Source organism: Cupressus sempervirens, chromosome 3 (assembly GCF_028749045.1).
Source record: "Cupressus sempervirens isolate cs-2001-9-10 chromosome 3, ASM2874904v1, whole genome shotgun sequence".
NCBI classification, from domain to species: Eukaryota; Viridiplantae; Streptophyta; class Pinopsida; order Cupressales; family Cupressaceae; genus Cupressus; species Cupressus sempervirens.
The window spans coordinates 734,738,842-734,810,930 of record NC_143120.1 but is presented as its reverse complement, the minus strand read 5'-3'; the positions used below and the strand labels follow the sequence as shown (position 1 = coordinate 734,810,930).

Below are 72,089 nucleotides of genomic sequence, written 5' to 3'. Positions count from 1 at the left end.
TTAACCATAGTTTCCACAAACAGTACATAGGGTTCAGTTTTGTTTCTCCGTTAGATTTTCTCAGCTAAAATACCCTACACACTCATTACGCATATCAATAGCTCAAGAAAATTACATACATATATTCAAAATTTATCTGGATAGTTACATGAATCTCTCATATAATTAACTGTTTAATTCATTTCTATTCACATTTAATCATCAAAAATCACATAATCAATAATAACATAACTTATTCATTAATTCAGATTAAGTACTAGTATAATCCTCATTAGGCATGTATATACCTAAACATCATTACGTCACCAATAAAAGAATACTGAACTATCTGAAGCATAAAACTTAATCGTCCAGGTATCAAAATCAACACCCTTATGATTAGGTGAGAAAGCCTTGTATCATCGTTAGTGAAATTTTAATGTTTAAACAGTCGAGATAATGTAGTTTGTTCATGAATCACTGAATATTTAAAACACGAATGTATTAGGATGTCACTTCTTATTAGGACATCTAAACCATTAAACATTATTTCATATCCATTCTAATCTCCTACAACAGTTTTAACAGAGAGATGCATATTTAATAAGTACATGTGAGGAGGGACCTCACATCTTTCCCCATGAAAACAAGTTTTTTACAACAATCAAAAATGAAATCTATTGAAACCCATTGAAAAAATTATATTTTTTAAATGAATACCCAAACATAAAGTAGAATGTCTTGTTTTAATGAATACACAAACAATGAATTCAGCACAAGAAATCTACAAAATTTTCAATTATTGAAATCACAAACTACTATGAAGGCTGTGCAATGTACACAGATCTATACTCAAATGTCTATCACAAGTTATATTTATGTAAACCTAACAAGAAAATCATAGCAGTTTTTTTTTCCAACACAAACTCCGAAATGCCAGCACTAACCGTGCAAAATTACTAAAAAGAGCTTGACATTATTTGTCACCAGATGCTCCTATTTTCCATGGTGTATTCTCCTAGGGCCCATTTGGCAGTAGCAATTAGACTGGAATAGGTATTAGGCATATGTAAATTATGAAAATTTCTAATCCTTCCTTTGGTTGCACCAAATCAAAATTGAGAATAGGTTCATACGTATTCTCATTTTGGCCCAAAATTGAGCATTTGTAATTCCACCTAAATAGGTGGAATTGGAATATGTATTCCTTTCCTAAATTTATCTACTCATATTTCATGAAAATTTAAATTTCATGTCCATGAGGAGATTCACCGAGAGCACCCAAGTCAGAGAAATTGGTTTGCTAAAGAAATTTGTAAAATGACCAATTTTGAACAGAGGTTTCACTCTTGGGAAAACCACTATTGGATTCAAGGCATTGATTTTGAATACTGAGATCATATGCCAAAACATCAAGAATGTTTAGGGACATGAAGCATCTTATTACCTGACCGATGAAGAAAATCACAAGGAACTCGAACATCCTCTTCCTTTTTCCCTTCATAGATACTCTTGGACTCGTACACAATGAAATCGTGAAAAAATCTCACAATGTGATCCTACGACTTCAGAGCTTTATACGGTAACTTCAATTATGCCTCACACTTCTTATGCTCTTCTGGTGTTTCCCCTATTCTTGGCTGCAAATCATACCATGGCATATCATTCTGGGAAGCTAAGTTGTTGATGTCTCTTCTGTTAAGTTTTCCTCCATCTCCAATAGCTAAGTGAGGATGCTCATTGGAACCTAATTTTCAAGAATGACAAGGTCAATCAAGATATCAAATTGGCAAGACTAGACCGTGTTTTTGTTAAAGACAAGATCCAAGTTCCATCCTCAGTCCTCATTGTGATTCATCGCTTAGAAGCCTCAAGGTCTCTAGAATGAAACATCCATCAAGAGTGAAAAGGCACACGAGAATTGGCCTGTTGACTTTCTTTATCTATTATTCACACTCCAATTTCAATTTCATCTAACCAAATGAAGAATAGGAATACATACTTATTCTCATTTTCTATTCCAGAATAACTAAACCAGAATAATAATTCCTATTCCCATATTTTTATTCCTGTAGCCAAACGTGTCCATATTTTCCATGTATTGAATTTTTGTCTACCCTATATTGGCCACATCTGTTTCATCCTTCTATTTACATGCAAGCATACAGAGGCACATGAAGCTCATGCACAATGCCAAATGAAATCTACAAAAAAAGACACAGATCTCTGAAGCCATATTGTTTCTCTAATTTTATCCAGCATAAAACTAAAAGATACCCTAGAAAAAGAATGAGGCAACCTAAATTAAAATATAGTATTGTTGCTTAATGAATCATTTATATTTGACCATCGATTAAATGGGAAATCTTTAAATCAGCATGATTTCATAGAAATTAAATGACGTATTAAATAATATTTTATTGTATGTATAATTCATGATACGTCTGATTTGATTAATTACTATCTACCCCTAGGAAAGGATTCTTCTAACTTTCTAATAGCACTCTATCCAATGTAGTATAATTACTTGTGATATATTTATTGAAATATCAATGGATCACACATTATTTATATTTTGGTGGGAAGTAGCCTAAGCATTATAAATGGATGCACGGGATATTATGCTACATAGCATTTAGAGAATGAAAGGGGGGCCTAAAATTGTTCCTCAAATGAATCTGTCACTTGTCTACCATGTAAAAACCACATAAGCTCCATTGGAAGAATTGACCGTGTTGGTATCAGTGCTTGGCAGATTATTAATTTTAACAATCTAGTAAAATTATTCCTTAAAGCATCTAGTGAAACGGATGTCGCAAGTCCCAGCAGGGTCGAATCTCTTGAAGTAGTACTGGGAGATACATTTGGTGCTCATACAGGAGATGGTGCATCTAACGTAGGAATAACAAAAGCGGTCATATACAAAACTCAGCCTCAAACTTTTTGGAAAATAACAAATATAAGTTGTACTACAATTTTTAGGAAGATTAATTTGTTTTAAATCCCAAATATTTAACAAGAAGAAGTATTTTAACGCTTGGAAATGTCATTTATTATTTCTTATGTAAAAAAGAACATTCTTGGAATTTTAAGATGCGGCATGGGTTCTGCAACAGAAATGCTTCGAGCCGATGATACAGAATTTCGTTGAATGCAAATAGTTTTAAAAATTTGCGCAAATATTTTGTAATTATTACTCTCTATTCATCTATTATAATACATTTTATGTCCTTTTAATCACATGTTACATAAAATTATCTAAAATATTGAAAACGTTGAAATATTACATAATTATTAATTTATGCAGATATTAGCATGTAATATTTTATAATTATTGTCTTTTGTGAATATGAGTATATAGATTGCCTAACTTCAAATTAGACAATATGATTTGACGATCATTTTTTAAAATATTAGCATACATTTTCCCTTCCTAATGTCAAATCATACAAAATGTTTTAAAATGTGAAAATATTTATAATTATAATTCTATGCAGATTTTGGCATACACTTTCCTTCTTCATGATTATATATTACACTGTACAATCCAAACCATTGAAATATTATATAATTATTATTTTCTATAGACATCATCACACTTTTGCCCTCTTCCTTTAAATTTTTAAAAAAGTATCACATTTTGTAAATATGAATGATTACATCACATTTTATGCTTCTCGTACTACAAGAAAAAAAAATGTTATCAAGGTGAAAATATAATTAAATTAAGTCGAGAATATTAGTAACATTGCCTAACCATCAAATTATATCATAGAAAGCCTGAAGTATTCAACAAACATATAAAACGAGATAAAATAATAATATTTAGCCAAATATCATCCAATACATTATCTCTTTGTCAATTAATCTTAGAAATCAGCCAAATTAACGCACTAGCATATATTTTACTCAACTAATGGAATCTAAATTTCTATCAATTATATTATAATAGTGTTCCTAATGGCATATAGTGAGCAAGAGTACACACGTGAGTATAAATAAAATAGAGAATGTCTTGAATCATCAATTACACAAATAGGCATCAAGAATTCTAACAAAAATCAAGTAATAAAATTGTACTGAATAAAATAGAAGATCAAAGGGCTGCACACACTACCAACTTGTCCATTAAACTAGTTACAACAATAAGAAACTAAGAAATAGAAATAGGACCCTCGTGTGACCTAAATTAGAAAATTAGGCACAACGAGATGATCTCACAACATTTTATCGTTGGTCACCCAATATTGGGCTACATCCACCAACAAAAGAATCCAATATTATTAATCTACTAAATCTAAAAAGTTATAATCAATAATCCATTACAACTCAATACTATTAAAAGATGCTACAAATTTATCATATGAAATTCATAACCCTAATACATTTTAACAAGACTTGTGTCAATTACAAAATTATGGTTAGAAATATGTCAGCCAATAGAAAAACTAACTTTTGATGCCGTTGTAAAATAATTTGAAATTTGGACAAACTTTTGGGGGATGTTGCCCCTTGAACCCGACCTATACTATAAGAGGAAGCAACCCAAGGACACTGTCCGCAGACCCTATTTAAATGATTAAGGGGGGAAATACGCTAATAAAGATGGGGAAATTTTACATTTTCGGTTAGATTAGGCTCCAAATAATAACCTCATTACCATGTACCTACATGCACTTGGCCCTTGTCTATATAATTTTCTATTCTTTTTCACTCATCAACCACGTGAATCCTTTACGATTCTCTCGTGTTTGTCTCTACTTTATTTTTTATTAGTTGTATTAAATGACTTCAAGATGTATAATATTATCAATTTATGTAACAGAGATGTTGTAAAAACTCAAATTTATAGGCTCTACCAAGTCCTTCCCTTGCAAGGACCCTCCTATACCAATTATAACTTTTTAATACTCTTTATGATCTACATGTATCATAGTAAGAAACAATCCTTCTAGGTTCCATCATTTCCCTCTTTGGATCATAATTTCAATGTTCTCATTGAATTGTAGGTTTAACTATTTTATTCAAGTTAAGATATTTCGAGCTACTCTTACCAATTGAGAAATTATAATATGGATAATTTCCTAATATCTCGCCTAGTTTATGTTTCCCTTGCCACTGTCTTCTCAATTTCACCATACATCATTTTATAAGTAGTCCCCTTGAAGTTTACTTACATTTATTTTTTACTATTTCATGTCATAAAATTAAAAAATATTAACTTATACGGATTAGATCTATAATTTTAAAAAAACAATGAATCAAGTACTCCAATTCAACGACACAAATACGGATTAACTATAACTAAAAAATTGAGAGTTTAAGTATATATTGGTCAAAGAATCTATGGTCAACGTGTCAATAGAACTTAGGATCCCCTTTGTCTGTTTTATAGAGAAATTAAAAGTATGTTTTCACATAGATAAGGGACATCAATATATGAAAACGTGATATAATGGACCATTTTAATTTATTTTTAAATTGATTTAATGGGATATCTCATAAAAGTTATGAAATGTCTAAATCCTATTTATCTATAGATCCCTTTGAATGCCTTGCGGTAATTCCGTCATGAGTTTTAGTTATTCTACACTAAATCATTACTAACCAAAAAAAAATTCTTTTATTTATGTGGTTTGGGATTTGGATTTGCATACATCCACTCATGTGCTTTTTGTTTCTCCATTAATTTATAAGTTGAGATTTTCATTATGTATACAATTGTGTATCAAGTGACATAACTAATATAATTAAATCAAAAGTCTATAAAATGAATCTTTATCTAGATCTATATTGAGTGGAAAGCGACATATTATTTCTTGTATCATATAGATGAAGATGTAATCGTAGCATATAAATTAAAATAATTTTATTTAATGCTTTAAATATTAAAGGCATATGTTTGATGGTATAGTATGTGTCATTCGTATAAAATTTATGGTTTAGCAATTAAATCCTGAACCATATCATTTTGGTTCACAAAAAAAATGGTAAGAATGCATCATATATTTATAATAATATTCTTAACAGATACAAAAGAATGCACACAACCCTCCTAGGGCATACTTCCCATATAATTTCACTATTAGTTGGCACCCACGTGGTTGGAATAGGGATGATGTCCTAGACTAAAATGATAACTTCAAACCAATTTACCAACCCATAATAGAGTTTTATCCCATAGTAACAAAGTCATTTCAAGGTATTTGGTTTCATGGATTCACATAAATAATTATTTATTCTTTGCATGACCCAAGTTTGTGAAGGAAGATACCAATAAATAGAGGATTTGCCAAAAGGTAAAGAAACCTTTTTTTTTTAAAGAATATAATAACATAATAATATCAATGTCGACTCTCTACATCTAATGATACCAAGGACTATATTTATTTTAGGTACTAAATAAAAGCATTTACAGTAAGCAATGCATAGAGAGTTCCACATTATACACTCAATCAAAGTAAAACTTAAATTAAATAATGTAAGGAGTATTAGTAAAACTAGCCTAAGAGTCATATTGTATCATAGAAACCTTGAAAATATTCAAAAATGCGTATTCTATAGGATAAAATAATAAGGTTTATCCAAGTATTAACAAACGCATTATCTATTTCTAAATTAATTATTGGGAATTTGTCAAACTGAGACACTAGCATATTTTTTACTCAAACAAATCAATCCAAACTTGTATAATTATTATAAGGGTGCCCCTAAAAAAATAGAATGAGTAAGAGTACACATGTATGTATAAATAAAATAGAAAATACCTTGAATCGTCAATTATAATTCTAGGAATCCAAAATTCCAACAAAGATGAAATAATGAAACGCTGTTGAATAAAATTAAAGATTGAAGGGTCATTCATGCCACCATAATATCTATTAAACTAGTTGAAATAATAAAATTTCAAGAAATTATTTAACCCTCGTCTGACCTCAACTAGAAAACTAAGCCCAACAAGAAGACACAATAATGGATCGTGTTTCATCCAATCTAAGGCTGCCCCCACCAAATAGAGTCCAATATTATTATCTATTGAATGTAACAATTTTTAATCTACAATCCCTTAGAGCTCAATAGAGTGTTGAAATATTATACAAATTAATCATTTTTAAATCCTAAGTTTAATATTTTTTAAAAATATTTATGTGGGTTACAAAATTTGTATCATAAATATAACAACCAATAGAGAAAATATAATAATAAAATTCAGATGAAGTTTTAGCGGTGGTGCCCCTAAAAACCCCCCACAAGGTCGTTACCCCTTGACCTCGTTGTATACCTAGAAAAGGGGCATGAGAAGGATTTTTCTCATACACCAGGAAAGGGGCATTTCCCCCAAATGCTAGTAGAATAATTCAAGGGGAAACTATACTAACAAAAGTTGGAAAAAAATTACCCTTTGAGTCTAATTTAGCTCCATATAAAAATACGATTACCGTATACCTACACGCACATACCCTTGTCTATTTAATATTTCATTCTTTTTCACTCATCAACCACGTATATGTTTTATGATTCTTTCTAGTTTGTCTTTATTTTATTTTAAATCAATTATATCAAATGACTTCTAGACTTGGAAAATTATAAGTTTGCGTTACAATGAGGTTGTAGAAACTCATTCATCTGGTGCATGTCAAGCCCTTCCCTTTCTAGAACCCTCTTATACCAATTATAACTTATTGCATAATTTTTTTATGATCTAAATATACCTTGGTAAGAAATAGTCCTTCTATGTTCCATCATTTCCCCCTTCGCATCGTAGCTTCAATATTCTCCTCGATTTGTAAGGTTTATTGTTTCATTCACATTAATATATTTCAAGCTACTTTTACTCATTGAGAAATTGTAATATGGATATTTGCCTCATATATTTCCCAAGTCATGTTCTCCTTGTCACTATTTTATCGTTTTCACAATACTTCATTTTAGAACTAATTGCCTTGGAGATAGTGTACATTTTTGTTTTTACTGTGTCGATATGTAGGAGATCATGGTATGCCAAAAAGTGACGATATGAAATATAAGTCTTCATTGAAAAAAAAAAAAGAAGAAGCTATTTTTTAAAAATAATATCGCATTTTGTAAATATTTATTATTACGTCACATTTTACGCTTCTCCTACTATAACAAAAAAAAAATGTTATCAATTTGATGAATTCAATAATAACTTAAGGTGGTCAAATATGAGATTTAATATTCTACAAAAAAAAAATTAATGGAAAATTTGTAATTATCTAATTTCTTAGAAATAAATTATAAACAAATATGTGCTACATCCTAACATAATTGTATTACTTAGATCTAGAATCTTGTAAAAAAAAAAAAATTATCATTTGACTTTGTTTAAGATGGTTAGCCATTCACCTGTTTCTAATCTTCTTATAAAGAAAAATTGTACTAATGTATTCAAATTTAAAGGTTTCATCATATAGAAATCATTCTTTCAGAAAATGATTTTCATATTACAAACTAGATTTAATTTTGTACAATTTCTTGTTGGAAACTACAATTGAAACAATTGTTTTGTTGTCATTAATGTCAAACCTATTTGTGAGATAGTGTTATCTGATCTAACTGCCATATCTATTTGATTGATTAAGAGGATTTGAGAAGTTGTTCATAACAGAAGCATCTAGAGGATAGGTTGAGTTTTGATGAGGAAACTAAAAATTGACACTTGATTAGTTGGAATTTGACAAGATGTATTGATTGTTCAAATCATGTTACAAGAGGAGAAGCCAGTAACGATCAAGTCTTGAAAGTGTGATAAAAGATAGATCAAATGTATAGGCTTGACAGAGTAACATAGTAGAAGACTAAAGAATTTTGACGTACATGCCAAGTGATGCTAGTGCCAACTGGGCTACAGTAAGTGTCGAGTAAAATCAGTATTGACTGAGCATCAGTGTCGACCGAGTGACAGTGTATATGTCGAGTGAGAAATTTAATAGCAATCGAGTAACCCAATGATGACTGAGTGTCAGAACACAGTGTTCCCCAACGAACAACATCTTAACTGTTTGCGACGAATCATAATTTCTAACCGGCCAAGTTGATTTCTTGGGATATGGAAAGCGTGTTGAGATAAGAATCAATGAGTTTGATCATTTAATTCTAGGAGAGGATTAGGTAAACGGCCTAAGAGATGGATTCCAAGAGAAGTTTCTACAAAAGAAGAGATAAACAAAATGGTGATCATATATAATTTATTTGATGGATTGAATCCTAAATCCTAAGATCTGCAGTGTTGATTAAAAGGAAAAGGATCATGATTTCCTGTTTAAAGAAGTACATGGGTAAAATTTCTATATGAGCAGAGAGACTGTATGCTTGTAAACAAGTTCCATAGATTTGGAGTTATTGTTGACATTATTGACTGGCGAATCTAAGCAGAAGGTTGAATTGAGTTGAGAGGAAGTGAAGGCTGATTGCTTGAATGGTTGCCAAGCAAATCAAAGCTGGGATGACAATGGAGGCCACACAATGAATCGGTACATGAGAACTGAACTGAGATGTGTACATGCAAAGTGAGTTATACTTAAATGATCAAACCGGTTATTACTTTCTAACCATTGTAAACAGTATTTGAAATCCTTTAATCAAGGTTGACCGAACAGTCATAGTGACCTAACAGTCTATGTAATTCCTCTAATAAGTTGTCGTTCTAATGGGATGTTCTGAATTCCTTTAACAAGGCCACTTCTAATAGGGTGACTCAATCCTTCAAATAACAAGGTCACATTTAATAGTTTGTATTGAAAACTTTTACAGGGTTGGCTCCTAACAGGGCCCGCTTAAGAAGAGTGAAACTTAGTGAAACGTTGTTGGTGGTTTTTCCTAAATTGGGCTTGCATGTTCAAACCTAGTGACAAACTTATGTGAATCTTATTGTGGCATTTTATCGACTAATGTTTACATTCTGTAAGCCTGCTATTTTAGAACAGTGAACCGCTAGCTAATGTTAATAGAAATTTATAGTGGAGACCGAGCAATAAAATGATAAGATCTGGAGTTGTTTAAGTGTTTGATTTTTCAATTGGTACATCTCGACCTTGGGTAACTAATTCACCCCACACCCTCAGTTATTATAAATATTCTAACACTTTTCATACATATTTTTAGCATAACATGATAACTTATTCCAAAAAAACTTGTCAACTTTCCTGACACTAATTTTCTGAATTTTCATTGCCACTTAAGAACCTAGTTTGACATACCATGATCCTTCAAATACCCATGTTCTTTCGCGTCATTAAATTTCACAATATTCTTTCGTAAAAGTTTAACTTGTAATATTTGATAATGACGAATCGGATAGGCCAATTCAGTGACTTAAGTATGGATTAGTTGCAACTAAAAATCTTAGGATTCAAAGATGTCGTGCTCAAACAATCTATGTTCAGCACGTGAACAGAGCTCAAGCTCATCTTAGTTTATTTCACAGATAAATTACAACTATGTTGTCACATACATAGGGAAGACTAATCTATCTAAATATAATATAGTTATCTTATTTTACTTTATTTTTAAAAATATTTTGAGGTCATGTCTCATAAACATTATAAAATTTCTAAACACGTGCACCTATTCTTTCCTTTAAATTCTGTACAATTATTAGTTTTAATGATCCTTGAGAATGTAAAATGAATTATTTTTAATTTCTATCCTTTATGAATTTATTTATCTAATTCCTTTATCACACTACAATGAATGTGTCACTTATATCACTCAAGATAGATTGTGATAAAGATTTGTTTTATGTCATTTGATTTAATTACATGTTGTATATAACTAGATAAACAATTTCGTTCACGAGAAAAATTTTGCCTCTATAAACTAATGGTGAAATAACCTATTGTAGATTGCACCTATAGAGAGATACATATGGTGTCAAGCTATCCTTTTGGAACATGGAAACACTCTCAAGTTTTGGGTGAACCTGTGGTGAGATTGAATCTCTAAATTAAGGGGTGGCTTCCCCTAATGAATCGCCTAAAACTAAATATGGATAGAAAAATCCATAACAAGAAAGAAAATTTCATCATCCCAAACTTAATAAAACAATATTATAGAGCCGGGCCCTTCTGTTGGTTAATATTTCGAAAACTTCGGTGCGCGTGATCGTACGATGTAAAGCGGGCTGAGAAAAATGTGAACAAGGCTGCAGAGTTGGTGGGTTCCTACACAAATAAGGGAAGGGCTGGAACTTTTCTAACACTTAGGGCCCGTTTGGTGAGAGGAATAGGAATACGTATTCCAAAAAATTTGAATTCCTTGTTTGGATGCACCAAAACGGGATTGGAATACGAGGTAAAAATGGAATACGTATTCCATTTTTGGCCCAAAAATGGGATTTTGCAATTCCACCAAAATAGGTGTTATTGGAATACGTATTCCTATTCCATTTTTTTAAATTTTAGAAAACATAAATTTTCGGGTCCGCGAATTCCCATCAAGTATTGGCTGAACCAAACGGAGAACAGGAATACTTTTTATTCCAGAATACAATACGTATTCCTATTCCACTCACCGAACGGGCCCTTACGTACTCACTCGACCAAGTCTAAAGCATTTGAATCTGTTTTGTGGATACGCAGAAAACATTTCCGTGTTGATGAATATACTTTCCTGCACAAAGAGAGAGGAATGGGAAGAACAAATCTACCGAATCAGTTCGAGCAAACGAAAAGACCACCTACTAACCAAATATATTATAACTAACGACTACGTCAAAAATGAATTGGTCCCCTCAATTGTAATGAGCAATTACTCCATCAGCATGAATCAGTCCGTAAATAACAGGTCAACAATTGCATGATATTGGAAGTATATTACAATTAAACAATTACGTGGGAAAGGATTAGTCCTCGCATGTTTCCCCTATATAATAGGCATGTAATGGTCTTGTAATATACACAAATATTCAATCACACATCCATATCCTGAGCTCTTCTGTTGGAGACTCTCCAGCATAAAATGGCGAAGGGAATGATGATTTGCTTGCAATTGTCGTTGGGACTCTTCCTGTTGATGTGTTGTTACAGTGAAGATGTGATGGCGGCGGATGCCGATCCCTTGCAAGATTTCTGCGTCGCAGTCCTGGACAGCGAAGGTGAGTGCAGCAATATTAATCGTTTATGTGATTATTAATGATTGGTGTGATTATAACTACCGCAAACAGTAACAAATTGTATTGATCAGTTAAGGTGAACGGATTCGTTTGCAAAGAGGCCAAGGATGCATCGGCAGAGGACTTCTTCTTCAGGGGGCTGGCGCAGGCGGGGAACACCGACAATGCAGTTAGCTCCAACGTGACCCCTGCCAACGTAATGCAGATACCGGGGCTGAACACGTTGGGAATATCTCTGGTCCGCATCGACTACGCAGTGGGTGGAATTAATCCTCCTCACACCCACCCCAGAGCCACCGAGGTTCTCTTTCTAGCGGAAGGCGAGCTCTTTGTAGGGTTTATCGACACCAACAACACCTTCTTCAGCAAGACGTTGGAAAAGGGAGACGTGTTCGTCTTCCCCAAGGCGCTCGTGCATTTCCAGCAGAATGTGGGGAAGGAGAATGCGGTGGCCATCGCTGCTTTGAGCAGCCAGCTCCCGGGAGTGCAGACAATCGCCAATTCTCTCTTTGGCGCGAACCCCCCTCTCCCCGATTCCGTGCTCAGCAAGGCCTTCCGCATCACCCAACAGCTCGTGGTTTACATTCAGAAGCAATTCGCATAGCATTCCCATGCTCAATGCTCAATGCTCAACTCAATTCGTTGCATCATCCAATCTATTCAATAAATAAAAGAACACTAGAACAAGGCGTGGGGAGACCCTCTTTATTATTCACCCTTTTTCTTTTCCATTCCTTGGAATAAATGTACCAGAGTGTGGCTCTAATCTCCGTGCCGGTGTATTTTCTTTATTAAAAAAAATTGTAGTCAAATAAAAGTACTCAATATCATTATCGCGTTCTCGCACTATTTATGGGACACGTTTCAACAAAGAAAATTGGTTCTAGACTTATTTTGAATAGTTCTAAATAACGAGGTTAGTATATCTATAATACAAATAACTGCCTTCTGTTCGTTATGTTATTAAAATAATAAAACAATGAATAAATATTTACAAATGAATTTTACTCAATTCTGATATAGCTTATAAATTTGACAATTAAATATTTCTTTTATAATATGTTTTATGCATTCACTATATTTCTAGTATAGGGTTCCTTAAAAATTAGAATTAACTATATTGGACTTTACATCTATTGTGTTACTCAATCGAATGCATGCTTAAGCTCTATAATAAAGCTCATGCAAAACTAGATTCTTAGAATGTGTGGAGGCACTATCTAAGGTGTTACTAGAATGTGTAATATCAAATTATCTAAGTACGGAATCCAAGTCATGTATAGGAGATAGTAAGATCTGGCCAATCATATTTGAGAAACCTGAAGGAGACAGAGTCTACTTTGTGAATTTGAAGGCATGTACCCAACAAATCATGCTTCGGCCCATAAGAAGTGCAGTTGGGACGAAGAAAAGCATTATATAGAACACGCGAACCTATACAAAGAGATATCTCATAGAGAGCACAAGCTACATTTCCAAATCGAATGTAATAGATGTACACGTTTATATATCACATGTACATTCATTTGAAAACTTTAACGGTTAGATCAATTCAATATTACTTGGTAGTTATCTCCAAAAGCTTGCAAAGCTTAATGAGCTATAATCAGCTATCCAAAGGTATGAGTGTGAGAATTTCTATGATGGTAAACTAACATCCTCACAAATGAAACATGTCATGATACGAACTTTAATGTTCTACAATTCTAGATCTTGCGGCTCCGTTCCCTTGATTGATACATAATTTGCGTCTTTGTTTCATGAAAAGATGGAGATGAAGATGTATGATTTCGTATTGCTATGGTATAACAAAATGTATAAATCTCTCTGCTAGATACTAGATGCATTAACAAGGAATGGAATAGTATCTCTTACAATAGGGGTCTATATTGTATGCTAATAAGAAGCAATTGTCACGAGTTACCCCATTCGAAACACAACTTAGAATTCAAATGTTTTTTTTTTTTCAGTTAACTTATTTCTTTCCTTAATACTATTATCTTGGAGCGGGGATGACTGCGAGGCAAGCTGCATTTTCTTACAGTGAGTGGGCCAACGATGGAGGGAGAGAGGGCTCTGATGATGCCACACCAGACGAATGGAGGGTGCTTCTCAAACATGTGTCTCATTGGTTCTTCCATGGTATGGCAGTGGTTTTTGCAGAGTAATGGACCATGCTTCTTTATTTCGGGGGATTTTTTGACCCACGGGATGCTCGCTTCTCAGAGGTGTTTCTCGATGGAGGGAGGATCTCTGGTCTTATTGGTGTCCTGTTGGGTCAGTGGGGAATCTTCCTTGATGATGCCCTCTTTGTTTTTTCATGTGGGAAGTCATATTTTTTTCTTTTTCATGGTTCTACCAGGGGTGCCTTGCTTCTGGGTTTGTCAGATCTGGGACTCTTTGATGGGTTAGCAGTTAGCAGTGATGGATCTATCCATTCCATAGGTTGGTGGGTTTTCCGCATTTGAACCTTTGTTTTTTACAGAGGTGGACTTTAGTTGAGGTTTTTTTTTCTCGTTGTTTGGCACTAGGTTCTTTTATTTCTAACATTTTCTAATGTTTTTTGTTTGTATGATGGGTCAGCGCCCTCTTGCTGCTTTTTATATTCAAAAAATTATTTATTTTCTTGATACAAGATGTCAATTTGTGTAGTGATGAAGAAAGTCCAAAGGTTATTAACTTCTTTAATTTTGTAAAATTCTCTATTATAGGGCAAGAAAATAGAGATACATCTATTACACTGTGATAAAATGCAGGTCTTCATCTTGTATAGTAGTCCAATAAATTTGCAACTTTCAGTTCTAATGGTTGAGAAGTAGCTAATAATGGATTATTACATTTATTACAATAGGGGGAGCTAATGTAGAGTTGAAATAATAATTTAAATGAAAATTCATGGCGGTGATGAAGTTTGTTAAATAATGAAACCTGGTTTTATTTTTATCAATTGCATTGATGGAGTAGAGGGTTTAATAGTTAAAACTTGTGCACTCTTTCTAATCTTTGTAACATTTCTCAAATTTTTGAGAATTCTATTTTCTGGGCAACCCAAAAATGTTCATGAAAAGGGAGGGAAAAGGTAGTAGTAAGGAATATTAATAAGAGCTTACAAACATAAATGATCTTCACACTCCAGTTTTAACTAAATATGTAAAGAAAAATGGTGGAGCCAAGAAGTTGAAGGAACTATTAAGAAAAAAAATAACTATCAGATTTCAACTTCAATTAAATCGCGCGAAGTAAAATGGTGGAATCGAAGGCTTTCAAACTGAAGATTCAATTGATCGTTGTTGTTGTTATACATTGTGAAATAATATAAATATTTTGATAGAGATAATTTCAGGAGCGTGTGTGATAGATTTTATCCTACCATTTTATTGAAATTTACAACTTCATGAGAACTGAAATTTCTAAATCAAAATGACTTCTTAAAATTTTCAATTTGATTGAGCTATTCTGTCATGCCAAAGAATTGGGGCAAAAACACACCAACAAATTTTATTTTATTTTTAGATCAATAACACCACAAAGCTTGAAAAGTTTAGATGCACACGTTAAAGTATAGGTAAAATGAGAAATAGATATGGGATCTCCTAACGATGACCTGTCATTTCCATTCAAGTTTATCATCGATGAGTGTGAAAAGGTCGTTAAATTTAAGCATTCGTTATTAAATTGATTTCATCTTTTTTTTCATTATTGCTTTGATTTTAAGGTAATATATTATAATTAAACACAATTAAACCAAATTATCGTAAACTCGCAATAATAAACAACTATCTAGATATATATTCAACACTTAAAATTTAATCTAATAATCTAACTTAATTTTACAACCTTTACTAATCTAAAACATTTTAAGATACAATAACACTAACCTTTGATTTAAGAACGATATAACCACTTAAAATAATAAATCTAAATATATTTGAAAATGGGTTAAATACAGCAGCTAATTTATCTTAGACAACCTTTTCAAATCAATAATGATACTAAATTTTTAAATATAATCTAACATACGAACATTCTAACTAAAATGTACTAAATAACTAATATTTAAAAACATAATAATTAAAATTACTTCAAAATAATACTAGCAAAATTTTTTTTTAACAAAACTTACTCATCTAACATTAATTTGAAATCTAACACCTTATTACTTTTATTTACATTTAAAATATTATACTAACAACATAAAAGAATACCAGACCCACTAACAAACACAATTTATGACTACCCTTAAAATAGTGTTAATATGTACGTTATAACATTATTTTGAACAAAATATTAACAACAATATAACTCAATAATTCTAATAATAATTTAGACAATTATAACTCTAATTTTTTTTTAAACATAGAAAAGAACGAACTCTCCAATACATCACAGTGATCGTCGAGAGAATGAAAACTGACCAGGAGACAACCAATCATAACATGAAGACCAAATCAGACATTGACTCCCATCCCGAGTTTACACAACAGGTTTGACATTGAACTAGACTAGGGAGAAGGTGGATTTTTTCGACAGGAGACATCAGGCACACCACCAAAATAGGTGCCCTTTCGAGGCTATAACTCAAGAACTTCTGTTCTTCCATTCTTACATTCCAAAACTCATACGTGGTTTGTGTTGACAAGTAGGGGCCCATAACACCCTACCCTCTCTCCCTCTTCTCGTCCTGAGAAGAGACTCTACACTGTCAGAGTCCAACTAAAGACCTTTCCCTGTACATGGCCACTTCTGCCCTATCCGAGGGTGAGTAATGCCAATACACGTATACAATCCCTTTGAAATTCAAAGCAAAAATACAAAGGAAAGACATTTAAGTTAATCTGTTTCAAACCCTCCCAACATACTCAACACACACACGAACATGTGCATAAACAATAAAATTGAAACATGAAGCACAACATGAACAAAATGAGGTGAAGTATTCCTACCTTCAAATTTGGGTTATGGCAATAGAACAAGTTTGAGATGAGCATTCCCTTCCTTCTCCTTCTCCTTCTCCTTCTCCTTCAATCCTGATTTTCACTCTAAAAGTAGAGGTTGGGTAAACACTCCAAACCTCCTCAAAATTGCCTCTAAATAAGATCACAAACTCAACCATCTCTAAAAAGAAATAACTCCCCCACTTGCCTAAAAGTTCTAGAGGCTTCTAACACAACTAGGCCTAAGGCTAACCTCAAGGTGGAGTTCAAGCTATCCAACCCATGATGAAATCAATCGATTTTCGCAATAAAGCAAAAATGGTGTTTTTGAGTGACCATAAAAGTCAACAAAAGGGGCTAAGGGGGTGGAAAATGCCCCCAAGCCATACCCATTCCTCTTGGATACTTAGATTTCATGTTTTTAGGTCTTTAGGATTAATTAGGGACCTATTAAAGGCTAGGAAATTTTAGGACTATCTAACAACCTTCAAAATGTAGATTAAACACTAATCTGGATTAGGGGTAATTAATATCGATTACTAACTTGATTAGCAAAAAGATCACTAAGCTACTCTGACTTAGATCTTTAGGTTACTCGGTTAACCCTAACTATCATGCTGGAATGCATATACAATTCACGAGTGTCAAGGGACACTATAAAAACATTGTTACAAAACATTAACATTTACTGATTACAGAATGATACATTCGTTCAATTCACAATACAAATAAAATACAAACAACAAGGTTTGTATCCTTCATCAAATTTAACCATAGTTTCCACAAACAGTACATAGGGTTCAGTTTTGTTTCTCCGTTAGATTTTCTCAGCTAAAATACCCTACACACTCATTACGCATATCAATAGCTCAAGAAAATTACATACATATATTCAAAATTTATCTGGATAGTTACATGAATCTCTCATATAATTAACTGTTTAATTCATTTCTATTCACATTTAATCATCAAAAATCACATAATCAATAATAACATAACTTATTCATTAATTCAGATTAAGTACTAGTATAATCCTCATTAGGCATGTATATACCTAAACATCATTACGTCACCAATAAAAGAATACTGAACTATCTGAAGCATAAAACTTAATCGTCCAGGTATCAAAATCAACACCCTTATGATTAGGTGAGAAAGCCTTGTATCATCGTTAGTGAAATTTTAATGTTTAAACAGTCGAGATAATGTAGTTTGTTCATGAATCACTGAATATTTAAAACACGAATGTATTAGGATGTCACTTCTTATTAGGACATCTAAACCATTAAACATTATTTCATATCCATTCTAATCTCCTACAACAGTTTTAACAGAGAGATGCATATTTAATAAGTACATGTGAGGAGGGACCTCACATCTTTCCCCATGAAAACAAGTTTTTTACAACAATCAAAAATGAAATCTATTGAAACCCATTGAAAAAATTATATTTTTTAAATGAATACCCAAACATAAAGTAGAATGTCTTGTTTTAATGAATACACAAACAATGAATTCAGCACAAGAAATCTACAAAATTTTCAATTATTGAAATCACAAACTACTATGAAGGCTGTGCAATGTACACAGATCTATACTCAAATGTCTATCACAAGTTATATTTATGTAAACCTAACAAGAAAATCATAGCAGTTTTTTTTTCCAACACAAACTCCGAAATGCCAGCACTAACCGTGCAAAATTACTAAAAAGAGCTTGACATTATTTGTCACCAGATGCTCCTATTTTCCATGGTGTATTCTCCTAGGGCCCATTTGGCAGTAGCAATTAGACTGGAATAGGTATTAGGCATATGTAAATTATGAAAATTTCTAATCCTTCCTTTGGTTGCACCAAATCAAAATTGAGAATAGGTTCATACGTATTCTCATTTTGGCCCAAAATTGAGCATTTGTAATTCCACCTAAATAGGTGGAATTGGAATATGTATTCCTTTCCTAAATTTATCTACTCATATTTCATGAAAATTTAAATTTCATGTCCATGAGGAGATTCACCGAGAGCACCCAAGTCAGAGAAATTGGTTTGCTAAAGAAATTTGGAAAATGACCAATTTTGAACAGAGGTTTCACTCTTGGGAAAACCACTATTGGATTCAAGGCATTGATTTTGAATACTGAGATCATATGCCAAAACATCAAGAATGTTTAGGGACATGAAGCATCTTATTACCTGACCGATGAAGAAAATCACAAGGAACTCGAACATCCTCTTCCTTTTTCCCTTCATAGATACTCTTGGACTCGTACACAATGAAATCGTGAAAAAATCTCACAATGTGATCCTACGACTTCAGAGCTTTATACGGTAACTTCAATTATGCCTCACACTTCTTATGCTCTTCTGGTGTTTCCCCTATTCTTGGCTACAAATTATATGAGCAAGGGTGAGCCAAAGCAATTATACCATGGCATATCATTCTGGGAAGCTAAGTTGTTGATGTCTCTTCTGTTAAGTTTTCCTCCATCTCCAATAGCTAAGTGAGGATGCTCATTGGAACCTAATTTTCAAGAATGACAAGGTCAATCAAGATATCAAATTGGCAAGACTAGACCGTGTTTTTGTTAAAGACAAGATCCAAGTTCCATCCTCAGTCCTCATTGTGATTCATCGCTTAGAAGCCTCAAGGTCTCTAGAATGAAACATCCATCAAGAGTGAAAAGGCACACGAGAATTGGCCTGTTGACTTTCTTTATCTATTATTCAAACTCCAATTTCAATTTCATCTAACCAAATGAAGAATAGGAATACATACTTATTCTCATTTTCTATTCCAGAATAACTAAACCAGAATAATAATTCCTATTCCCATATTTTTATTCCTGTAGCCAAACGTGTCCATATTTTCCATGTATTGAATTTTTGTCTACCCTATATTGGCCACATCTGTTTCATCCTTCTATTTACATGCAAGCATACAGAGGCACATGAAGCTCATGCACAATGCCAAATGAAATCTACAAAAAAAGACACAGATCTCTGAAGCCATATTGTTTCTCTAATTTTATCCAGCATAAAACTAAAAGATACCCTAGAAAAAGAATGAGGCAACCTAAATTAAAATATAGTATTGTTGCTTAATGAATCATTTATATTTGACCATCGATTAAATGGGAAATCTTTAAATCAGCATGATTTCATAGAAATTAAATGACGTATTAAATAATATTTTATTGTATGTATAATTCATGATACGTCTGATTTGATTAATTACTATCTACCCCTAGGAAAGGATTCTTCTAACTTTCTAATAGCACTCTATCCAATGTAGTATAATTACTTGTGATATATTTATTGAAATATCAATGGATCACACATTATTTATATTTTGGTGGGAAGTAGCCTAAGCATTATAAATGGATGCACGGGATATTATGCTACATAGCATTTAGAGAATGAAAGGGGGGCCTAAAATTGTTCCTCAAATGAATCTGTCACTTGTCTACCATGTAAAAACCACATAAGCTCCATTGGAAGAATTGACCGTGTTGGTATCAGTGCTTGGCAGATTATTAATTTTAACAATCTAGTAAAATTATTCCTTAAAGCATCTAGTGAAATGGATGTCGCAAGTCCCAGCAGGGTCGAATCTCTTGAAGTAGTACTGGGAGATACATTTGGTGCTCATACAGGAGATGGTGCATCTAACGTAGGAATAACAAAAGCGGTCATATACAAAACTCAGCCTCAAACTTTTTGGAAAATAACAAATATAAGTTGTACTACAATTTTTAGGAAGATTAATTTGTTTTAAATCCCAAATATTTAACAAGAAGAAGTATTTTAACGCTTGGAAATGTCATTTATTATTTCTTATGTAAAAAAGAACATTCTTGGAATTTTAAGATGCGGCATGGGTTCTGCAACAGAAATGCTTCGAGCCGATGATACAGAATTTCGTTGAATGCAAATAGTTTTAAAAATTTGCGCAAATATTTTGTAATTATTACTCTCTATTCATCTATTATAATACATTTTATGTCCTTTTAATCACATGTTACATAAAATTATCTAAAATATTGAAAACGTTGAAATATTACATAATTATTAATTTATGCAGATATTAGCATGTAATATTTTATAATTATTGTCTTTTGTGAATATGAGTATATAGATTGCCTAACTTCAAATTAGACAATATGATTTGACGATCATTTTTTAAAATATTAGCATACATTTTCCCTTCCTAATGTCAAATCATACAAAATGTTTTAAAATGTGAAAATATTTATAATTATAATTCTATGCAGATTTTGGCATACACTTTCCTTCTTCATGATTATATATTACACTGTACAATCCAAACCATTGAAATATTATATAATTATTATTTTCTATAGACATCATCACACTTTTGCCCTCTTCCTTTAAATTTTTTAAAAAGTATCACATTTTGTAAATATGAATGATTACATCACATTTTATGCTTCTCGTACTACAAGAAAAAAAAATGTTATCAAGGTGAAAATATAATTAAATTAAGTCGAGAATATTAGTAACATTGCCTAACCATCAAATTATATCATAGAAAGCCTGAAGTATTCAACAAACATATAAAACGAGATAAAATAATAATATTTAGCCAAATATCATCCAATACATTATCTCTTTGTCAATTAATCCTAGAAATCAGCCAAATTAACGCACTAGCATATATTTTACTCAACTAATGGAATCTAAATTTCTATCAATTATATTATAATAGTGTTCCTAATGGCACATAGTGAGCAAGAGTACACACGTGAGTATAAATAAAATAGAGAATGTCTTGAATCATCAATTACAGAAATAGGCATCAAGAATTCTAACAAAAATCAAGTAATAAAATTGTACTGAATAAAATAGAAGATCAAAGGGCTGCACACACTACCAACTTGTCCATTAAACTAGTTACAACAATAAGAAACTAAGAAATAGAAATAGGACCCTCGTGTGACCTAAATTAGAAAATTAGGCACAACGAGATGATCTCACAACATTTTATCGTTGGTCACCCAATATTGGGCTACATCCACCAACAAAAGAATCCAATATTATTAATCTACTAAATCTAAAAAGTTATAATCAATAATCCATTACAACTCAATACTATTAAAAGATGCTACAAATTTATCATATGAAATTCATAACCCTAATACATTTTAACAAGACTTGTGTCAATTACAAAATTATGGTTAGAAATATGTCAGCCAATAGAAAAACTAACTTTTGATGCCATTGTAAAATAATTTGAAATTTGGACAAACTTTTGGGGGATGTTGCCCCTTGAACCCGACCTATACTATAAGAGGAAGCAACCCAAGGACACTGTCCGCAGACCCTATTTAAATGATTAAGGGGGGAAATACGCTAATAAAGATGGGGAAATTTTACATTTTCGGTTAGATTAGGCTCCAAATAATAACCTCATTACCATGTACCTACATGCACTTGGCCCTTGTCTATATAATTTTCTATTCTTTTTCACTCATCAACCACGTGAATCCTTTACGATTCTCTCGTGTTTGTCTCTACTTTATTTTTTATTAGTTGTATTAAATGACTTCAAGATGTATAATATTATCAATTTATGTAACAGAGATGTTGTAAAAACTCAAATTTATAGGCTCTACCAAGTCCTTCCCTTGCAAGGACCCTCCTATACCAATTATAACTTTTTAATACTCTTTATGATCTACATGTATCATAGTAAGAAACAATCCTTCTAGGTTCCATCATTTCCCTCTTTGGATCATAATTTCAATGTTCTCATTGAATTGTAGGTTTAACTATTTTATTCAAGTTAAGATATTTCGAGCTACTCTTACCAATTGAGAAATTATAATATGGATAATTTCCTAATATCTCGCCTAGTTTATGTTTCCCTTGCCACTGTCTTCTCAATTTCACCATACATCATTTTATAAGTAGTCCCCTTGAAGTTTACTTACATTTATTTTTTACTATTTCATGTCATAAAATTAAAAAATATTAACTTATACGGATTAGATTTATAATTTTAAAAAAACAATGAATCAAGTACTCCAATTCAACGACACAAATACGGATTAACTATAACTAAAAAATTGAGAGTTTAAGTATATATTGGTCAAAGAATCTATGGTCAACGTGTCAATAGAACTTAGGATCCCCTTTGTCTGTTTTATAGAGAAATTAAAAGTATGTTTTCACATAGATAAGGGACATCAATATATGAAAACGTGATATAATGGACCATTTTAATTTATTTTTAAATTGATTTAATGGGATATCTCATAAAAGTTATGAAATGTCTAAATCCTATTTATCTATAGATCCCTTTGAATGCCTTGCGGTAATTCCGTCATGAGTTTTAGTTATTCTACACTAAATCATTACTAACCAAAAAAAAATTCTTTTATTTATGTGGTTTGGGATTTGGATTTGCATACATCCACTCATGTGCTTTTTGTTTCTCCATTAATTTATAAGTTGAGATTTTCATTATGTATACAATTGTGTATCAAGTGACATAACTAATATAATTAAATCAAAAGTCTATAAAATGAATCTTTATCTAGATCTATATTGAGTGGAAAGCGACATATTATTTCTTGTATCATATAGATGAAGATGTAATCGTAGCATATAAATTAAAATAATTTTATTTAATGCTTTAAATATTAAAGGCATATGTTTGATGGTATAGTATGTGTCATTCGTATAAAATTTATGGTTTAGCAATTAAATCCTGAACCATATCATTTTGGTTCACAAAAAAAATGGTAAGAATGCATCATATATTTATAATAATATTCTTAACAGATAAAAAAGAATGCACACAACCCTCCTAGGGCATACTTCCCATATAATTTCACTATTAGTTGGCACCCACGTGGTTGGAATAGGGATGATGTCCTAGACTAAAATGATAACTTCAAACCAATTTACCAACCCATAATAGAGTTTTATCCCATAGTAACAAAGTCATTTCAAGGTATTTGGTTTCATGGATTCACATAAATAATTATTTATTCTTTGCATGACCCAAGTTTGTGAAGGAAGATACCAATAAATAGAGGATTTGCCAAAAGGTAAAGAAACCTTTTTTTTTTAAAGAATATAATAACATAATAATATCAATGTCGACTCTCTACATCTAATGATACCAAGGACTATATTTATTTTAGGTACTAAATAGAAGCATTTACAGTAAGCAATGCATAGAGAGTTCCACATTATACACTAAATCAAAGTAAAACTTAAATTAAATAATGTAAGGAGTATTAGTAAAACTAGCCTAAGAGTCATATTGTATCATAGAAACCTTGAAAATATTCAAAAATGCGTATTCTATAGGATAAAATAATAAGGTTTATCCAAGTATTAACAAACGCATTATCTATTTCTAAATTAATTATTGGGAATTTGTCAAACTGAGACACTAGCATATTTTTTACTCAAACAAATCAATCCAAACTTGTATAATTATTATAAGGGTGCCCCTAAAAAAATAGAATGAGTAAGAGTACACATGTATGTATAAATAAAATAGAAAATACCTTGAATCGTCAATTATAATTCTAGGAATCCAAAATTCCAACAAAGATGAAATAATGAAACGCTGTTGAATAAAATTAAAGATTGAAGGGTCATTCATGCCACCATAATATCTATTAAACTAGTTGAAATAATAAAATTTCAAGAAATTATTTAACCCTCGTCTGACCTCAACTAGAAAATTAAGCCCAACAAGAGGACACAATAATGGATCGTGTTTCATCCAATCTAAGGCTGCCCCCACCAAATAGAGTCCAATATTATTATCTATTGAATGTAACAATTTTTAATCTACAATCCCTTAGAGCTCAATAGTGTTGAAATATTATACAAATTAATCATTTTTAAATCCTAAGTTTAATATTTTTTAAAAAGATTTATGTGGGTTACAAAATTTGTATCATAAATATAACAACCAATAGAGAAAATATAATAATAAAATTCAGATGAAGTTTTAGCGGTGGTACCCCTAAAAACCCCCCACAAGGTCGTTACCCCTTGACCTCGTTGTATACCTAGAAAAGGGGCATGAGAAGGATTTTTCTCATACACCAGGAAAGGGGCATTTCCCCCAAATGCTAGTAGAATAATTCAAGGGGAAACTATACTAACAAAAGTTGGAAAAAAATTACCCTTTGAGTCTAATTTAGCTCCATATAAAAATACGATTACCGTATACCTACACGCACATACCCTTGTCTATTTAATATTTCATTCTTTTTCACTCATCAACCACGTATATGTTTTATGATTCTTTCTAGTTTGTCTTTATTTTATTTTAAATCAATTATATCAAATGACTTCTAGACTTGGAAAATTATAAGTTTGCGTTACAATGAGGTTGTAGAAACTCATTCATCTGGTGCATGTCAAGCCCTTCCCTTTCTAGAACCCTCTTATACCAATTATAACTTATTGCATAATTTTTTTATGATCTAAATATACCTTGGTAAGAAATAGTCCTTCTATGTTCCATCATTTCCCCCTTCGCATCGTAGCTTCAATATTCTCCTCGATTTGTAAGGTTTATTGTTTCATTCACATTAATATATTTCAAGCTACTTTTACTCATTGAGAAATTGTAATATGGATATTTGCCTCATATATTTCCCAAGTCATGTTCTCCTTGTCACTATTTTATCGTTTTCACAATACTTCATTTTAGAACTAATTGCCTTGGAGATAGTGTACATTTTTGTTTTTACTGTGTCGATATGTAGGAGATCATGGTATGCCAAAAAGTGACGATATGAAATATAAGTCTTCATTGAAAAAAAAAAAAGAAGAAGCTATTTTTTAAAAATAATATCGCATTTTGTAAATATTTATTATTACGTCACATTTTACGCTTCTCCTACTATAACAAAAAAAAAATGTTATCAATTTGATGAATTCAATAATAACTTAAGGTGGTCAAATATGAGATTTAATATTCTACAAAAAAAAAATTAATGGAAAATTTGTAATTATCTAATTTCTTAGAAATAAATTATAAACAAATATGTGCTACATCCTAACATAATTGTATTACTTAGATCTAGAATCTTGTAAAAAAAAAAAAATTATCATTTGACTTTGTTTAAGATGGTTAGCCATTCACCTGTTTCTAATCTTCTTATAAAGAAAAATTGTACTAATGTATTCAAATTTAAAGGTTTCATCATATAGAAATCATTCTTTCAGAAAATGATTTTCATATTACAAACTAGATTTAATTTTGTACAATTTCTTGTTGGAAACTACAATTGAAACAATTGTTTTGTTGTCATTAATGTCAAACCTATTTGTGAGATAGTGTTATCTGATCTAACTGCCATATCTATTTGATTGATTAAGAGGATTTGAGAAGTTGTTCATAACAGAAGCATCTAGAGGATAGGTTGAGTTTTGATGAGGAAACTAAAAATTGACACTTGATTAGTTGGAATTTGACAAGATGTATTGATTGTTCAAATCATGTTACAAGAGGAGAAGCCAGTAACGATCAAGTCTTGAAAGTGTGATAAAAGATAGATCAAATGTATAGGCTTGACAGAGTAACATAGTAGAAGACTAAAGAATTTTGACGTACATGCCAAGTGATGCTAGTGCCAACTGGGCTACAGTAAGTGTCGAGTAAAATCAGTATTGACCGAGCATCAGTGTCGACCGAGTGACAGTGTATATGTCGAGTGAGAAATTTAATAGCAATCGAGTAACCCAATGATGACTGAGTGTCAGAACACAGTGTTCCCCAACGAACAACATCTTAACTGTTTGCGACGAATCATAATTTCTAACCGGCCAAGTTGATTTCTTGGGATATGGAAAGCGTGTTGAGATAAGAATCAATGAGTTTGATCATTTAATTCTAGGAGAGGATTAGGTAAACGGCCTAAGAGATGGATTCCAAGAGAAGTTTCTACAAAAGAAGAGATAAACAAAATGGTGATCATATATAATTTATTTGATGGATTGAATCCTAAATCCTAAGATCTGCAGTGTTGATTAAAAGGAAAAGGATCATGATTTCCTGTTTAAAGAAGTACATGGGTAAAATTTCTATATGAGCAGAGAGACTGTATGCTTGTAAACAAGTTCCATAGATTTGGAGTTATTGTTGACATTATTGACTGGCGAATCTAAGCAGAAGGTTGAATTGAGTTGAGAGGAAGTGAAGGCTGATTGCTTGAATGGTTGCCAAGCAAATCAAAGCTGGGATGACAATGGAGGCCACACAATGAATCGGTACATGAGAACTGAACTGAGATGTGTACATGCAAAGTGAGTTATACTTAAATGATCAAACCGGTTATTACTTTCTAACCATTGTAAACAGTATTTGAAATCCTTTAATCAAGGTTGACCGAACAGTCATAGTGACCTAACAGTCTATGTAATTCCTCTAATAAGTTGTCGTTCTAATGGGATGTTCTGAATTCCTTTAACAAGGCCACTTCTAATAGGGTGACTCAATCCTTCAAATAACAAGGTCACATTTAATAGTTTGTATTGAAAACTTTTACAGGGTTGGCTCCTAACAGGGCCCGCTTAAGAAGAGTGAAACTTAGTGAAACGTTGTTGGTGGTTTTTCCTAAATTGGGCTTGCATGTTCAAACCTAGTGACAAACTTATGTGAATCTTATTGTGGCATTTTATCGACTAATGTTTACATTCTGTAAGCCTGCTATTTTAGAACAGTGAACCGCTAGCTAATGTTAATAGAAATTTATAGTGGAGACCGAGCAATAAAATGATAAGATCTGGAGTTGTTTAAGTGTTTGATTTTTCAATTGGTACATCTCGACCTTGGGTAACTAATTCACCCCACACCCTCAGTTATTATAAATATTCTAACACTTTTCATACATATTTTTAGCATAACATGATAACTTATTCCAAAAAAACTTGTCAACTTTCCTGACACTAATTTTCTGAATTTTCATTGCCACTTAAGAACCTAGTTTGACATACCATGATCCTTCAAATACCCATGTTCTTTCGCGTCATTAAATTTCACAATATTCTTTCGTAAAAGTTTAACTTGTAATATTTGATAATGACGAATTGGATAGGCCAATTCAGTGACTTAAGTATGGATTAGTTGCAACTAAAAATCTTAGGATTCAAAGATGTCGTGCTCAAACAATCTATGTTCAGCACGTGAACAGAGCTCAAGCTCATCTTAGTTTATTTCACAGATAAATTACAACTATGTTGTCACATACATAGGGAAGACTAATCTATCTAAATATAATATAGTTATCTTATTTTACTTTATTTTTAAAAATATTTTGAGGTCATGTCTCATAAACATTATAAAATTTCTAAACACGTGCACCTATTCTTTCCTTTAAATTCTGTACAATTATTAGTTTTAATGATCCTTGAGAATGTAAAATGAATTATTTTTAATTTCTATCCTTTATGAATTTATTTATCTAATTCCTTTATCACACTACAATGAATGTGTCACTTATATCACTCAAGATAGATTGTGATAAAGATTTGTTTTATGTCATTTGATTTAATTACATGTTGTATATAACTAGATAAACAATTTCGTTCACGAGAAAAATTTTGCCTCTATAAACTAATGGTGAAATAACCTATTGTAGATTGCACCTATAGAGAGATACATATGGTGTCAAGCTATCCTTTTGGAACATGGAAACACTCTCAAGTTTTGGGTGAACCTGTGGTGAGATTGAATCTCTAAATTAAGGGGTGGCTTCCCCTAATGAATCGCCTAAAACTAAATATGGATAGAAAAATCCATAACAAGAAAGAAAATTTCATCATCCCAAACTTAATAAAACAATATTATAGAGCCGGGCCCTTCTGTTGGTTAATATTTCGAAAACTTCGGTGCGCGTGATCGTACGATGTAAAGCGGGCTGAGAAAAATGTGAACAAGGCTGCAGAGTTGGTGGGTTCCTACACAAATAAGGGAAGGGCTGGAACTTTTCTAACACTTAGGGCCCGTTTGGTGAGAGGAATAGGAATACGTATTCCAAAAAATTTGAATTCCTTGTTTGGATGCACCAAAACGGGATTGGAATACGAGGTAAAAATGGAATACGTATTCCATTTTTGGCCCAAAAATGGGATTTTGCAATTCCACCAAAATAGGTGTTATTGGAATACGTATTCCTATTCCATTTTTTTAAATTTTAGAAAACATAAATTTTCGGGTCCGCGAATTCCCATCAAGTATTGGCTGAACCAAACGGAGAACAGGAATACTTTTTATTCCAGAATACAATAGGTATTCCTATTCCACTCACCGAACGGGCCCTTACGTACTCACTCGACCAAGTCTAAAGCATTTGAATCTGTTTTGTGGATACGCAGAAAACATTTCCGTGTTGATGAATATACTTTCCTGCACAAAGAGAGAGGAATGGGAAGAACAAATCTACCGAATCAGTTCGAGCAAACGAAAAGACCACCTACTAACCAAATATATTATAACTAACGACTACGTCAAAAATGAATTGGTCCCCTCAATTGTAATGAGCAATTACTCCATCAGCATGAATCAGTCCGTAAATAACAGGTCAACAATTGCATGATATTGGAAGTATATTACAATTAAACAATTACGTGGGAAAGGATTAGTCCTCGCATGTTTCCCCTATATAATAGGCATGTAATGGTCTTGTAATATACACAAATATTCAATCACACATCCATATCCTGAGCTCTTCTGTTGGAGACTCTCCAGCATAAAATGGCGAAGGGAATGATGATTTGCTTGCAATTGTCGTTGGGACTCTTCCTGTTGATGTGTTGTTACAGTGAAGATGTGATGGCGGCGGATGCCGATCCCTTGCAAGATTTCTGCGTCGCAGTCCTGGACAGCGAAGGTGAGTGCAGCAATATTAATCGTTTATGTGATTATTAATGATTGGTGTGATTATAACTACCGCAAACAGTAACAAATTGTATTGATCAGTTAAGGTGAACGGATTCGTTTGCAAAGAGGCCAAGGATGCATCGGCAGAGGACTTCTTCTTCAGGGGGCTGGCGCAGGCGGGGAACACCGACAATGCAGTTAGCTCCAACGTGACCCCTGCCAACGTAATGCAGATACCGGGGCTGAACACGTTGGGAATATCTCTGGTCCGCATCGACTACGCAGTGGGTGGAATTAATCCTCCTCACACCCACCCCAGAGCCACCGAGGTTCTCTTTCTAGCGGAAGGCGAGCTCTTTGTAGGGTTTATCGACACCAACAACACCTTCTTCAGCAAGACGTTGGAAAAGGGAGACGTGTTCGTCTTCCCCAAGGCGCTCGTGCATTTCCAGCAGAATGTGGGGAAGGAGAATGCGGTGGCCATCGCTGCTTTGAGCAGCCAGCTCCCGGGAGTGCAGACAATCGCCAATTCTCTCTTTGGCGCGAACCCCCCTCTCCCCGATTCCGTGCTCAGCAAGGCCTTCCGCATCACCCAACAGCTCGTGGTTTACATTCAGAAGCAATTCGCATAGCATTCCCATGCTCAATGCTCAATGCTCAACTCAATTCGTTGCATCATCCAATCTATTCAATAAATAAAAGAACACTAGAACAAGGCGTGGGGAGACCCTCTTTATTATTCACCCTTTTTCTTTTCCATTCCTTGGAATAAATGTACCAGAGTGTGGCTCTAATCTCCGTGTCGGTGTATTTTCTTTATTAAAAAAAATTGTAGTCAAATAAAAGTACTCAATATCATTATCGCGTTCTCGCACTATTTATGGGACACGTTTCAACAAAGAAAATTGGTTCTAGACTTATTTTGAATAGTTCTAAATAACGAGGTTAGTATATCTATAATACAAATAACTGCCTTCTGTTCGTTATGTTATTAAAATAATAAAACAATGAATAAATATTTACAAATGAATTTTACTCAATTCTGATATAGCTTATAAATTTGACAATTAAATATTTCTTTTATAATATGTTTTATGCATTCACTATATTTCTAGTATAGGGTTCCTTAAAAATTAGAATTAACTATATTGGACTTTACATCTATTGTGTTACTCAATCGAATGCATGCTTAAGCTCTATAATAAAGGTCATGCAAAACTAGATTCTTAGAATGTGTGGAGGCACTATCTAAGGTGTTACTAGAATGTGTAATATCAAATTATCTAAGTACGGAATCCAAGTCATGTATAGGAGATAGTAAGATCTGGCCAATCATATTTGAGAAACCTGAAGGAGACAGAGTCTACTTTGTGAATTTGAAGGCATGTACCCAACAAATCATGCTTCGGCCCATAAGAAGTGCAGTTGGGACGAAGAAAAGCATTATATAGAACACGCGAACCTATACAAAGAGATATCTCATAGAGAGCACAAGCTACATTTCCAAATCGAATGTAATAGATGTACACGTTTATATATCACATGTACATTCATTTGAAAACTTTAACGGTTAGATCAATTCAATATTACTTGGTAGTTATCTCCAAAAGCTTGCAAAGCTTAATGAGCTATAATCAGCTATCCAAAGGTATGAGTGTGAGAATTTCTATGATGGTAAACTAACATCCTCACAAATGAAACATGTCATGATACGAACTTTAATGTTCTACAATTCTAGATCTTGCGGCTCCGTTCCCTTGATTGATACATAATTTGCGTCTTTGTTTCATGAAAAGATGGAGATGAAGATGTATGATTTCGTATTGCTATGGTATAACAAAATGTATAAATCTCTCTGCTAGATACTAGATGCATTAACAAGGAATGGAATAGTATCTCTTACAATAGGGGTCTATATTGTATGCTAATAAGAAGCAATTGTCACGAGTTACCCCATTCGAAACACAACTTAGAATTCAAATGTTTTTTTTTTTTCAGTTAACTTATTTCTTTCCTTAATACTATTATCTTGGAGCGGGGATGACTGCGAGGCAAGCTGCATTTTCTTACAGTGAGTGGGCCAACGATGGAGGGAGAGAGGGCTCTGATGATGCCACACCAGACGAATGGAGGGTGCTTCTCAAACATGTGTCTCATTGGTTCTTCCATGGTATGGCAGTGGTTTTTGCAGAGTAATGGACCATGCTTCTTTATTTCGGGGGATTTTTTGACCCACGGGATGCTCGCTTCTCAGAGGTGTTTCTCGATGGAGGGAGGATCTCTGGTCTTATTGGTGTCCTGTTGGGTCAGTGGGGAATCTTCCTTGATGATGCCCTCTTTGTTTTTTCATGTGGGAAGTCATATTTTTTTCTTTTTCATGGTTCTACCAGGGGTGCCTTGCTTCTGGGTTTGTCAGATCTGGGACTCTTTGATGGGTTAGCAGTTAGCAGTGATGGATCTATCCATTCCATAGGTTGGTGGGTTTTTCGCATTTGAACCTTTGTTTTTTACAGAGGTGGACTTTAGTTGAGGTTTTTTTTTCTCGTTGTTTGGCACTAGGTTCTTTTATTTCTAACATTTTCTAATGTTTTTTGTTTGTATGATGGGTCAGCGCCCTCTTGCTGCTTTTTATATTCAAAAAATTATTTATTTTCTTGATACAAGATGTCAATTTGTGTAGTGATGAAGAAAGTCCAAAGGTTATTAACTTCTTTAATTTTGTAAAATTCTCTATTATAGGGCAAGAAAATAGAGATACATCTATTACACTGTGATAAAATGCAGGTCTTCATCTTGTATAGTAGTCCAATAAATTTGCAACTTTCAGTTCTAATGGTTGAGAAGTAGCTAATAATGGATTATTACATTTATTACAATAGGGGGAGCTAATGTAGAGTTGAAATAATAATTTAAATGAAAATTCATGGCGGTGATGAAGTTTGTTAAATAATGAAACCTAGTTTTATTTTTATCAATTGCATTGATGGAGTAGAGGGTTTAATAGTTAAAACTTGTGCACTCTTTCTAATCTTTGTAACATTTCTAAAATTTTTGAGAATTCTATTTTCTGGGCAACCCAAAAATGTTCATGAAAAGGGAGGGAAAAGGTAGTAGTAAGGAATATTAATAAGAGCTTACAAACATAAATGATCTTCACACTCCAGTTTTAACTAAATATGTAAAGAAAAATGGTGGAGCCAAGAAGTTGAAGGAACTATTAAGAAAAAAAATAACTATCAGATTTCAACTTCAATTAAATCGTGCGAAGTAAAATGGTGGAATCGAAGGCTTTCAAACTGAAGATTCAATTGATCGTTGTTGTTGTTATACATTGTGAAATAATATAAATATTTTGATAGAGATAATTTCAGGAGCGTGTGTGATAGATTTTATCCTACCATTTTATTGAAATTTACAACTTCATGAGAACTGAAATTTCTAAATCAAAATGACTTCTTAAAATTTTCAATTTGATTGAGCTATTCTGTCATGCCAAAGAATTGGGGCAAAAATACACCAACAAATTTTATTTTATTTTTAGATCAATAACACCACAAAGCTTAAAAAGTTTAGATGCACACGTTAAAGTATAGGTAAAATGAGAAACAGATATGGGATCTCCTAACGATGACCTGTCATTTCCATTCAAGTTTATCATCGATGAGTGTGAAAAGGTCGTTAAATCTAAGCATTCGTTATTAAATTGATTTCATCTTTTTTTTCATTATTGCTTTGATTTTAAGGTAATATATTATAATTAAACACAATTAAACCAAATTATCGTAAACTCGCAATAATAAACAACTATCTAGATATATATTCAACACTTAAAATTTAATCTAATAATCTAACTTAATTTTACAACCTTTACTAATCTAAAACATTTTAAGATACAATAACACTAACCTTTGATTTAAGAACGATATAACCACTTAAAATAATAAATCTAAATATATTTGAAAATGGGTTAAATACAGCAGCTAATTTATCTTAGACAACCTTTTCAAATCAATAATGATACTAAATTTTTAAATATAATCTAACATACGAACATTCTAACTAAAATGTACTAAATAACTAATATTTAAAAACATAATAATTAAAATTACTTCAAAATAATACTAGCAAAATTTTTTTTTAACAAAACTTACTCATCTAACATTAATTTGAAATCTAACACCTTATTACTTTTATTTACATTTAAAATATTATACTAACAACATAAAAGAATACCAGACCCACTAACAAACACAATTTACGACTACCCTTAAAATAGTGTTAATATGTACGTTATAACATTATTTTGAACAAAATATTAACAACAATATAACTCAATAATTCTAATAATAATTTAGGCAATTATAACTCTAATTTTTTTTTAAACATAGAAAAGAACGAACTCTCCAATACATCACAGTGATCGTCGAGAGAATGAAAACTGACCAGGAGACAACCAATCATAACATGAAGACCGAATCAGACATTGACTCCCATCCCGAGTTTACACAACAGGTTTGACATTGAACTAGACTAGGGAGAAGATGGATTTTTTCGACTGGAGACATCAGGCACACCACCAAAATAGGTGCCCTTTCGGGGCTATAACTCAAGAACTTCTGTTCTTCCATTCTTACATTCCAAAACTCATACGTGGTTTGTGTTGACAAGTAGGGGCCCATAACACCCTACCCTCTCTCCCTCTTCTCGTCCTGAGAAGAGACTCTACACTGTCAGAGTCCAACTAAAGACCTTTCCCTGTACATGGCCACTTCTGCCCTATCCGAGGGTGAGTAATGCCAATACACGTATACAATCCCTTTGAAATTCAAAGCAAAAATACAAAGGAAAGACATTTAAGTTAATCTGTTTCAAACCCTCCCAACATACTCAACACACACACGAACATGTGCATAAACAATAAAATTGAAACATGAAGCACAACATGAACAAAATGAGGTGAAGTATTCCTACCTTCAAATTTGGGTTATGGCAATAGAACAAGTTTGAGATGAGCATTCCCTTCCTTCTCCTTCTCCTTCTCCTTCTCCTTCAATCCTGATTTTCACTCTAAAAGTAGAGGTTGGGTGAACACTCCAAACCTCCTCAAAATTGCCTCTAAATAAGATCACAAACTCAACCATCTCTAAAAAGAAATAACTCCCCCACTTGCCTAAAAGTTCTAGAGGCTTCTAACACAACTAGGCCTAAGGCTAACCTCAAGGTGGAGTTCAAGCTATCCAACCCATGATGAAATCAATCGATTTTCGCAATAAAGCAAAAATGGTGTTTTTGAGTGACCATAAAAGTCAACAAAAGGGGCTAAGGGGGTGGAAAATGCCCCCAAGCCATACCCATTCCTCTTGGATACTTAGATTTCATGTTTTTAGGTCTTTAGGATTAATTAGGGACCTATTAAAGGCTAGGAAATTTTAGGACTATCTAACAACCTTCAAAATGTAGATTAAACACTAATCTGGATTAGGGGTAATTAATATCGATTACTAACTTGATTAGCAAAAAGATCACTAAGCTACTCTGACTTAGATCTTTAGGTTACTCGGTTAACCCTAACTATCATGCTGGAATGCATATACAATTCACGAGTGTCAAGGGACACTATAAAAACATTGTTACAAAACATTAACATTTACTGATTACAGAATGATACATTCGTTCAATTCACAATACAAATAAAATACAAACAACAAGGTTTGTATCCTTCATCAAATTTAACCATAGTTTCCACAAACAGTACATAGGGTTCAGTTTTGTTTCTCCGTTAGATTTTCTCAGCTAAAATACCCTACACACTCATTACGCATATCAATAGCTCAAGAAAATTACATACATATATTCAAAATTTATCTGGATAGTTACATGAATCTCTCATATAATTAACTGTTTAATTCATTTCTATTCACATTTAATCATCAAAAATCACATAATCAATAATAACATAACTTATTCATTAATTCAGATTAAGTACTAGTATAATCCTCATTAGGCATGTATATACCTAAACATCATTACGTCACCAATAAAAGAATACTGAACTATCTGAAGCATAAAACTTAATCGTCCAGGTATCAAAATCAACACCCTTATGATTAGGTGAGAAAGCCTTGTATCATCGTTAGTGAAATTTTAATGTTTAAACAGTCGAGATAATGTAGTTTGTTCATGAATCACTGAATATTTAAAACACGAATGTATTAGGATGTCACTTCTTATTAGGACATCTAAACCATTAAACATTATTTCATATCCATTCTAATCTCCTACAACAGTTTTAACAGAGAGATGCATATTTAATAAGTACATGTGAGGAGGGACCTCACATCTTTCCCCATGAAAACAAGTTTTTTACAACAATCAAAAATGAAATCTATTGAAACCCATTGAAAAAATTATATTTTTTAAATGAATACCCAAACATAAAGTAGAATGTCTTGTTTTAATGAATACACAAACAATGAATTCAGCACAAGAAATCTACAAAATTTTCAATTATTGAAATCACAAACTACTATGAAGGCTGTGCAATGTACACAGATCTATACTCAAATGTCTATCACAAGTTATATTTATGTAAACCTAACAAGAAAATCATAGCAGTTTTTTTTTCCAACACAAACTCCGAAATGCCAGCACTAACCGTGCAAAATTACTAAAAAGAGCTTGACATTATTTGTCACCAGATGCTCCTATTTTCCATGGTGTATTCTCCTAGGGCCCATTTGGCAGTAGCAATTAGACTGGAATAGGTATTAGGCATATGTAAATTATGAAAATTTCTAATCCTTCCTTTGGTTGCACCAAATCAAAATTGAGAATAGGTTCATACGTATTCTCATTTTGGCCCAAAATTGAGCATTTGTAATTCCACCTAAATAGGTGGAATTGGAATATGTATTCCTTTCCTAAATTTATCTACTCATATTTCATGAAAATTTAAATTTCATGTCCATGAGGAGATTCACCGAGAGCACCCAAGTCAGAGAAATTGGTTTGCTAAAGAAATTTGGAAAATGACCAATTTTGAACAGAGGTTTCACTCTTGGGAAAACCACTATTGGATTCAAGGCATTGATTTTGAATACTGAGATCATATGCCAAAACATCAAGAATGTTTAGGGACATGAAGCATCTTATTACCTGACCGATGAAGAAAATCACAAGGAACTCGAACATCCTCTTCCTTTTTCCAATCATAGATACTCTTGGACTCGTACACAATGAAATCGTGAAAAAATCTCACAATGTGATCCTACGACTTCAGAGCTTTATACGGTAACTTCAATTATGCCTCACACTTCTTATGCTCTTCTGGTGTTTCCCCTATTCTTGGCTGCAAATTATATGAGCAAGGGTGAGCCAAAGCAATTATACCATGGCATATCATTCTGGGAAGCTAAGTTGTTGATGTCTCTTCTGTTAAGTTTTCCTCCATCTCCAATAGCTAAGTGAGGATGCTCATTGGAACCTAATTTTCAAGAATGACAAGGTCAATCAAGATATCAAATTGGCAAGACTAGACCGTGTTTTTGTTAAAGACAAGATCCAAGTTCCATCCTCAGTCCTCATTGTGATTCATCGCTTAGAAGCCTCAAGGTCTCTAGAATGAAACATCCATCAAGAGTGAAAAGGCACACGAGAATTGGCCTGTTGACTTTCTTTATCTATTATTCAAACTCCAATTTCAATTTCATCTAACCAAATGAAGAATAGGAATACATACTTATTCTCATTTTCTATTCCAGAATAACTAAACCAGAATAATAATTCCTATTCCCATATTTTTATTCCTGTAGCCAAACGTGTCCATATTTTCCATGTATTGAATTTTTGTCTACCCTATATTGGCCACATCTGTTTCATCCTTCTATTTACATGCAAGCATACAGAGGCACATGAAGCTCATGCACAATGCCAAATGAAATCTACAAAAAAAGACACAGATCTCTGAAGCCATATTGTTTCTCTAATTTTATCCAGCATAAAACTAAAAGATACCCTCGAAAAAGAATGAGGCAACCTAAATTAAAATATAGTATTGTTGCTTAATGAATCATTTATATTTGACCATCGATTAAATGGGAAATCTTTAAATCAGCATGATTTCATAGAAATTAAATGACGTATTAAATAATATTTTATTGTATGTATAATTCATGATACGTCTGATTTGATTAATTACTATCTACCCCTAGGAAAGGATTCTTCTAACTTTCTAATAGCACTCTATCCAATGTAGTATAATTACTTGTGATATATTTATTGAAATATCAATGGATCACACATTATTTATATTTTGGTGGGAAGTAGCCTAAGCATTATAAATGGATGCACGGGATATTATGCTACATAGCATTTAGAGAATGAAAGGGGGGCCTAAAATTGTTCCTCAAATGAATCTGTCACTTGTCTACCATGTAAAAACCACATAAGCTCCATTGGAAGAATTGACCGTGTTGGTATCAGTGCTTGGCAGATTATTAATTTTAACAATCTAGTAAAATTATTCCTTTAAGCATCTAGTGAAATGGATGTCGCAAGTCCCAGCAGGGTCGAATCTCTTGAAGTAGTACTGGGAGATACATTTGCTGCTCATACAGGAGATGGTGCATCTAACGTAGGAATAACAAAAGCGGTCATATACAAAACTCAGCCTCAAACTTTTTGGAAAATAACAAATATAAGTTGTACTACAATTTTTAGGAAGATTAATTTGTTTTAAATCCCAAATATTTAACAAGAAGAAGTATTTTAACGCTTGGAAATGTCATTTATTATTTCTTATGTAAAAAAGAACATTCTTGGAATTTTAAGATGCGGCATGGGTTCTGCAACAGAAATGCTTCGAGCCGATGATACAGAATTTCGTTGAATGCAAATAGTTTTAAAAATTTGCGCAAATATTTTGTAATTATTACTCTCTATTCATCTATTATAATACATTTTATGTCCTTTTAATCACATGTTACATAAAATTATCTAAAATATTGAAAACGTTGAAATATTACATAATTATTAATTTATGCAGATATTAGCATGTAATATTTTATAATTATTGTCTTTTGTGAATATGAGTATATAGATTGCCTAACTTCAAATTAGACAATATGATTTGACGATCATTTTTTAAAATATTAGCATACATTTTCCCTTCCTAATGTCAAATCATACAAAATTTTTTAAAATGTGAAAATATTTATAATTATAATTCTATGCAGATTTTGGCATACACTTTCCTTCTTCATGATTATATATTACACTGTACAATCCAAACCATTGAAATATTATATAATTATTATTTTCTATAGACATCATCACACTTTTGCCCTCTTCCTTTAAATTTTTTAAAAAGTATCACATTTTGTAAATATGAATGATTACATCACATTTTATGCTTCTCGTACTACAAGAAAAAAAAATGTTATCAAGGTGAAAATATAATTAAATTAAGTCGAGAATATTAGTAACATTGCCTAACCATCAAATTATATCATAGAAAGCCTGAAGTATTCAACAAACATATAAAACGAGATAAAATAATAATATTTAGCCAAATATCATCCAATACATTATCTCTTTGTCAATTAATCCTAGAAATCAGCCAAATTAACGCACTAGCATATATTTTACTCAACTAATGGAATCTAAATTTCTATCAATTATATTATAATAGTGTTCCTAATGGCATATAGTGAGCAAGAGTACACACGTGAGTATAAATAAAATAGAGAATGTCTTGAATCATCAATTACACAAATAGGCATCAAGAATTCTAACAAAAATCAAGTAATAAAATTGTACTGAATAAAATAGAAGATCAAAGGGCTGCACACACTACCAACTTGTCCATTAAACTAGTTACAACAATAAGAAACTAAGAAATAGAAATAGGACCCTCGTGTGACCTAAATTAGAAAATTAGGCACAACGAGATGATCTCACAACATTTTATCGTTGGTCACCCAATATTGGGCTACATCCACCAACAAAAGAATCCAATATTATTAATCTACTAAATCTAAAAAGTTATAATCAATAATCCATTACAACTCAATACTATTAAAAGATGCTACAAATTTATCATATGAAATTCATAACCCTAATACATTTTAACAAGACTTGTGTCAATTACAAAATTATGGTTAGAAATATGTCAGCCAATAGAAAAACTAACTTTTGATGCCGTTGTAAAATAATTTGAAATTTGGACAAACTTTTGGGGGATGTTGCCCCTTGAACCCGACCTATACTATAAGAGGAAGCAACCCAAGGACACTGTCCGCAGACCCTATTTAAATGATTAAGGGGGGAAATACGCTAATAAAGATGGGGAAATTTTACATTTTCGGTTAGATTAGGCTCCAAATAATAACCTCATTACCATGTACCTACATGCACTTGGCCCTTGTCTATATAATTTTCTGTTCTTTTTCACTCATCAACCACGTGAATCCTTTACGATTCTCTCGTGTTTGTCTCTACTTTATTTTTTATTAGTTGTATTAAATGACTTCAAGATGTATAATATTATCAATTTATGTAACAGAGATGTTGTAAAAACTCAAATTTATAGGCTCTACCAAGTCCTTCCCTTGCAAGGACCCTCCTATACCAATTATAACTTTTTAATACTCTTTATGATCTACATGTATCATAGTAAGAAACAATCCTTCTAGGTTCCATCATTTCCCTCTTTGGATCATAATTTCAATGTTCTCATTGAATTGTAGGTTTAACTATTTTATTCAAGTTAAGATATTTCGAGCTACTCTTACCAATTGAGAAATTATAATATGGATAATTTCCTAATATCTCGCCTAGTTTATGTTTCCCTTGCCACTGTCTTCTCAATTTCACCATACATCATTTTATAAGTAGTCCCCTTGAAGTTTACTTACATTTATTTTTTACTATTTCATGTCATAAAATTAAAAAATATTAACTTATACGGATTAGATTTATAATTTTAAAAAAACAATGAATCAAGTACTCCAATTCAACGACACAAATACGGATGAACTATAACTAAAAAATTGAGAGTTTAAGTATATATTGGTCAAAGAATCTATGGTCAACGTGTCAATAGAACTTAGGATCCCCTTTGTCTGTTTTATAGAGAAATTAAAAGTATGTTTTCACATAGATAAGGGACATCAATATATGAAAACGTGATATAATGGACCATTTTAATTTATTTTTAAATTGATTTAATGGGATATCTCATAAAAGTTATGAAATGTCTAAATCCTATTTATCTATAGATCCCTTTGAATGCCTTGCGGTAATTCCGTCATGAGTTTTAGTTATTCTACACTAAATCATTACTAACCAAAAAAAAATTCTTTTATTTATGTGGTTTGGGATTTGGATTTGCATACATCCACTCATGTGCTTTTTGTTTCTCCATTAATTTATAAGTTGAGATTTTCATTATGTATACAATTGTGTATCAAGTGACATAACTAATATAATTAAATCAAAAGTCTATAAAATGAATCTTTATCTAGATCTATATTGAGTGGAAAGCGACATATTATTTCTTGTATCATATAGATGAAGATGTAATCGTAGCATATAAATTAAAATAATTTTATTTAATGCTTTAAATATTAAAGGCATATGTTTGATGGTATAGTATGTGTCATTCGTATAAAATTTATGGTTTAGCAATTAAATCCTGAACCATATCATTTTGGTTCACAAAAAAAATGGTAAGAATGCATCATATATTTATAATAATATTCTTAACAGATACAAAAGAATGCACACAACCCTCCTAGGGCATACTTCCCATATAATTTCACTATTAGTTGGCACCCACGTGGTTGGAATAGGGATGATGTCCTAGACTAAAATGATAACTTCAAACCAATTTACCAACCCATAATAGAGTTTTATCCCATAGTAACAAAGTCATTTCAAGGTATTTGGTTTCATGGATTCACATAAATAATTATTTATTCTTTGCATGACCCAAGTTTGTGAAGGAAGATACCAATAAATAGAGGATTTGCCAAAAGGTAAAGAAACCTTTTTTTTTTAAAGAATATAATAACATAATAATATCAATGTCGACTCTCTACATCTAATGATACCAAGGACTATATTTATTTTAGGTACTAAATAGAAGCATTTACAGTAAGCAATGCATAGAGAGTTCCACATTATACACTCAATCAAAGTAAAACTTAAATTAAATAATGTAAGGAGTATTAGTAAAACTAGCCTAAGAGTCATATTGTATCATAGAAACCTTGAAAATATTCAAAAATGCGTATTCTATAGGATAAAATAATAAGGTTTATCCAAGTATTAACAAACGCATTATCTATTTCTAAATTAATTATTGGGAATTTGTCAAACTGAGACACTAGCATATTTTTTACTCAAACAAATCAATCCAAACTTGTATAATTATTATAAGGGTGCCCCTAAAAAAATAGAATGAGTAAGAGTACACATGTATGTATAAATAAAATAGAAAATACCTTGAATCGTCAATTATAATTCTAGGAATCCAAAATTCCAACAAAGATGAAATAATGAAACGCTGTTGAATAAAATTAAAGATTGAAGGGTCATTCATGCCACCATAATATCTATTAAACTAGTTGAAATAATAAAATTTCAAGAAATTATTTAACCCTCGTCTGACCTCAACTAGAAAATTAAGCCCAACAAGAAGACACAATAATGGATCGTGTTTCATCCAATCTAAGGCTGCCCCCACCAAATAGAGTCCAATATTATTATCTATTGAATGTAACAATTTTTAATCTACAATCCCTTAGAGCTCAATAGTGTTGAAATATTATACAAATTAATCATTTTTAAATCCTAAGTTTAATATTTTTTAAAAAGATTTATGTGGGTTACAAAATTTGTATCATAAATATAACAACCAATAGAGAAAATATAATAATAAAATTCAGATGAAGTTTTAGCGGTGGTGCCCCTAAAAACCCCCCACAAGGTCGTTACCCCTTGACCTCGTTGTATACCTAGAAAAGGGGCATGAGAAGGATTTTTCTCATACACCAGGAAAGGGGCATTTCCCCCAAATGCTAGTAGAATAATTCAAGGGGAAACTATACTAACAAAAGTTGGAAAAAAATTACCCTTTGAGTCTAATTTAGCTCCATATAAAAATACGATTACCGTATACCTACACGCACATACCCTTGTCTATTTAATATTTCATTCTTTTTCACTCATCAACCACGTATATGTTTTATGATTCTTTCTAGTTTGTCTTTATTTTATTTTAAATCAATTATATCAAATGACTTCTAGACTTGGAAAATTATAAGTTTGCGTTACAATGAGGTTGTAGAAACTCATTCATCTGGTGCATGTCAAGCCCTTCCCTTTCCAGAACCCTCTTATACCAATTATAACTTATTGCATAATTTTTTTATGATCTAAATATACCTTGGTAAGAAATAGTCCTTCTATGTTCCATCATTTCCCCCTTCGCATCGTAGCTTCAATATTCTCCTCGATTTGTAAGGTTTATTGTTTCATTCACATTAATATATTTCAAGCTACTTTTACTCATTGAGAAATTGTAATATGGATATTTGCCTCATATATTTCCCAAGTCATGTTCTCCTTGTCACTATTTTATCGTTTTCACAATACTTCATTTTAGAACTAATTGCCTTGGAGATAGTGTACATTTTTGTTTTTACTGTGTCGATATGTAGGAGATCATGGTATGCCAAAAAGTGACGATATGAAATATAAGTCTTCATTGAAAAAAAAAAAAGAAGAAGCTATTTTTTAAAAATAATATCGCATTTTGTAAATATTTATTATTACGTCACATTTTACGCTTCTCCTACTATAACAAAAAAAAAATGTTATCAATTTGATGAATTCAATAATAACTTAAGGTGGTCAAATATGAGATTTAATATTCTACAAAAAAAAAATTAATGGAAAATTTGTAGTTATCTAATTTCTTAGAAATAAATTATAAACAAATATGTTCTACATCCTAACATAATTGTATTACTTAGATCTAGAATCTTGTAAAAAAAAAAATATTATCATTTGACTTTGTTTAAGATGGTTAGCCATTCACCTGTTTCTAATCTTCTTATAAAGAAAAATTGTACTAATGTATTCAAATTTAAAGGTTTCATCATATAGAAATCATTCTTTCAGAAAATGATTTTCATATTACAAACTAGATTTAATTTTGTACAATTTCTTGTTGGAAACTACAATTGAAACAATTGTTTTGTTGTCATTAATGTCAAACCTATTTGTGAGATAGTGTTATCTGATCTAACTGCCATATCTATTTGATTGATTAAGAGGATTTGAGAAGTTGTTCATAACAGAAGCATCTAGAGGATAGGTTGAGTTTTGATGAGGAAACTAAAAATTGACACTTGATTAGTTGGAATTTGACAAGATGTATTGATTGTTCAAATCATGTTACAAGAGGAGAAGCCAGTAACGATCAAGTCTTGAAAGTGTGATAAAAGATAGATCAAATGTATAGGCTTGACAGAGTAACATAGTAGAAGACTAAAGAATTTTGACGTACATGCCAAGTGATGCTAGTGCCAACTGGGCTACAGTAAGTGTCGAGTAAAATCAGTATTGACCGAGCATCAGTGTCGACCGAGTGACAGTGTATATGTCGAGTGAGAAATTTAATAGCAATCGAGTAACCCAATGATGACTGAGTGTCAGAACACAGTGTTCCCCAACGAACAACATCTTAACTGTTTGCGACGAATCATAATTTCTAACCGGCCAAGTTGATTTCTTGGGATATGGAAAGCGTGTTGAGATAAGAATCAATGAGTTTGATCATTTAATTCTAGGAGAGGATTAGGTAAACGGCCTAAGAGATGGATTCCAAGAGAAGTTTCTACAAAAGAAGAGATAAACAAAATGGTGATCATATATAATTTATTTGATGGATTGAATCCTAAATCCTAAGATCTGCAGTGTTGATTAAAAGGAAAAGGATCATGATTTCCTGTTTAAAGAAGTACATGGGTAAAATTTCTATATGAGCAGAGAGACTGTATGCTTGTAAACAAGTTCCATAGATTTGGAGTTATTGTTGACATTATTGACTGGCGAATCTAAGCAGAAGGTTGAATTGAGTTGAGAGGAAGTGAAGGCTGATTGCTTGAATGGTTGCCAAGCAAATCAAAGCTGGGATGACAATGGAGGCCACACAATGAATCGGTACATGAGAACTGAACTGAGATGTGTACATGCAAAGTGAGTTATACTTAAATGATCAAACCGGTTATTACTTTCTAACCATTGTAAACAGTATTTGAAATCCTTTAATCAAGGTTGACCGAACAGTCATAGTGACCTAACAGTCTATGTAATTCCTCTAATAAGTTGTCGTTCTAATGGGATGTTCTGAATTCCTTTAACAAGGCCACTTCTAATAGGGTGACTCAATCCTTCAAATAACAAGGTCACATTTAATAGTTTGTATTGAAAACTTTTATAGGGTTGGCTCCTAACAGGGCCCGCTTAAGAAGAGTGAAACTTAGTGAAACGTTGTTGGTGGTTTTTCCTAAATTGGGCTTGCATGTTCAAACCTAGTGACAAACTTATGTGAATCTTATTGTGGCATTTTATCGACTAATGTTTACATTCTGTAAGCCTGCTATTTTAGAACAGTGAACCGCTAGCTAATGTTAATAGAAATTTATAGTGGAGACCGAGCAATAAAATGATAAGATCTGGAGTTGTTTAAGTGTTTGATTTTTCAATTGGTACATCTCGACCTTGGGTAACTAATTCACCCCACACCCTCAGTTATTATAAATATTCTAACACTTTTCATACATATTTTTAGCATAACATGATAACTTATTCCAAAAAAACTTGTCAACTTTCCTGACACTAATTTTCTGAATTTTCATTGCCACTTAAGAACCTAGTTTGACATACCATGATCCTTCAAATACCCATGTTCTTTCGCGTCATTAAATTTCACAATATTCTTTCGTAAAAGTTTAACTTGTAATATTTGATAATGACGAATCGGATAGGCCAATTCAGTGACTTAAGTATGGATTAGTTGCAACTAAAAATCTTAGGATTCAAAGATGTCGTGCTCAAACAATCTATGTTCAGCACGTGAACAGAGCTCAAGCTCATCTTAGTTTATTTCACAGATAAATTACAACTATGTTGTCACATACATAGGGAAGACTAATCTATCTAAATATAATATAGTTATCTTATTTTACTTTATTTTTAAAAATATTTTGAGGTCATGTCTCATAAACATTATAAAATTTCTAAACACGTGCACCTATTCTTTCCTTTAAATTCTGTACAATTATTAGTTTTAATGATCCTTGAGAATGTAAAATGAATTATTTTTAATTTCTATCCTTTATGAATTTATTTATCTAATTCCTTTATCACACTACAATGAATGTGTCACTTATATCACTCAAGATAGATTGTGATAAAGATTTGTTTTATGTCATTTGATTTAATTACATGTTGTATATAACTAGATAAACAATTTCGTTCACGAGAAAAATTTTGCCTCTATAAACTAATGGTGAAATAACCTATTGTAGATTGCACCTATAGAGAGATACATATGGTGTCAAGCTATCCTTTTGGAACATGGAAACACTCTCAAGTTTTGGGTGAACCTGTGGTGAGATTGAATCTCTAAATTAAGGGGTGGCTTCCCCTAATGAATCGCCTAAAACTAAATATGGATAGAAAAATCCATAACAAGAAAGAAAATTTCATCATCCCAAACTTAATAAAACAATATTATAGAGCCGGGCCCTTCTGTTGGTTAATATTTCCAAAACTTCGGTGCGCGTGATCGTACGATGTAAAGCGGGCTGAGAAAAATGTGAACAAGGCTGCAGAGTTGGTGGGTTCCTACACAAATAAGGGAAGGGCTGGAACTTTTCTAACACTTAGGGCCCGTTTGGTGAGAGGAATAGGAATACGTATTCCAAAAAATTTGAATTCCTTGTTTGGATGCACCAAAACGGGATTGGAATACGAGGTAAAAATGGAATACGTATTCCATTTTTGGCCCAAAATGGGATTTTGCAATTCCACCAAAATAGGTGTTATTGGAATACGTATTCCTATTCCATTTTTTTAAATTTTAGAAAACATAAATTTTCGGGTCCGCGAATTCCCATCAAGTATTGGCTGAACCAAACGGAGAACAGGAATACTTTTTATTCCAGAATACAATACGTATTCCTATTCCACTCACCGAACGGGCCCTTACGTACTCACTCGACCAAGTCTAAAGCATTTGAATCTGTTTTGTGGATACGCAGAAAACATTTCCGTGTTGATGAATATACTTTCCTGCACAAAGAGAGAGGAATGGGAAGAACAAATCTACCGAATCAGTTCGAGCAAACGAAAAGACCACCTACTAACCAAATATATTATAACTAACGACTACGTCAAAAATGAATTGGTCCCCTCAATTGTAATGAGCAATTACTCCATCAGCATGAATCAGTCCGTAAATAACAGGTCAACAATTGCATGATATTGGAAGTATATTACAATTAAACAATTACGTGGGAAAGGATTAGTCCTCGCATGTTTCCCCTATATAATAGGCATGTAATGGTCTTGTAATATACACAAATATTCAATCACACATCCATATCCTGAGCTCTTCTGTTGGAGACTCTCCAGCATAAAATGGCGAAGGGAATGATGATTTGCTTGCAATTGTCGTTGGGACTCTTCCTGTTGATGTGTTGTTACAGTGAAGATGTGATGGCGGCGGATGCCGATCCCTTGCAAGATTTCTGCGTCGCAGTCCTGGACAGCGAAGGTGAGTGCAGCAATATTAATCGTTTATGTGATTATTAATGATTGGTGTGATTATAACTACCGCAAACAGTAACAAATTGTATTGATCAGTTAAGGTGAACGGATTCGTTTGCAAAGAGGCTAAGGATGCATCGGCAGAGGACTTCTTCTTCAGGGGGCTGGCGCAGGCGGGGAACACCGACAATGCAGTTAGCTCCAACGTGACCCCTGCCAACGTAATGCAGATACCGGGGCTGAACACGTTGGGAATATCTCTGGTCCGCATCGACTACGCAGTGGGTGGAATTAATCCTCCTCACACCCACCCCAGAGCCACCGAGGTTCTCTTTCTAGCGGAAGGCGAGCTCTTTGTAGGGTTTATCGACACCAACAACACCTTCTTCAGCAAGACGTTGGAAAAGGGAGACGTGTTCGTCTTCCCCAAGGCGCTCGTGCATTTCCAGCAGAATGTGGGGAAGGAGAATGCGGTGGCCATCGCTGCTTTGAGCAGCCAGCTCCCGGGAGTGCAGACAATCGCCAATTCTCTCTTTGGCGCGAACCCCCTTCTCCCCGATTCCGTGCTCAGCAAGGCCTTCCGCATCACCCAACAGCTCGTGGTTTACATTCAGAAGCAATTCGCATAGCATTCCCATGCTCAATGCTCAATGCTCAACTCAATTCGTTGCATCATCCAATCTATTCAATAAATAAAAGAACACTAGAACAAGGCGTGGGGAGACCCTCTTTATTATTCACCCTTTTTCTTTTCCATTCCTTGGAATAAATGTACCAGAGTGTGGCTCTAATCTCCGTGCCGGTGTATTTTCTTTATTAAAAAAAATTGTAGTCAAATAAAAGTACTCAATATCATTATCGCGTTCTCGCACTATTTATGGGACACGTTTCAACAAAGAAAATTGGTTCTAGACTTATTTTGAATAGTTCTAAATAACGAGGTTAGTATATCTATAATACAAATAACTGCCTTCTGTTCGTTATGTTATTAAAATAATAAAACAATGAATAAATATTTACAAATGAATTTTACTCAATTCTGATATAGCTTATAAATTTGACAATTAAATATTTCTTTTATAATATGTTTTATGCATTCACTATATTTCTAGTATAGGGTTCCTTAAAAATTAGAATTAACTATATTGGACTTTACATCTATTGTGTTACTCAATCGAATGCATGCTTAAGCTCTATAATAAAGCTCATGCAAAACTAGATTCTTAGAATGTGTGGAGGCACTATCTAAGGTGTTACTAGAATGTGTAATATCAAATTATCTAAGTACGGAATCCAAGTCATGTATAGGAGATAGTAAGATCTGGCCAATCATATTTGAGAAACCTGAAGGAGACAGAGTCTACTTTGTGAATTTGAAGGCATGTACCCAACAAATCATGCTTCGGCCCATAAGAAGTGCAGTTGGGACGAAGAAAAGCATTATATAGAACACGCGAACCTATACAAAGAGATATCTCATAGAGAGCACAAGCTACATTTCCAAATCGAATGTAATAGATGTACACGTTTATATATCACATGTACATTCATTTGAAAACTTTAACGGTTAGATCAATTCAATATTACTTGGTAGTTATCTCCAAAAGCTTGCAAAGCTTAATGAGCTATAATCAGCTATCCAAAGGTATGAGTGTGAGAATTTCTATGATGGTAAACTAACATCCTCACAAATGAAACATGTCATGATACGAACTTTAATGTTCTACAATTCTAGATCTTGCGGCTCCGTTCCCTTGATTGATACATAATTTGCGTCTTTGTTTCATGAAAAGATGGAGATGAAGATGTATGATTTCATATTGCTATGGTATAACAAAATGTATAAATCTCTCTGCTAGATACTAGATGCATTAACAAGGAATGGAATAGTATCTCTTACAATAGGGGTCTATATTGTATGCTAATAAGAAGCAATTGTCACGAGTTACCCCATTCGAAACACAACTTAGAATTCAAATGTTTTTTTTTTTCAGTTAACTTATTTCTTTCCTTAATACTATTATCTTGGAGCGGGGATGACTGCGAGGCAAGCTGCATTTTCTTACAGTGAGTGGGCCAACGATGGAGGGAGAGAGGGCTCTGATGATGCCACACCAGACGAATGGAGGGTGCTTCTCAAACATGTGTCTCATTGGTTCTTCCATGGTATGGCAGTGGTTTTTGCAGAGTAATGGACCATGCTTCTTTATTTCGGGGGATTTTTTGACCCACGGGATGCTCGCTTCTCAGAGGTGTTTCTCGATGGAGGGAGGATCTCTGGTCTTATTGGTGTCCTGTTGGGTCAGTGGGGAATCTTCCTTGATGATGCCCTCTTTGATAAGTAGGAGATGATTTCCACAGCTAGTCAAATTGTGATGTGAATATCAGGATTTAACTGTGTGATTTTGAGTCAAACTCGATGACCCATGTTTCATGAGTAGTGATTCAACATGAATCCATCTCTCATGAGAATAAATGGAACACTTAGCACTCATTGGATCTAGGTGATGCTCACAGGGGTGAAGCACCGGGACTTCCCGGGAGGTCACCCATCCCAGTACTACTCCAGCCTGAGCGCGCTTAACTACAGAGTTTCCTCCACAGTTAAACCCAAAGCTTGCAACCCCATTTGCAAAACCTTCACCAAGTGTTGCACCTTATGAACCATTCATTAGAAAGCCCCTTAAGCTCATCAATTGATAAGTAGGAGATGATTTCCACAGCTAGTCAAATTGTGATGTGAATATCAGGATTTAACTGTGTGATTTTGAGTCAAACTCGATGACCCATGTTTCATGAGTAGTGATTCAACATGAATCCATCTCTCATGAGAATAAATGGAACACTTAGCACTCATTGGATCTAGGTGATGCTCACAGGGGTGAAGCACCGGGACTTCCCGGGAGGTCACCCATCCCAGTACTACTCCAGCCTGAGCGCGCTTAACTACAGAGTTTCCTCCACAGTTAAACCCAAAGCTTGCAACCCCATTTGCAAAACCTTCACCAAGTGTTGCACCTTATGAACCATTCATTAGAAAGCCCCTTAAGCTCATCAATTGATAAGTAGGAGATGATTTCCACAGCTAGTCAAATTGTGATGTGAATATCAGGATTTAACTGTGTGATTTTGAGTCAAACTCGATGACCCATGTTTCATGAGTAGTGATTCAACATGAATCCATCTCTCATGAGAATAAATGGAACACTTAGCACTCATTGGATCTAGGTGATGCTCACAGGGGTGAAGCACCGGGACTTCCCGGGAGGTCACCCATCCCAGTACTACTCCAGCCTGAGCGCGCTTAACTACAGAGTTTCCTCCACAGTTAAACCCAAAGCTTGCAACCCCATTTGCAAAACCTTCACCAAGTGTTGCACCTTATGAACCATTCATTAGAAAGCCCCTTAAGCTCATCAATTGATAAGTAGGAGATGATTTCCACAGCTAGTCAAATTGTGATGTGAATATCAGGATTTAACTGTGTGATTTTGAGTCAAACTCGATGACCCATGTTTCATGAGTAGTGATTCAACATGAATCCATCTCTCATGAGAATAAATGGAACACTTAGCACTCATTGGATCTAGGTGATGCTCACAGGGGTGAAGCACCGGGACTTCCCGGGAGGTCACCCATCCCAGTACTACTCCAGCCTGAGCGCGCTTAACTACAGAGTTTCCTCCACAGTTAAACCCAAAGCTTGCAACCCCATTTGCAAAACCTTCACCAAGTGTTGCACCTTATGAACCATTCATTAGAAAGCCCCTTAAGCTCATCAATTGATAAGTAGGAGATGATTTCCACAGCTAGTCAAATTGTGATGTGAATATCAGGATTTAACTGTGTGATTTTGAGTCAAACTCGATGACCCATGTTTCATGAGTAGTGATTCAACATGAATCCATCTCTCATGAGAATAAATGGAACACTTAGCACTCATTGGATCTAGGTGATGCTCACAGGGGTGAAGCACCGGGACTTCCCGGGAGGTCACCCATCCCAGTACTACTCCAGCCTGAGTGCGCTTAACTACAGAGTTTCCTCCACAGTTAAACCCAAAGCTTGCAACCCCATTTGCAAAACCTTCACCAAGTGTTGCACCTTATGAACCATTCATTAGAAAGCCCCTTAAGCTCATCAATTGATAAGTAGGAGATGATTTCCACAACTAGTCAAATTGTGATGTGAATATCAGGATTTAACTGTGTGATTTTGAGTCAAACTCGATGACCCATGTTTCATGAGTAGTGATTCAACATGAATCCATCTCTCATGAGAATAAATGGAACACTTAGCACTCATTGGATCTAGGTGATGCTCACAGGGGTGAAGCACCGGGACTTCCCGGGAGGTCACCCATCCCAGTACTACTCCAGCCTGAGCGCGCTTAACTACAGAGTTTCCTCCACAGTTAAACCCAAAGCTTGCAACCCCATTTGCAAAACCTTCACCAAGTGTTGCACCTTATGAACCATTCATTAGAAAGCCCCTTAAGCTCATCAATTGATAAGTAGGAGATGATTTCCACAGCTAGTCAAATTGTGATGTGAATATCAGGATTTAACTGTGTGATTTTGAGTCAAACTCGATGACCCATGTTTCATGAGTAGTGATTCAACATGAATCCATCTCTCATGAGAATAAATGGAACACTTAGCACTCATTGGATCTAGGTGATGCTCACAGGGGTGAAGCACCGGGACTTCCCGGGAGGTCACCCATCCCAGTACTACTCCAGCCTGAGCGCGCTTAACTACAGAGTTTCCTCCACAGTTAAACCCAAAGCTTGCAACCCCATTTGCAAAACCTTCACCAAGTGTTGCACCTTATGAACCATTCATTAGAAAGCCCCTTAAGCTCCTCAATTGATAAGTAGGAGATGATTTCCACAGCTAGTCAAATTGTGATGTGAATATCAGGATTTAACTGTGTGATTTTGAGTCAAACTCGATGACCCATGTTTCATGAGTAGTGATTCAACATGAATCCATCTCTCATGAGAATAAATGGAACACTTAGCACTCATTGGATCTAGGTGATGCTCACAGGGGTGAAGCACCGGGACTTCCCGGGAGGTCACCCATCCCAGTACTACTCCAGCCTGAGCGCGCTTAACTACAGAGTTTCCTCCACAGTTAAACCCAAAGCTTGCAACCCCATTTGCAAAACCTTCACCAAGTGTTGCACCTTATGAACCATTCATTAGAAAGCCCCTTAAGCTCATCAATTGATAAGTAGGAGATGATTTCCACAGCTAGTCAAATTGTGATGTGAATATCAGGATTTAACTGTGTGATTTTGAGTCAAACTCGATGACCCATGTTTCATGAGTAGTGATTCAACATGAATCCATCTCTCATGAGAATAAATGGAACACTTAGCACTCATTGGATCTAGGTGATGCTCACAGGGGTGAAGCACCGGGACTTCCCGGGAGGTCACCCATCCCAGTACTACTCCAGCCTGAGCGCGCTTAACTACAGAGTTTCCTCCACAGTTAAACCCAAAGCTTGCAACCCCATTTGCAAAACCTTCACCAAGTGTTGCACCTTATGAACCATTCATTAGAAAGCCCCTTAAGCTCATCAATTGATAAGTAGGAGATGATTTCCACAGCTAGTCAAATTGTGATGTGAATATCAGGATTTAACTGTGTGATTTTGAGTCAAACTCGATGACCCATGTTTCATGAGTAGTGATTCAACATGAATCCATCTCTCATGAGAATAAATGGAACACTTAGCACTCATTGGATCTAGGTGATGCTCACAGGGGTGAAGCACCGGGACTTCCCGGGAGGTCACCCATCCCAGTACTACTCCAGCCTGAGCGCGCTTAACTACAGAGTTTCCTCCACAGTTAAACCCAAAGCTTGCAACCCCATTTGCAAAACCTTCACCAAGTGTTGCACCTTATGAACCATTCATTAGAAAGCCCCTTAAGCTCATCAATTGATAAGTAGGAGATGATTTCCACAGCTAGTCAAATTGTGATGTGAATATCAGGATTTAACTGTGTGATTTTGAGTCAAACTCGATGACCCATGTTTCATGAGTAGTGATTCAACATGAATCCATCTCTCATGAGAATAAATGGAACACTTAGCACTCATTGGATCTAGGTGATGCTCACAGGGGTGAAGCACCGGGACTTCCCGGGAGGTCACCCATCCCAGTACTACTCCAGCCTGAGCGCGCTTAACTACAGAGTTTCCTCCACAGTTAAACCCAAAGCTTGCAACCCCATTTGCAAAACCTTCACCAAGTGTTGCACCTTATGAACCATTCATTAGAAAGCCCCTTAAGCTCATCAATTGATAAGTAGGAGATGATTTCCACAGCTAGTCAAATTGTGATGTGAATATCAGGATTTAACTGTGTGATTTTGAGTCAAACTCGATGACCCATGTTTCATGAGTAGTGATTCAACATGAATCCATCTCTCATGAGAATAAATGGAACACTTAGCACTCATTGGATCTAGGTGATGCTCACAGGGGTGAAGCACCGGGACTTCCCGGGAGGTCACCCATCCCAGTACTACTCCAGCCTGAGCGCGCTTAACTACAGAGTTTCCTCCACAGTTAAACCCAAAGCTTGCAACCCCATTTGCAAAACCTTCACCAAGTGTTGCACCTTATGAACCATTCATTAGAAAGCCCCTTAAGCTCATCAATTGATAAGTAGGAGATGATTTCCACAGCTAGTCAAATTGTGATGTGAATATCAGGATTTAACTGTGTGATTTTGAGTCAAACTCGATGACCCATGTTTCATGAGTAGTGATTCAACATGAATCCATCTCTCATGAGAATAAATGGAACACTTAGCACTCATTGGATCTAGGTGATGCTCACAGGGGTGAAGCCCTCTTTGTTTTTTCATGTGGGAAGTCATATTTTTTTCTTTTTCATGGTTCTACCAGGGGTGCCTTGCTTCTGGGTTTGTCAGATCTGGGACTCTTTGATGGGTTAGCAGTTAGCAGTGATGGATCTATCCATTCCATAGGTTGGTGGGTTTTCCGCATTTGAACCTTTGTTTTTTACAGAGGTGGACTTTAGTTGAGGTTTTTTTTTCTCGTTGTTTGGCACTAGGTTCTTTTATTTCTAACATTTTCTAATGTTTTTTGTTTGTATGATGGGTCAGCGCCCTCTTGCTGCTTTTTATATTCAAAAAATTATTTATTTTCTTGATACAAGATGTCAATTTGTGTAGTGATGAAGAAAGTCCAAAGGTTATTAACTTCTTTAATTTTGTAAAATTCTCTATTATAGGGCAAGAAAATAGAGATACATCTATTACACTGTGATAAAATGCAGGTCTTCATCTTGTATAGTAGTCCAATAAATTTGCAACTTTCAGTTCTAATGGTTGAGAAGTAGCTAATAATGGATTATTACATTTATTACAATAGGGGGAGCTAATGTAGAGTTGAAATAATAATTTAAATGAAAATTCATGGCGGTGATGAAGTTTGTTAAATAATGAAACCTAGTTTTATTTTTATCAATTGCATTGATGGAGTAGAGGGTTTAATAGTTAAAACTTGTGCACTCTTTCTAATCTTTGTAACATTTCTCAAATTTTTGAGAATTCTATTTTCTGGGCAACCCAAAAATGTTCATGAAAAGGGAGGGAAAAGGTAGTAGTAAGGAATATTAATAAGAGCTTACAAACATAAATGATCTTCACACTCCAGTTTTAACTAAATATGTAAAGAAAAATGGTGGAGCCAAGAAGTTGAAGGAACTATTAAGAAAAAAAATAACTATCAGATTTCAACTTCAATTAAATCGTGCGAAGTAAAATGGTGGAATCGAAGGCTTTCAAACTGAAGATTCAATTGATCGTTGTTGTTGTTATACATTGTGAAATAATATAAATATTTTGATAGAGATAATTTCAGGAGCGTGTGTGATAGATTTTATCCTACCATTTTATTGAAATTTACAACTTCATGAGAACTGAAATTTCTAAATCAAAATGACTTCTTAAAATTTTCAATTTGATTGAGCTATTCTGTCATGCCAAAGAATTGGGGCAAAAACACACCAACAAATTTTATTTTATTTTTAGATCAATAACACCACAAAGCTTGAAAAGTTTAGATGCACACGTTAAAGTATAGGTAAAATGAGAAACAAATATGGGATCTCCTAACGATGACCTGTCATTTCCATTCAAGTTTATCATCGATGAGTGTGAAAAGGTCGTTAAATCTAAGCATTCGTTATTAAATTGATTTCATCTTTTTTTTCATTATTGCTTTGATTTTAAGGTAATATATTATAATTAAACACAATTAAACCAAATTATCGTAAACTCGCAATAATAAACAACTATCTAGATATATATTCAACACTTAAAATTTAATCTAATAATCTAACTTAATTTTACAACCTTTACTAATCTAAAACATTTTAAGATACAATAACACTAACCTTTGATTTAAGAACGATATAACCACTTAAAATAATAAATCTAAATATATTTGAAAATGGGTTAAATACAGCAGCTAATTTATCTTAGACAACCTTTTCAAATCAATAATGATACTAAATTTTTAAATATAATCTAACATACGAACATTCTAACTAAAATGTACTAAATAACTAATATTTAAAAACATAATAATTAAAATTACTTCAAAATAATACTAGCAAAATTTTTTTTTAACAAAACTTACTCATCTAACATTAATTTGAAATCTAACACCTTATTACTTTTATTTACATTTAAAATATTATACTAACAACATAAAAGAATACCAGACCCACTAACAAACACAATTTACGACTACCCTTAAAATAGTGTTAATATGTACGTTATAACATTATTTTGAACAAAATATTAACAACAATATAACTCAATAATTCTAATAATAATTTAGACAATTATAACTCTAATTTTTTTTTAAACATAGAAAAGAACGAACTCTCCAATACATCACAGTGATCGTCGAGAGAATGAAAACTGACCAGGAGACAACCAATCATAACATGAAGACCGAATCAGACATTGACTCCCATCCCGAGTTTACACAACAGGTTTGACATTGAACTAGACTAGGGAGAAGATGGATTTTTTCGACTGGAGACATCAGGCACACCACCAAAATAGGTGCCCTTTCGGGGCTATAACTCAAGAACTTCTGTTCTTCCATTCTTACATTCCAAAACTCATACGTGGTTTGTGTTGACAAGTAGGGGCCCATAACACCCTACCCTCTCTCCCTCTTCTCGTCCTGAGAAGAGACTCTACACTGTCAGAGTCCAACTAAAGACCTTTCCCTGTACATGGCCACTTCTGCCCTATCCGAGGGTGAGTAATGCCAATACACGTATACAATCCCTTTGAAATTCAAAGCAAAAATACAAAGGAAAGACATTTAAGTTAATCTGTTTCAAACCCTCCCAACATACTCAACACACACACGAACATGTGCATAAACAATAAAATTGAAACATGAAGCACAACATGAACAAAATGAGGTGAAGTATTCCTACCTTCAAATTTGGGTTATGGCAATAGAACAAGTTTGAGATGAGCATTCCCTTCCTTCTCCTTCTCCTTCTCCTTCTCCTTCAATCCTGATTTTCACTCTAAAAGTAGAGGTTGGGTGAACACTCCAAACCTCCTCAAAATTGCCTCTAAATAAGATCACAAACTCAACCATCTCTAAAAAGAAATAACTCCCCCACTTGCCTAAAAGTTCTAGAGGCTTCTAACACAACTAGGCCTAAGGCTAACCTCAAGGTGGAGTTCAAGCTATCCAACCCATGATGAAATCAATCGATTTTCGCAATAAAGCAAAAATGGTGTTTTTGAGTGACCATAAAAGTCAACAAAAGGGGCTAAGGGGGTGGAAAATGCCCCCAAGCCATACCCATTCCTCTTGGATACTTAGATTTCATGTTTTTAGGTCTTTAGGATTAATTAGGGACCTATTAAAGGCTAGGAAATTTTAGGACTATCTAACAACCTTCAAAATGTAGATTAAACACTAATCTGGATTAGGGGTAATTAATATCGATTACTAACTTGATTAGCAAAAAGATCACTAAGCTACTCTGACTTAGATCTTTAGGTTACTCGGTTAACCCTAACTATCATGCTGGAATGCATATACAATTCACGAGTGTCAAGGGACACTATAAAAACATTGTTACAAAACATTAACATTTACTGATTACAGAATGATACATTCGTTCAATTCACAATACAAATAAAATACAAACAACAAGGTTTGTATCCTTCATCAAATTTAACCATAGTTTCCACAAACAGTACATAGGGTTCAGTTTTGTTTCTCCGTTAGATTTTCTCAGCTAAAATACCCTACACACTCATTACGCATATCAATAGCTCAAGAAAATTACATACATATATTCAAAATTTATCTGGATAGTTACATGAATCTCTCATATAATTAACTGTTTAATTCATTTCTATTCACATTTAATCATCAAAAATCACATAATCAATAATAACATAACTTATTCATTAATTCAGATTAAGTACTAGTATAATCCTCATTAGGCATGTATATACCTAAACATCATTACGTCACCAATAAAAGAATACTGAACTATCTGAAGCATAAAACTTAATCGTCCAGGTATCAAAATCAACACCCTTATGATTAGGTGAGAAAGCCTTGTATCATCGTTAGTGAAATTTTAATGTTTAAACAGTCGAGATAATGTAGTTTGTTCATGAATCACTGAATATTTAAAACACGAATGTATTAGGATGTCACTTCTTATTAGGACATCTAAACCATTAAACATTATTTCATATCCATTCTAATCTCCTACAACAGTTTTAACAGAGAGATGCATATTTAATAAGTACATGTGAGGAGGGACCTCACATCTTTCCCCATGAAAACAAGTTTTTTACAACAATCAAAAATGAAATCTATTGAAACCCATTGAAAAAATTATATTTTTTAAATGAATACCCAAACATAAAGTAGAATGTCTTGTTTTAATGAATACACAAACAATGAATTCAGCACAAGAAATCTACAAAATTTTCAATTATTGAAATCACAAACTACTATGAAGGCTGTGCAATGTACACAGATCTATACTCAAATGTCTATCACAAGTTATATTTATGTAAACCTAACAAGAAAATCATAGCAGTTTTTTTTTCCAACACAAACTCCGAAATGCCAGCACTAACCGTGCAAAATTACTAAAAAGAGCTTGACATTATTTGTCACCAGATGCTCCTATTTTCCATGGTGTATTCTCCTAGGGCCCATTTGGCAGTAGCAATTAGACTGGAATAGGTATTAGGCATATGTAAATTATGAAAATTTCTAATCCTTCCTTTGGTTGCACCAAATCAAAATTGAGAATAGGTTCATACGTATTCTCATTTTGGCCCAAAATTGAGCATTTGTAATTCCACCTAAATAGGTGGAATTGGAATATGTATTCCTTTCCTAAATTTATCTACTCATATTTCATGAAAATTTAAATTTCATGTCCATGAGGAGATTCACCGAGAGCACCCAAGTCAGAGAAATTGGTTTGCTAAAGAAATTTGTAAAATGACCAATTTTGAACAGAGGTTTCACTCTTGGGAAAACCACTATTGGATTCAAGGCATTGATTTTGAATACTGAGATCATATGCCAAAACATCAAGAATGTTTAGGGACATGAAGCATCTTATTACCTGACCGATGAAGAAAATCACAAGGAACTCGAACATCCTCTTCCTTTTTCCCTTCATAGATACTCTTGGACTCGTACACAATGAAATCGTGAAAAAATCTCACAATGTGATCCTACGACTTCAGAGCTTTATACGGTAACTTCAATTATGCCTCACACTTCTTATGCTCTTCTGGTGTTTCCCCTATTCTTGGCTGCAAATCATACCATGGCATATCATTCTGGGAAGCTAAGTTGTTGATGTCTCTTCTGTTAAGTTTTCCTCCATCTCCAATAGCTAAGTGAGGATGCTCATTGGAACCTAATTTTCAAGAATGACAAGGTCAATCAAGATATCAAATTGGCAAGACTAGACCGTGTTTTTGTTAAAGACAAGATCCAAGTTCCATCCTCAGTCCTCATTGTGATTCATCGCTTAGAAGCCTCAAGGTCTCTAGAATGAAACATCCATCAAGAGTGAAAAGGCACACGAGAATTGGCCTGTTGACTTTCTTTATCTATTATTCACACTCCAATTTCAATTTCATCTAACCAAATGAAGAATAGGAATACATACTTATTCTCATTTTCTATTCCAGAATAACTAAACCAGAATAATAATTCCTATTCCCATATTTTTATTCCTGTAGCCAAACGTGTCCATATTTTCCATGTATTGAATTTTTGTCTACCCTATATTGGCCACATCTGTTTCATCCTTCTATTTACATGCAAGCATACAGAGGCACATGAAGCTCATGCACAATGCCAAATGAAATCTACAAAAAAAGACACAGATCTCTGAAGCCATATTGTTTCTCTAATTTTATCCAGCATAAAACTAAAAGATACCCTAGAAAAAGAATGAGGCAACCTAAATTAAAATATAGTATTGTTGCTTAATGAATCATTTATATTTGACCATCGATTAAATGGGAAATCTTTAAATCAGCATGATTTCATAGAAATTAAATGACGTATTAAATAATATTTTATTGTATGTATAATTCATGATACGTCTGATTTGATTAATTACTATCTACCCCTAGGAAAGGATTCTTCTAACTTTCTAATAGCACTCTATCCAATGTAGTATAATTACTTGTGATATATTTATTGAAATATCAATGGATCACACATTATTTATATTTTGGTGGGAAGTAGCCTAAGCATTATAAATGGATGCACGGGATATTATGCTACATAGCATTTAGAGAATGAAAGGGGGGCCTAAAATTGTTCCTCAAATGAATCTGTCACTTGTCTACCATGTAAAAACCACATAAGCTCCATTGGAAGAATTGACCGTGTTGGTATCAGTGCTTGGCAGATTATTAATTTTAACAATCTAGTAAAATTATTCCTTAAAGCATCTAGTGAAACGGATGTCGCAAGTCCCAGCAGGGTCGAATCTCTTGAAGTAGTACTGGGAGATACATTTGGTGCTCATACAGGAGATGGTGCATCTAACGTAGGAATAACAAAAGCGGTCATATACAAAACTCAGCCTCAAACTTTTTGGAAAATAACAAATATAAGTTGTACTACAATTTTTAGGAAGATTAATTTGTTTTAAATCCCAAATATTTAACAAGAAGAAGTATTTTAACGCTTGGAAATGTCATTTATTATTTCTTATGTAAAAAAGAACATTCTTGGAATTTTAAGATGCGGCATGGGTTCTGCAACAGAAATGCTTCGAGCCGATGATACAGAATTTCGTTGAATGCAAATAGTTTTAAAAATTTGCGCAAATATTTTGTAATTATTACTCTCTATTCATCTATTATAATACATTTTATGTCCTTTTAATCACATGTTACATAAAATTATCTAAAATATTGAAAACGTTGAAATATTACATAATTATTAATTTATGCAGATATTAGCATGTAATATTTTATAATTATTGTCTTTTGTGAATATGAGTATATAGATTGCCTAACTTCAAATTAGACAATATGATTTGACGATCATTTTTTAAAATATTAGCATACATTTTCCCTTCCTAATGTCAAATCATACAAAATGTTTTAAAATGTGAAAATATTTATAATTATAATTCTATGCAGATTTTGGCATACACTTTCCTTCTTCATGATTATATATTACACTGTACAATCCAAACCATTGAAATATTATATAATTATTATTTTCTATAGACATCATCACACTTTTGCCCTCTTCCTTTAAATTTTTAAAAAAGTATCACATTTTGTAAATATGAATGATTACATCACATTTTATGCTTCTCGTACTACAAGAAAAAAAAATGTTATCAAGGTGAAAATATAATTAAATTAAGTCGAGAATATTAGTAACATTGCCTAACCATCAAATTATATCATAGAAAGCCTGAAGTATTCAACAAACATATAAAACGAGATAAAATAATAATATTTAGCCAAATATCATCCAATACATTATCTCTTTGTCAATTAATCTTAGAAATCAGCCAAATTAACGCACTAGCATATATTTTACTCAACTAATGGAATCTAAATTTCTATCAATTATATTATAATAGTGTTCCTAATGGCATATAGTGAGCAAGAGTACACACGTGAGTATAAATAAAATAGAGAATGTCTTGAATCATCAATTACACAAATAGGCATCAAGAATTCTAACAAAAATCAAGTAATAAAATTGTACTGAATAAAATAGAAGATCAAAGGGCTGCACACACTACCAACTTGTCCATTAAACTAGTTACAACAATAAGAAACTAAGAAATAGAAATAGGACCCTCGTGTGACCTAAATTAGAAAATTAGGCACAACGAGATGATCTCACAACATTTTATCGTTGGTCACCCAATATTGGGCTACATCCACCAACAAAAGAATCCAATATTATTAATCTACTAAATCTAAAAAGTTATAATCAATAATCCATTACAACTCAATACTATTAAAAGATGCTACAAATTTATCATATGAAATTCATAACCCTAATACATTTTAACAAGACTTGTGTCAATTACAAAATTATGGTTAGAAATATGTCAGCCAATAGAAAAACTAACTTTTGATGCCGTTGTAAAATAATTTGAAATTTGGACAAACTTTTGGGGGATGTTGCCCCTTGAACCCGACCTATACTATAAGAGGAAGCAACCCAAGGACACTGTCCGCAGACCCTATTTAAATGATTAAGGGGGGAAATACGCTAATAAAGATGGGGAAATTTTACATTTTCGGTTAGATTAGGCTCCAAATAATAACCTCATTACCATGTACCTACATGCACTTGGCCCTTGTCTATATAATTTTCTATTCTTTTTCACTCATCAACCACGTGAATCCTTTACGATTCTCTCGTGTTTGTCTCTACTTTATTTTTTATTAGTTGTATTAAATGACTTCAAGATGTATAATATTATCAATTTATGTAACAGAGATGTTGTAAAAACTCAAATTTATAGGCTCTACCAAGTCCTTCCCTTGCAAGGACCCTCCTATACCAATTATAACTTTTTAATACTCTTTATGATCTACATGTATCATAGTAAGAAACAATCCTTCTAGGTTCCATCATTTCCCTCTTTGGATCATAATTTCAATGTTCTCATTGAATTGTAGGTTTAACTATTTTATTCAAGTTAAGATATTTCGAGCTACTCTTACCAATTGAGAAATTATAATATGGATAATTTCCTAATATCTCGCCTAGTTTATGTTTCCCTTGCCACTGTCTTCTCAATTTCACCATACATCATTTTATAAGTAGTCCCCTTGAAGTTTACTTACATTTATTTTTTACTATTTCATGTCATAAAATTAAAAAATATTAACTTATACGGATTAGATCTATAATTTTAAAAAAACAATGAATCAAGTACTCCAATTCAACGACACAAATACGGATTAACTATAACTAAAAAATTGAGAGTTTAAGTATATATTGGTCAAAGAATCTATGGTCAACGTGTCAATAGAACTTAGGATCCCCTTTGTCTGTTTTATAGAGAAATTAAAAGTATGTTTTCACATAGATAAGGGACATCAATATATGAAAACGTGATATAATGGACCATTTTAATTTATTTTTAAATTGATTTAATGGGATATCTCATAAAAGTTATGAAATGTCTAAATCCTATTTATCTATAGATCCCTTTGAATGCCTTGCGGTAATTCCGTCATGAGTTTTAGTTATTCTACACTAAATCATTACTAACCAAAAAAAAATTCTTTTATTTATGTGGTTTGGGATTTGGATTTGCATACATCCACTCATGTGCTTTTTGTTTCTCCATTAATTTATAAGTTGAGATTTTCATTATGTATACAATTGTGTATCAAGTGACATAACTAATATAATTAAATCAAAAGTCTATAAAATGAATCTTTATCTAGATCTATATTGAGTGGAAAGCGACATATTATTTCTTGTATCATATAGATGAAGATGTAATCGTAGCATATAAATTAAAATAATTTTATTTAATGCTTTAAATATTAAAGGCATATGTTTGATGGTATAGTATGTGTCATTCGTATAAAATTTATGGTTTAGCAATTAAATCCTGAACCATATCATTTTGGTTCACAAAAAAAATGGTAAGAATGCATCATATATTTATAATAATATTCTTAACAGATACAAAAGAATGCACACAACCCTCCTAGGGCATACTTCCCATATAATTTCACTATTAGTTGGCACCCACGTGGTTGGAATAGGGATGATGTCCTAGACTAAAATGATAACTTCAAACCAATTTACCAACCCATAATAGAGTTTTATCCCATAGTAACAAAGTCATTTCAAGGTATTTGGTTTCATGGATTCACATAAATAATTATTTATTCTTTGCATGACCCAAGTTTGTGAAGGAAGATACCAATAAATAGAGGATTTGCCAAAAGGTAAAGAAACCTTTTTTTTTTAAAGAATATAATAACATAATAATATCAATGTCGACTCTCTACATCTAATGATACCAAGGACTATATTTATTTTAGGTACTAAATAAAAGCATTTACAGTAAGCAATGCATAGAGAGTTCCACATTATACACTCAATCAAAGTAAAACTTAAATTAAATAATGTAAGGAGTATTAGTAAAACTAGCCTAAGAGTCATATTGTATCATAGAAACCTTGAAAATATTCAAAAATGCGTATTCTATAGGATAAAATAATAAGGTTTATCCAAGTATTAACAAACGCATTATCTATTTCTAAATTAATTATTGGGAATTTGTCAAACTGAGACACTAGCATATTTTTTACTCAAACAAATCAATCCAAACTTGTATAATTATTATAAGGGTGCCCCTAAAAAAATAGAATGAGTAAGAGTACACATGTATGTATAAATAAAATAGAAAATACCTTGAATCGTCAATTATAATTCTAGGAATCCAAAATTCCAACAAAGATGAAATAATGAAACGCTGTTGAATAAAATTAAAGATTGAAGGGTCATTCATGCCACCATAATATCTATTAAACTAGTTGAAATAATAAAATTTCAAGAAATTATTTAACCCTCGTCTGACCTCAACTAGAAAACTAAGCCCAACAAGAAGACACAATAATGGATCGTGTTTCATCCAATCTAAGGCTGCCCCCACCAAATAGAGTCCAATATTATTATCTATTGAATGTAACAATTTTTAATCTACAATCCCTTAGAGCTCAATAGAGTGTTGAAATATTATACAAATTAATCATTTTTAAATCCTAAGTTTAATATTTTTTAAAAATATTTATGTGGGTTACAAAATTTGTATCATAAATATAACAACCAATAGAGAAAATATAATAATAAAATTCAGATGAAGTTTTAGCGGTGGTGCCCCTAAAAACCCCCCACAAGGTCGTTACCCCTTGACCTCGTTGTATACCTAGAAAAGGGGCATGAGAAGGATTTTTCTCATACACCAGGAAAGGGGCATTTCCCCCAAATGCTAGTAGAATAATTCAAGGGGAAACTATACTAACAAAAGTTGGAAAAAAATTACCCTTTGAGTCTAATTTAGCTCCATATAAAAATACGATTACCGTATACCTACACGCACATACCCTTGTCTATTTAATATTTCATTCTTTTTCACTCATCAACCACGTATATGTTTTATGATTCTTTCTAGTTTGTCTTTATTTTATTTTAAATCAATTATATCAAATGACTTCTAGACTTGGAAAATTATAAGTTTGCGTTACAATGAGGTTGTAGAAACTCATTCATCTGGTGCATGTCAAGCCCTTCCCTTTCTAGAACCCTCTTATACCAATTATAACTTATTGCATAATTTTTTTATGATCTAAATATACCTTGGTAAGAAATAGTCCTTCTATGTTCCATCATTTCCCCCTTCGCATCGTAGCTTCAATATTCTCCTCGATTTGTAAGGTTTATTGTTTCATTCACATTAATATATTTCAAGCTACTTTTACTCATTGAGAAATTGTAATATGGATATTTGCCTCATATATTTCCCAAGTCATGTTCTCCTTGTCACTATTTTATCGTTTTCACAATACTTCATTTTAGAACTAATTGCCTTGGAGATAGTGTACATTTTTGTTTTTACTGTGTCGATATGTAGGAGATCATGGTATGCCAAAAAGTGACGATATGAAATATAAGTCTTCATTGAAAAAAAAAAAAGAAGAAGCTATTTTTTAAAAATAATATCGCATTTTGTAAATATTTATTATTACGTCACATTTTACGCTTCTCCTACTATAACAAAAAAAAAATGTTATCAATTTGATGAATTCAATAATAACTTAAGGTGGTCAAATATGAGATTTAATATTCTACAAAAAAAAAATTAATGGAAAATTTGTAATTATCTAATTTCTTAGAAATAAATTATAAACAAATATGTGCTACATCCTAACATAATTGTATTACTTAGATCTAGAATCTTGTAAAAAAAAAAAAATTATCATTTGACTTTGTTTAAGATGGTTAGCCATTCACCTGTTTCTAATCTTCTTATAAAGAAAAATTGTACTAATGTATTCAAATTTAAAGGTTTCATCATATAGAAATCATTCTTTCAGAAAATGATTTTCATATTACAAACTAGATTTAATTTTGTACAATTTCTTGTTGGAAACTACAATTGAAACAATTGTTTTGTTGTCATTAATGTCAAACCTATTTGTGAGATAGTGTTATCTGATCTAACTGCCATATCTATTTGATTGATTAAGAGGATTTGAGAAGTTGTTCATAACAGAAGCATCTAGAGGATAGGTTGAGTTTTGATGAGGAAACTAAAAATTGACACTTGATTAGTTGGAATTTGACAAGATGTATTGATTGTTCAAATCATGTTACAAGAGGAGAAGCCAGTAACGATCAAGTCTTGAAAGTGTGATAAAAGATAGATCAAATGTATAGGCTTGACAGAGTAACATAGTAGAAGACTAAAGAATTTTGACGTACATGCCAAGTGATGCTAGTGCCAACTGGGCTACAGTAAGTGTCGAGTAAAATCAGTATTGACCGAGCATCAGTGTCGACCGAGTGACAGTGTATATGTCGAGTGAGAAATTTAATAGCAATCGAGTAACCCAATGATGACTGAGTGTCAGAACACAGTGTTCCCCAACGAACAACATCTTAACTGTTTGCGACGAATCATAATTTCTAACCGGCCAAGTTGATTTCTTGGGATATGGAAAGCGTGTTGAGATAAGAATCAATGAGTTTGATCATTTAATTCTAGGAGAGGATTAGGTAAACGGCCTAAGAGATGGATTCCAAGAGAAGTTTCTACAAAAGAAGAGATAAACAAAATGGTGATCATATATAATTTATTTGATGGATTGAATCCTAAATCCTAAGATCTGCAGTGTTGATTAAAAGGAAAAGGATCATGATTTCCTGTTTAAAGAAGTACATGGGTAAAATTTCTATATGAGCAGAGAGACTGTATGCTTGTAAACAAGTTCCATAGATTTGGAGTTATTGTTGACATTATTGACTGGCGAATCTAAGCAGAAGGTTGAATTGAGTTGAGAGGAAGTGAAGGCTGATTGCTTGAATGGTTGCCAAGCAAATCAAAGCTGGGATGACAATGGAGGCCACACAATGAATCGGTACATGAGAACTGAACTGAGATGTGTACATGCAAAGTGAGTTATACTTAAATGATCAAACCGGTTATTACTTTCTAACCATTGTAAACAGTATTTGAAATCCTTTAATCAAGGTTGACCGAACAGTCATAGTGACCTAACAGTCTATGTAATTCCTCTAATAAGTTGTCGTTCTAATGGGATGTTCTGAATTCCTTTAACAAGGCCACTTCTAATAGGGTGACTCAATCCTTCAAATAACAAGGTCACATTTAATAGTTTGTATTGAAAACTTTTACAGGGTTGGCTCCTAACAGGGCCCGCTTAAGAAGAGTGAAACTTAGTGAAACGTTGTTGGTGGTTTTTCCTAAATTGGGCTTGCATGTTCAAACCTAGTGACAAACTTATGTGAATCTTATTGTGGCATTTTATCGACTAATGTTTACATTCTGTAAGCCTGCTATTTTAGAACAGTGAACCGCTAGCTAATGTTAATAGAAATTTATAGTGGAGACCGAGCAATAAAATGATAAGATCTGGAGTTGTTTAAGTGTTTGATTTTTCAATTGGTACATCTCGACCTTGGGTAACTAATTCACCCCACACCCTCAGTTATTATAAATATTCTAACACTTTTCATACATATTTTTAGCATAACATGATAACTTATTCCAAAAAAACTTGTCAACTTTCCTGACACTAATTTTCTGAATTTTCATTGCCACTTAAGAACCTAGTTTGACATACCATGATCCTTCAAATACCCATGTTCTTTCGCGTCATTAAATTTCACAATATTCTTTCGTAAAAGTTTAACTTGTAATATTTGATAATGACGAATCGGATAGGCCAATTCAGTGACTTAAGTATGGATTAGTTGCAACTAAAAATCTTAGGATTCAAAGATGTCGTGCTCAAACAATCTATGTTCAGCACGTGAACAGAGCTCAAGCTCATCTTAGTTTATTTCACAGATAAATTACAACTATGTTGTCACATACATAGGGAAGACTAATCTATCTAAATATAATATAGTTATCTTATTTTACTTTATTTTTAAAAATATTTTGAGGTCATGTCTCATAAACATTATAAAATTTCTAAACACGTGCACCTATTCTTTCCTTTAAATTCTGTACAATTATTAGTTTTAATGATCCTTGAGAATGTAAAATGAATTATTTTTAATTTCTATCCTTTATGAATTTATTTATCTAATTCCTTTATCACACTACAATGAATGTGTCACTTATATCACTCAAGATAGATTGTGATAAAGATTTGTTTTATGTCATTTGATTTAATTACATGTTGTATATAACTAGATAAACAATTTCGTTCACGAGAAAAATTTTGCCTCTATAAACTAATGGTGAAATAACCTATTGTAGATTGCACCTATAGAGAGATACATATGGTGTCAAGCTATCCTTTTGGAACATGGAAACACTCTCAAGTTTTGGGTGAACCTGTGGTGAGATTGAATCTCTAAATTAAGGGGTGGCTTCCCCTAATGAATCGCCTAAAACTAAATATGGATAGAAAAATCCATAACAAGAAAGAAAATTTCATCATCCCAAACTTAATAAAACAATATTATAGAGCCGGGCCCTTCTGTTGGTTAATATTTCGAAAACTTCGGTGCGCGTGATCGTACGATGTAAAGCGGGCTGAGAAAAATGTGAACAAGGCTGCAGAGTTGGTGGGTTCCTACACAAATAAGGGAAGGGCTGGAACTTTTCTAACACTTAGGGCCCGTTTGGTGAGAGGAATAGTAATACGTATTCCAAAAAATTTGAATTCCTTGTTTGGATGCACCAAAACGGGATTGGAATACGAGGTAAAAATGGAATACGTATTCCATTTTTGGCCCAAAAATGGGATTTTGCAATTCCACCAAAATAGGTGTTATTGGAATACGTATTCCTATTCCATTTTTTTAAATTTTAGAAAACATAAATTTTCGGGTCCGCGAATTCCCATCAAGTATTGGCTGAACCAAACGGAGAACAGGAATACTTTTTATTCCAGAATACAATACGTATTCCTATTCCACTCACCGAACGGGCCCTTACGTACTCACTCGACCAAGTCTAAAGCATTTGAATCTGTTTTGTGGATACGCAGAAAACATTTCCGTGTTGATGAATATACTTTCCTGCACAAAGAGAGAGGAATGGGAAGAACAAATCTACCGAATCAGTTCGAGCAAACGAAAAGACCACCTACTAACCAAATATATTATAACTAACGACTACGTCAAAAATGAATTGGTCCCCTCAATTGTAATGAGCAATTACTCCATCAGCATGAATCAGTCCGTAAATAACAGGTCAACAATTGCATGATATTGGAAGTATATTACAATTAAACAATTACGTGGGAAAGGATTAGTCCTCGCATGTTTCCCCTATATAATAGGCATGTAATGGTCTTGTAATATACACAAATATTCAATCACACATCCATATCCTGAGCTCTTCTGTTGGAGACTCTCCAGCATAAAATGGCGAAGGGAATGATGATTTGCTTGCAATTGTCGTTGGGACTCTTCCTGTTGATGTGTTGTTACAGTGAAGATGTGATGGCGGCGGATGCCGATCCCTTGCAAGATTTCTGCGTCGCAGTCCTGGACAGCGAAGGTGAGTGCAGCAATATTAATCGTTTATGTGATTATTAATGATTGGTGTGATTATAACTACCGCAAACAGTAACAAATTGTATTGATCAGTTAAGGTGAACGGATTCGTTTGCAAAGAGGCCAAGGATGCATCGGCAGAGGACTTCTTCTTCAGGGGGCTGGCGCAGGCGGGGAACACCGACAATGCAGTTAGCTCCAACGTGACCCCTGCCAACGTAATGCAGATACCGGGGCTGAACACGTTGGGAATATCTCTGGTCCGCATCGACTACGCAGTGGGTGGAATTAATCCTCCTCACACCCACCCCAGAGCCACCGAGGTTCTCTTTCTAGCGGAAGGCGAGCTCTTTGTAGGGTTTATCGACACCAACAACACCTTCTTCAGCAAGACGTTGGAAAAGGGAGACGTGTTCGTCTTCCCCAAGGCGCTCGTGCATTTCCAGCAGAATGTGGGGAAGGAGAATGCGGTGGCCATCGCTGCTTTGAGCAGCCAGCTCCCGGGAGTGCAGACAATCGCCAATTCTCTCTTTGGCGCGAACCCCCCTCTCCCCGATTCCGTGCTCAGCAAGGCCTTCCGCATCACCCAACAGCTCGTGGTTTACATTCAGAAGCAATTCGCATAGCATTCCCATGCTCAATGCTCAATGCTCAACTCAATTCGTTGCATCATCCAATCTATTCAATAAATAAAAGAACACTAGAACAAGGCGTGGGGAGACCCTCTTTATTATTCACCCTTTTTCTTTTCCATTCCTTGGAATAAATGTACCAGAGTGTGGCTCTAATCTCCGTGCCGGTGTATTTTCTTTATTAAAAAAAATTGTAGTCAAATAAAAGTACTCAATATCATTATCGCGTTCTCGCACTATTTATGGGACACGTTTCAACAAAGAAAATTGGTTCTAGACTTATTTTGAATAGTTCTAAATAACGAGGTTAGTATATCTATAATACAAATAACTGCCTTCTGTTCGTTATGTTATTAAAATAATAAAACAATGAATAAATATTTACAAATGAATTTTACTCAATTCTGATATAGCTTATAAATTTGACAATTAAATATTTCTTTTATAATATGTTTTATGCATTCACTATATTTCTAGTATAGGGTTCCTTAAAAATTAGAATTAACTATATTGGACTTTACATCTATTGTGTTACTCAATCGAATGCATGCTTAAGCTCTATAATAAAGCTCATGCAAAACTAGATTCTTAGAATGTGTGGAGGCACTATCTAAGGTGTTACTAGAATGTGTAATATCAAATTATCTAAGTACGGAATCCAAGTCATGTATAGGAGATAGTAAGATCTGGCCAATCATATTTGAGAAACCTGAAGGAGACAGAGTCTACTTTGTGAATTTGAAGGCATGTACCCAACAAATCATGCTTCGGCCCATAAGAAGTGCAGTTGGGACGAAGAAAAGCATTATATAGAACACGCGAACCTATACAAAGAGATATCTCATAGAGAGCACAAGCTACATTTCCAAATCGAATGTAATAGATGTACACGTTTATATATCACATGTACATTCATTTGAAAACTTTAACGGTTAGATCAATTCAATATTACTTGGTAGTTATCTCCAAAAGCTTGCAAAGCTTAATGAGCTATAATCAGCTATCCAAAGGTATGAGTGTGAGAATTTCTATGATGGTAAACTAACATCCTCACAAATGAAACATGTCATGATACGAACTTTAATGTTCTACAATTCTAGATCTTGCGGCTCCGTTCCCTTGATTGATACATAATTTGCGTCTTTGTTTCATGAAAAGATGGAGATGAAGATGTATGATTTCGTATTGCTATGGTATAACAAAATGTATAAATCTCTCTGCTAGATACTAGATGCATTAACAAGGAATGGAATAGTATCTCTTACAATAGGGGTCTATATTGTATGCTAATAAGAAGCAATTGTCACGAGTTACCCCATTCGAAACACAACTTAGAA

General features: G+C 33.3%; 1 protein-coding gene and 3 pseudogenes across 1 annotated transcript; all 4 read left to right on the top strand.

The window, feature by feature from the left end:
- The first annotated feature begins 11,970 nt into the window (after positions 1–11,970).
- On the top strand, positions 11,971–12,779 carry LOC149568888 (putative germin-like protein 2-3; annotated as a pseudogene).
- Positions 12,780–29,809: 17,030 nt separating this feature from the next.
- Positions 29,810–30,618, top strand: LOC149568887 (putative germin-like protein 2-3; annotated as a pseudogene).
- A 17,017-nt stretch (positions 30,619–47,635) lies between these two features.
- Positions 47,636–48,393, top strand: LOC149568886 (putative germin-like protein 2-2). Its single transcript, XM_089816791.1, has 2 exons — positions 47,636–47,771; positions 47,861–48,393. The coding sequence occupies exons 1-2, from the start codon at positions 47,636–47,638 to the stop codon at positions 48,391–48,393; spliced, it is 669 nt and encodes a 222-aa protein (XP_089672917.1).
- A 21,607-nt stretch (positions 48,394–70,000) lies between these two features.
- LOC149568885 (putative germin-like protein 2-3) lies at positions 70,001–70,809 on the top strand (annotated as a pseudogene).
- Positions 70,810–72,089: the final 1,280 nt, after the last annotated feature.

Excerpts from the sequence above, each read along its gene's own strand:
- LOC149568886 (XM_089816791.1), top strand. The coding sequence starts at position 47,636 with ATGGCGAAGGGAATGATGATTTGCTTGCAATTGTCGTTGGGACTCTTC. Across the intron at positions 47,772-47,860 it reads CGCAGTCCTGGACAGCGAAG|TTAAGGTGAACGGATTCGTT; the intron begins GTGAGTGCAGCA and ends TGTATTGATCAG.